Source organism: Coenobita brevimanus, chromosome 105 (assembly GCF_032717465.1).
Source record: "Coenobita brevimanus isolate Jiangsu-jjx chromosome 105, ASM3271746v2, whole genome shotgun sequence".
NCBI lineage: Eukaryota > Metazoa > Arthropoda > Malacostraca > Decapoda > Coenobitidae > Coenobita > Coenobita brevimanus.
This window is the reverse complement of record NC_137058.1, coordinates 24916586-24974085: the sequence shown is the minus strand read 5'-3', so window position 1 is coordinate 24974085 and position 57500 is coordinate 24916586. Positions and strand designations below refer to the sequence as shown.

Here is a 57500-nt window from a genome sequence, read left to right as displayed (position 1 = left end):
TAGTGCTGCCTATTTCTTCCTTAGCCTTTATCATTCTTTTTCTGTGCCTGCCCTCCTCTCTTCTTATTTTTCCCATCTTCCCTGTCACTTCTTATTGCTTTTCTTTCCTTTACAGGTGGCTTTACAGTGAGTGACAAGCCAAATGGTTTCCTGTAAGCCAAGAAACCATTTACAAAGCTGGGTGGTAACCATATAACCAAACCATACGTGCTCCCTACGTGTCAACAAGTGGGTTGGTGGAGGGTTAGTGTCCCTCCCCGTAAAACAAATAACCCAGAGTCAATGGTCACCCCTTACGGGATTATGGCGTCTGGAAATAGATAGATTGACAGACAAGGGAGAATAACACACGAAGAGGAACACAGGCAGAAGAAAATATGATAGGGATAGCAGCCAATGGTCGGTACTGTGGTGTGATTAGGAAGCTTACTAACACCTCTCGAATCTGCTCTATGATTAAACACAAACGATGAAGCCAAAAAATTATACCTCATTACACTCTTCATGTTAAGTTTTCGCTGGTAATTTTTTCAGTTAACGCCAATAGATATATAAATAGATAGATGGATAGATAGATATATAGAAAGAGAGAGAGAGAGAGAGAGAGAGAGAGAGATGAGGCACTTGTTAAAAATAAAAGGCAGTATCTTTTCCCGGCTATTATCAGTGCCACCACGTGAAGGCGACCCTCTCCATCCCCCGTAAAAGAGTTAGGCCCGCATTATATACGTGTTTTTGGTTCGTAACATCTCTTCCTAAGCGAATTATTCTCCATAAGGCCCGTATTACATTAGTGTATTCTCCATAAGGCCCGTATTAAATTAGTGTTTTTGAAGATGTCGTAACACCTCTTCCTAAGCGAATCATTCTCCATATCACACGTCAATATCCTTTTGTATATCACTAATATATACTATGCCGATACTCAAACGATATAAATAGCACAAGAAGAGGAAGATAAGGTGTCATAATCGAAATAAATCGCTAAGACAACGGTGCAACGGAACCTGTGATGCCAGATAATAATAATACGACCTTAAGATGCTCCGCCAGAAGTGACAGTAATTCAAGGCTGTTTAAAGATGTAAATAAATCGCTCAGACAAAGATGCTGCGAAATTTACGACGTTCTGCCATGACGTAAGATATATTTGTCTTTGCATAATCTTAAGAAAACACACTCCATCTTATCTGGTAACTCGAACATAAGAGGCAGAAGTGACAGTAATTCTCGCTACTTAAATACTGTAACGTGACAACACCAATGAGCGACTTATTTTGGGATAGTAGACGGGGAGCGAAAGTTGTGGGTGTTTGTAGGCCTTAGCACTTTTTTCTGTCTATCTATCTATCTATCGCCCGACGCCCTAATCCCGCAAAGGGTGGCCGCAGACAAAACGCCTCCAAGTCGCTCTGTCACGCACCATTTGACTGCTCTTCTCTCAGCTCACCCCCTCCCTCATACACTTTTCTCTCAGCGATTTATTTTTCTACCATAACATTTTCTTGTGTTTTTTTTACTCGTTTTAATATCAACACAGTTTCCATCAATAATTCAATAACGGGATACTGAGGTGTAATGTGTAAAATAAATCGCTAAGGAAGAAGTGTTAGGGATCTTTCAAGTGACTTATGGCCCCAAGAGGACGGTGAGAGGGACTTGGTAAGCTATACGACACACACACACACACACACACACACACACACACACACACACACACACACACACACACACACACACAATTTCCTCTCCCTCTCTGTCTGTCTGTCTCTCTCTCTGGTAGCAAGACAAGTAGTGTGTTCTCAGTACTTCCACTATAGAGTAAATAAATGCTTCACTCAGCTCTTTTTGTTACTCTTTTGTCATCATATCTCCTCACAGCTGCATGAGAGAGAGAGAGAGAGAGAGAGAGAGAGAGAGAGAGAGAGACTAGAATGCAGTTAAAACATAAGGACTGCGTATAGTGCTTTTAGGCGCCTATATCCTTTCTACTCTAACTTGGCCTAAAATTGCCACCTCCTTATCTCGATTGCTGAGCCGTAGCAAAGAGATTAACACTAAGAAAATTATGCTAGTCACGAAGAAGTGCTATGGAGAGGATGTAGAGCCATAGTATTGCCTTTATTCTGCCACTGAGCTACGTGAAATAAACCACAGAAGGATATAACTCTGGACCAAGTTAAGGTAAAAGGACTATAGTATATTTGGCCTCCTATGCCTAAATACGTCTTTCACAAACCACTATCTATCATCAACTGCGTCCCTTTCACTCATATTCCACTCACATTTCACTCTATAACAACCATCAGTAAATTTTCGTACTATTCACCACTAATCACAGCCACAAAGAACACTCCACTCCCTTCAAAACCCTTCCTGGTCCTCCCCTACCACACCACCACCATCAGTACCACAGTCTAACCTTTAACGCCTCTCAAAATACAAACAGTAAGATTTAAATATATCCTACCACAATCAAAATAACAAACTACTCTCCTAACTCAACCACACCCTACCACACCACCACCACAAACATCTACTACCACAACCAAAACAACAAACTATTTCTCGTCTCTCTCCTACCTCGACCACACCCTACCACACCACTACCAGTACCACAGTCTAACCATAAATGCCTCCCCTTTCAAGCACAAACAAGTCACAAACATCTACTGCTACAAACACAACAAACACTATACTCCATTCCTGTCTCCCACACCTTAACTGTCTCTCCTCTATATACACTACTACTAAAACCAACATTTAACCTTTCAACCACAACTATAACCTCAGAACATCTACTATAACCACAGCTCACACCACTGCCCTCCTTCCCACACCATCCCTTCCCTACCCTATATATATCACAGCTAAAACTAACCAACTAATAGGGCAAAAATATTCACTAACACTACTTCTCTCTTTCCCATACCATCCCTTCCCTACCATGTACCGTAACAGTAACCATTCAAGCACATTTGTCAACATCTGTCACCATCATTCCACTACTCCACTCCACTCCATTGTACTCCACTCCACTCCACTCCTTCCTCTACCTTCCATGCTCCTCCACCCTCACCACCACCACCATCATCAGTAGCTACAAACCAGTCTAACTATAAAATTAATGTGTTTCCCCTCCAGCCACAAACAGCAACTCTTAAACATCCACTGCCCCAACCAAAACAGCAAACAGTTCCTCTCATGTTTCCTATATCTTATCCTACCCTTCCCTAACATCCACTGCCCCAACTAAAACAGCAAACAGTTCCTCTCGTGTTTCCTATATCTTATCTTACCCTTCCCTGCCACACCACCACCAAAGCACATAGTATCTGTTATCATCACAACCAGAGATAACACAGAACTCCTTACACTATCAACATCATCTTCCATTAACCTTTCATGTCTTTCCCCTCCCAGCAGAAATAAATAAGTGGCAAATATCTAACACACACACACACACACACACACACACACACACACACACACACACACACACACACACTACATCACTCCTGCCGTCATAACTTCCATCACCACCAAATTTTCAACCACAATCAATAAACGAAACTAAAAACACGATTTTTCACTCCTGCCTCCCACACCATTCCCTCCCTAGCCCCCTCCACCACACAACCACCATCACCACCACCATTTCCACCACACCAGCACCACAAATGGCTACCACAACCACAACTAACAACACTGCCTCATGCCTGTCTTCCATACCATCCCTTCCGGACACTGCACCACCACCACCACCACACTGTCATCAATCTTCTAAGCACAACCAATTGACAAACAACTAGAATGCCATTCAGTAGAGCGCATACCTCCGCGAACGCCCTATCTCGCAATGTTAAAGAAAATGAAAAAAAAAAAAAAAATCCTGGATCCTCACCTTTATCCGGATCCGCACCAAAATTTAATGGAGTGTATTCTGGAACAGGGCCCATTCTTTTACCAAATTTCGTGGAATTCCGTCCCTTAGTTTTTGTGTAATCTTGCTCACAAACCAACCAACCTACAAACAAACAAACTGATAGGGGTGAAAACATAACCTCCTTGGCGGAGGTAACCACAGCTACAACCAGCAACACTTCTTTTCACTCTTTTCTCCCACACAATTTCTTCCTCTCATACCATTCCTTCTCTAGCCCCCCCCCCCATACCACCACCACCACTAACACTCTAAATTCAATTATTTTCCCCTCAGCATATTACCAAAGACATCTGCTACCACACCTAACAACAGACTGTGATTTTACTCCTTTCTCCCATACCACCCTTTCCCTAACCCTCTTCCACCACACCACAACCACCTCCCTACCGCCCTAACCTCTTTATCACCAACCAACCTCCCTACCACCCCTTCACTAACCCTCGCACACCACACCACCACCACCATCCCCAACATCCCCACCAACCCCCTTACCACCATCACAACCACCCTAACCTCTTTACCACCACCACCTCCATCACTACCACTCTAACCTCCCTACCACCCCTTCCCTAACCATACTTCCACTACCACAATTATAACTCCCCTACCACCACCAGCACCACCACTATAACCCCCTACCACCCCTTCCCTAACCCACCCAACCACACTACCACCACCACTCTAACCCCCTACCACCACCACCACCACACAGCAAAGCTAACCAGGTCTGGGCACTCGCTGCATATCCTCTCCGAGTTTGGGTGATCTACACGAGAGCTGTCGACACAGTTTATTGGTTTTGACTTTTCATTTGTTCGTGTGATGGCTGTGTGTTTTGCTAGCGGCCGCACATGAGGAGAAATGTTTACACAGCATCAGCTCACTGGACGTACATATACAAGAACGTTTGCCGGTGTCTTACGCACACGTTTAACACCATTTCGTTCAGAGGAAGTTAACCCTCACCCATCCTCTCCTCTATCTTAGTCTGAAATAAACGTACACGTTCCCCGTTTAAGAATCCTAAAAATCCAACTCGTGAATTAAAAGATGTGGGATAGGTAACCGAAAGAGGGTGACAGGGGGCTAATTTAAACAGGAATCTATGGCCGGGTGTGAACGAAACTCATTGTAACTCCTCAGCATCTTTTCCTGCCCTCCCCCATCGCCACCCGGCCAGCGGAACTTCTCCACCAATCACCAGGCGAGTTTCTGGCCCTCAGGAGACACCGAGCCAATCACGAGAAAGATAAGCATGCGAGTTGCTACTATTGGCCGCGTGGACTCGTGCGCGCGACGAGCAAGAGGAACATAGGCGCCATTTTCTTCTGTCCTCTAAGACGAAGGGATGTAGAGGCTAAAATATCGTGTCCCTGGGTTATTTTGAGAGCGAGGTTATTCTAAGATAGTGTCTGAAGAAGCCATTAATGTGACAAGGCGAGGAGTGAAGTAACTTGTGGGTGGGCGGGATGATTTATTAGGCGATGAAAGCTTCCGACTGCCACACTAACCACAAATTGGTCCCCGCGACACACGCCCATTTCTCAACGTCCAACGTGGTTCCTCTCACTCCCCCCCAGCGGCACTGTTTCCTCCTTGTCCGTGTAAATTTGAGGACCTGGATATAACATTGATGGTTGCGGTTCTGACACAAGGCCACTTCTCAGCGTCCAAGGCGACTCCCATCCTCCCGCGGCAAAGAATAATCCGTCTTGCCTCTGTGAAAATGAGGACTTTATAACATCGACTATTCTCTCTCGACCCACGCTTGACACCAATTCTTGTTTTCTCCACTCTTCACCCAATTGGGGACGTGGATATAACATTGATGGTTGGGGTTCTGACACACAGCATGTATCAGGACTAAGGCGGCTCCCCTCACTCCCCCGGCACCAAGTTTGTTTCCCTCCCTGTGCACCTGCCTTGCTGAGGACCTTGATATAACAGTGATGGTTGCAGTTCTGGCGAAAGACTGGGACTGCAAAAATTGAGTGTGCTAAATGACCCTCGTGCAGTCGACAGGTCTGGTTTAAGCTTTTTTTTCGTCGTTTCCCGGGGCCTTGTCAAATACTCCCCGACTTTGGACAAAATCCTGAACTTACTCGTCGCATCGAAACCCGGAGCATGGCAGCGAGAAGGATGCCAGTGAGACCAGATTTATGAAACGCGGTATATTGCACTGTTCTGAGATTACCGTAAGAAACAGTGAAGCCAGATTTATGAAACACTGAGAGCATTACACTGTTGCAAATTCAGCGTATGTGTGCAGTGCCTACAAACGATAAAAACTGTGAGCATTGCATTATTTCTAAGACTGTTATAAAAAACTGTGCAGTGACTTTTAAAACTTGAGATTACACAGCTCTAAAATTAGCTTAACAGCGCATCCAGTGACTACAGACTTTAAAAATAAACATTCCAGCAAAACTACCATAACAGTGTGTGCGGTGACTAAAGAAGATAAAACTGTGATTATTATACTGGTCTAGAACGAGTATAGTACCGTACCGTATGCAGTGACGATATATGTGTGTACTGGGTGCTTTTTTTTTATAAGATACGTTGTTCCTGTACCACCAAAAAATTATAGTATTAAAGTGAACATCACATTACATAACAGGTACAAGTTTAAAACACATAAAGACTACATGAAAATAAACCCGAAGTGTCCAGTGACTTTTATGAGCAGCTTAATGTAACAGCCCCAAATTCTGGCCACCATTATTGAAACAGGTGACAGGACTTTTTTGACACTTCATCCTCGCTGTTGCTGTTTGCGTCCTGGCCAGTGGCATGCAGGCTAACTATTTCCAATCCTCAGCGGCGCATTAAAACTGACTGAAATAAATGAGGGATTTGCGGACACCTTCCTGCACTGAGTGATTCGGCTGCGTGTTCTAGCAGTTGACCTCTCGGGACTTGGAATAGGGGTGTAAGTGAGGCTGGTAATTGCTCGCGTCCATATTGATCTGGACGTAAACCCAGTGCATGCGAACGTTGCTCTTCCTCTCCAAGCCACCATCTTCCTTTCGGGGTATAGTGAGTGAGTTTAGGGACCTCTGTACAAACGGCTAGCTCCGCCACCCGGGTATATCGCTCCACGTGAAGGATATCGCGAGTGAGGACAGGTCGTGCGGGGAGGGACGCGGGTCGGTCATATCTGTGGCACCACGCGAAGGCGACCATCGTGAGTGAGAGCAGGTCGTTTGGGCAGTGACGCGGGTCGGTCATATCTGTAACACCACGTGAAGGCACCGTGTGGAGGGTATGAACAGCGTTGGGGGTGGTGGGGGCCTCGGCTACCCCACCACGGAGAAGGGGGCACGTAAACCCAAATGCGCTCGCTGTCGTAACCACGGCATGATCAGCTGGCTCAAGGGACACAAGAGACATTGCAAGTTCAAAGACTGTACGTGTGCCAGATGCAACCTTATAGCAGAGCGACAGAGGGTGATGGCTGCGCAGGTTAGTACACATCATCATATTATCCTTATCCATTTTCATGTAGCACACATCTACCTCTCTATTTTATTTATCTAGCTATTTATCTATTTATAGCCAGACGCGCTAATCCAATAAGGGGTGGCCAAAAACAAATCTCCTCCACGTCGCCTTGTCGCCCGCCGTTTCGATGCCCTTCCCTCAGTCACGTCATATATTATTCTCATCCACTTTTAGTAAACACCCATCATATATTATTCTTAACAACTTTCATTCAGTAACTTACTTTCTCACGTTACTCACACTACCACATCATATATTATTCTTAATATCTTTAAAATGACAAATAATTTTTTTCATATTATTCACACTACATCATTTTCTTTTCTCAACGACTTTAATCAAGTAACTTATTTTTTTCATACTAATCACTACATCATATTTTATTCTTAACAACTTTAATCCGGCAACTTATTTTTTCACGTTAATCACACTACAACAAGGTGATTATATTCTGTTTAAAAAGGATATTTGTTATACTCTTTCCACCTTAACTTGGCCTTGATTTTCGTCCCTTTGCGACTTATTCCACGTAGCTCAGCGGCGGAAAAAGACAGTGCTACGGCTCAACATCCCATTCACTGCACTTCCTCGTGACTAGCGCTGTGGTTTTGCGCTCTCTTGTTTCAGCTCAGCGTTCAAGATGGAGAGATGTCAATTCTAGGCCAAGTTAGCGTAAAAGGAGTATAGTAAAGGGACTAGTGAATGCTGAAGGAGTTACTGAAGGCTGAATCTAACGCCTACATTTTGAAGTGTCATATATGAGGTAAGGAGATTCCTTTGGCGATAGCAACAATTTTGTTTAAAAAGTCATCGCATTGAACAGGCTACTTTTTACTGCCTTTTTTTCGTGTTATTTTTTTCCTATCACCTGACTATTAAATTTGGGTTTGGATATATTCCATAACCGGGGCGTTTAATGCACTCTTTTCCTGACAGAACTTAAAATCGTCGGAAAACGGTTCATAACTGAATGTTAAAAAATGTTGTCTCTCTAAACTGGTTAACTTCTTCAGTACAATACTGTTGTTTTTATGTAGCTATTCTGTTTCTTAACAATAATGTTGTTTTTATGTAGCTATTCTGTTTCTTAACAATAATGTTGTTCTGCTCATATGAGGCTTTTTGAACGCTATGATTAGACACACCTGTAACCTCTTCCATAGTGACAGTTCAAAAGTTCAATATAATCATATATATATATATATATATATATATATATATATATATATATATATATATATATATATATATATATATATATATCATAAACCTGTCTCCATTGTGCATAATTTATTTCCAATATATTTTTAAATATTTTTTTCACCCTTCATATTTAATCTCTTTTTAACAGCTGCATATATATATATATATATATATATATATATATATATATATATATATATATATATATATATATATATATATATATATATGAATGTGCCCAGAGCCAAGAACTGTTCAGATATTAACAACCTTCTCAGACACAGCCACTGCCAGGCTGACGTAGAATTCTTCCAGGTGTAAAATTCTAACATATAAACGACATCCACTTCTGGGTATAATTGCTCTGTAAATTATTTTTTTCATACAAAGAACATCCATATTTGGGTACAATTCTATGGCTATCATTCTTTCACATATATGCAAAGTCTTATGCATTATTTGGGCCCCAGAAAATACTGTATATATATATCAGGTGAATCCGTAGGCCAGGTAAAGGAGGTGGTTGTAAGGATTTACCGCCTCGGGTCACTGAACGGATTACTCAGGTCACGAACAAGGTCATCTGTTATTAAAACCAAGGCCCAGTTGGGTAAAGATGCCCCTTAACACCCCTTCCTTAGTGATTTATTTTAAACCACGGCCCGTATTCTCGTCGAGTATGGAAGCTCCCTAACACCTCTTCCTTAGAGAATTATTTCTGGGTATAACTGGTTAATATCATTTTGTACGTTATTTATACAGACAGTGGTAAAGTTGGAAGGATTTATATACCACAGAAGAGGACAGTAAGGTCTAATAAACAAAATAAATCACTTAGGAAAAGGTGTCTGGGTACTTCCCGTTAAAATATTTTTGTACGTTATTTATGCAGAGTATGGCAAAGTTTGAAAGATTTATATAACACAGAAGACAACAGTAATGTGTAATAAACAAAATAAATCACTTAGGAAAAGGTAACAAGGATTTACAGAACAACGAAGAGGACAGTACAGTATAATAAACAAAATAAATCACTTAAAAAACGTGTTAGCGAGCTTCCTTTTAATATCCTTTGCAAACACCGTTACTGCCCCAACAAAGGTAATTTTCTCGTTACTGTCGCGTTACCAATACAGTATAATGTTATCTAGGGTATTTTGAGCTGATAAGGTGTTACGTTACCAATACCATATACCGTTATCTTGGGTATTTTGAACTGATAAGATGTTACGTTACCAATACCGTATAATGTTATCTAGGGTATTTTGAACTGATAAGATGTACGTTACCAATACCGTATAATGTTATCTAGGGTATTTTGAACTGATAAGATGTACGTTACCAATACCGTACCATGTTATTTTGGGTATTTTGAACTGATAAGGTAAGTTTGATGTCTGTCACTGTTTCCCCTAAGAAGCTATCATTTAGGAAGTCTCAGCGTCACTGCAAGACCGCCACATCACCGGAAGTGCTATCAGTGCCAAGGTAGAGTCAGTGAAAAATAATGTAAAAAAAAGTCAGTGTTTTTTATCTATCAATTATGCATATTTAATTCCTTCAGCCCGAGTACCTGATTCTTCACTGTATTCTTGCATGATCCAGGTGATTTCGTTCATATTAAGTCTATATATCTATCTATTGCCAGATGTCTTAATCCCGTAAGGGGTGGTCCCAAACAAATCGCCTCCATGTCGCCCTGTGCCCCGCCATTTCACTGCCCTGCTCCCAGCTCACACCCCGCTCTCTCTCATATACCTCTCTATCCCTCCATCTCATCCTTGGCCTCATCCTCCCTCTCCCCCCTCCTCCACCTCACTCATACACTCTCCTCGTCAGTCTCAGATTAAGTTCACCTGAGTAATGAAGGTGGTAATGAAGGCTGCCTCTCACCTCTCCAGTTCAAAAGGTGTACACGAAGGGGAAATAAATGTCAGGAGAAAGAAAGAACAGAATATACTCGTAAAATGTCACCTATTATGAAGAGGTTAGTCCTTTCATTGTATAGGGACTGATGTTACTCTCTTCCAACTACCGCCAGACGATTTTATTCAGCTGGGGAAGACACAGGGGCTTGACAGTATTATCATCGTCAACCTTCTCATGCTCGCTCCTACTCTAGTACCCAACTAACGCTGGACGATTTTATTCGGCTGGGGAAGACACAGGGGCTTGACAGTATTAATATTATCACCATCAACCCTCTCATGCTCGTTCCTACTCTAGTACCCAGCTAACGCCTGACGATTTTATTCAGCTGGGAAAGAAACAGGGGCTTGACAGTATTAATATTATCACCATCAACCCTCTCATGCTCTCTTCTACTCTAGTACCCAGCTAACGCCTGACGATTTTATTCAGCTGATTAAGTGACAGGAGCTTGACACTATATTATCACCGTGTTAACCCTCTCATGATCGATTCCACTCTAGTATACAGCTACCCCAAGGCCATTATATGCATCAGGAAGTGAGTCATAGGAGCCCGGGAGAGTTTAAAATGTGTAAATTAGGTAAAGGTCAATTGATGGGGTCACTTTTATGATACTCTTTGATCCTTCCTCTCGCCAAGTAAGGAAGCTCCCTAACACCTCTTCCTTAGCGATTTATTTTTTGATACGGCTGGTTGATATAAATTTCTGTGTTATTTATGTTGAGTATGGTGATAATGAAATGATGCAAATGACACAGAAGAGGACAGTAAGGTGTCATAAGCAAAATAAATCGCTTAGGAAAAGATGGCAAGAACTTAACCGATGGGGATACGTGAATTTTCCCATGTAATAAAAATACTTGTTAAATTTTTCTACATATATAATCCCTGGTGAGGTTAAGTGTATAGCCAATATTCTCTTGGGTAAGGAAACTCCCTCGCATGTCTTCCTTAGCGAGTTATCTTTGCATATGGCTGGTTAATATCCTTTTTTGCTTTATTTATGCAGAGTATGGTGACTTGTGGAGAGAATGGAGAGTGAAAGACTGACTAAGAGAGTGTATATAGGTGAAGTGGAGGGAGGGGGAGGGAGGAGGAGACTGAGGATGAGGTGGAGGGATGAGGATGAGATGTATATGAGGGAGGAAGGAGTGAGTTGGGGGGAGGGCAGTCAAATGGTGTGGTGAGTGACAGAGCGACTTGGAGGCGTTTTGTCTGCGGCCACCCTTTTGCGAGATTATGGCGTCAGACTATAGATAGACAGATAGATGGAGACGTCTGAAGAATATAATACAAAACAGGACAGTAGAGTGTAAAAAGGGAAATAAGTCGGTTACGAAAAGGTGTTAGGGAGCTTCCTTAACCGACGAGAATACGGGCCAATACCTGTGGGCATAAATAACGATCCACTTTCTTACTGTAAATAAATAAAATTAAATAAATAAATAAATGCGTGATTTAAGATGACAACTAATACTATTTTTTCGAGAACAAGGGACTTTTAAGAATATATGTAATATTTTTTTTTTATAACAGTATGGATAAATAAACAACAGAACGATATGATTTTCCGTCTCAGTATCTTATATTGTTTTGTATAATGCATCTTTCAAATATGTCTATATATCCACCATCACTATCATAACCACCATTACTTCCACCAACATTACCACCACCACCACCACCACTACCATCAATCGCATCATCATCACCATCACCACCACCATCATCGTTCCTACTACTACATGGAATGTAACTGATTCAAAGCCAGGAAAAGGAAGGTCTCTCTATCTGTCTGTCTATAGCCAGACGCCACAATCCCGTAAAGGGTGGCCGTTTCTCTCTGAGTTAGTTGTTTTACGGGGAAGGGCACTAACCCTCCACCAAGCCACTTGTTGACACGTAGGGAACACGGACGAGTTGTTTATGTGGTTACCACCCAGCTTTGTTAATGGTTTTCTGGCTTACAGGAAACCATTAGGCTTGTCACTCAATGTATAACCACCTGAAAAGGAAAGACGAGTAATGAAAAGTAACACAAGATGAGAGAAATAGGAAGAGTGAAGGGTAAACAGAAAAAGAATGATAAAGGTGAAGGATGAAGGATACAGCACTACATCAAGGGCGTGGATTATGGTCGCCATCACCTACAGAAATGACCGTCAAAAAATAGGGGTTTGCATTACACTTTGCGATTTTTGGTGTAAGCAGGCGAGCCTGAGGCATCGATTTTCATGCAACCACAACTTAGCATTTGAGTTACGGGAGGAGCCCAGTACCGTCGGGTGAAAGCAGACTCTACATCCTGGGTAAACACGGAACAAACTGATCTGAGGGAAACTGTAAACAATTTAGCTGTGAGAGGTGAATTAAGTTTGCATTTAAAATTCGTTCTGTATCTCCTTTCAAAGTCGTTTTAAAAGTCTATACTATGTTCAGAGTAAAAGCAGTATAATTACTAATATTTTGCATTTTTACACCTCAGCACTGAAGACTGGGACGGCAATTTTAGGCTAAGTTAGAGTAAAAATAGGCAGATATATATTTTACGTTTATCGGGACTCAGGATTAGAAAGACAGCAATTTTATGTCGTTGAAGTAATAGTTTCAGTTTTTTCAAGTCGGTATTCAAGAGAGAGAGAGAGAGAGAGAGAGAGAGAGAGAGAGATTAATTTTATGCCAAGTTAGAGTGAAAGGAGTATAGCTATTTTCTGCAACAAGGAAAAATTAACAACAGCAACAGGAGTAACACACCCTGCAAAACGGTAAACAGTCCATCCATCCATCACCCTCTCGTGGGATCTGAAGCGAGAAAGAACCATTTTAAAGGCAGTTCAGATTTTAAGGTGTGTGTGTGTGTGTGTGTGTGTGTGTGTGTGTGTGTGTGTGTGTGTGTGTGTGTGTGTGTGTGTTTCGAATTTTAAGTCAGGTGTTTCAAATTTTAAGTCAGGTGTGTTTCAAATTATAAGTCAGGTGTGTTTCAAATTTTAAGTCAGGTGTGTTTCAAATTTTAAGTCAGGTGTGTTTCAAATTTTAAGTCAGGTGTGTTTCAAATTTTAAGTCAGGTGTGTTTCAAATTTTAAGTCAGGTGTGTTTCAAATTTTAAGTCAGGTGTGTTTCAAATGGCAGTTGTGTGTTTCAAGTTTTAAGTCAGGTGTGTGTTTCAAATTTTAAGTCAGGTGTTTCAAAATATCACCAAGTTTATTTATTTATTTATTTATTTTTATTTTTATACAAATCTATAAATTGGGAGAAATAGGCAAATCGGGATTATAGGTTGCCGTGGGATTAAATGGATGGTTTTTGTGTTATCTGTGGATTTAATGCAAGAATAAAGGCGATTTAAACAGGGATTTGGTGATTTAGCCACTGATTTAAACGGATTTGGTGATATAAACGAATCTGATTTAAACTGATTGCGAATTAGCCAAGGATTTGATGATTTAAACAGGATTTGGAGATTTAAACTGGGGTCAGGGGATTTAAACGAGGATTTGGGGACAAACTGGGATTCGAAAAGTTAAAGAAGGATTTGAGGATTTACGCAGGATTTAGTGATTGAAACAGGATTTGGACGATTTAAACAGGACCGGGGGATTTAAACAGGGATTTGGTGACTTAGAGATTAAATTAGCCTTCCCCCCCTCTCTCTCTCTCTCTCTCTCTCTCTCTCTCTCTCTCTCTCTCTCTCTCTCTCTCTCCCTCCCTAAAGATAAGTCAGTCCCTAAAGCCGAAGTGAACTATGCGGAACAGCACTTTTGGCCACATTTAAGCACCGGACGATTTTATTCAGCTGAGTGGAGCCTGAGAGTGTCAATACCGCCTCGATTAACCCTCTCATCATGGGGACAACTCTGGTGCTTTATTCCAGCTTGGCAAACGATTTTATTCAGCTGAGAGAGGATTATAGGAGCCCCGGTATTCAGTAGTTTTATCATCTCTGTATTGGAGCTGATTTTGGTGAGATTGAAATTTTTGGAACTGTGACCCTTGAAAAATATATGAATAAATTAATAGGTAGATAGAATTACAGATACAGACAGACAGATGGATAGATATAGGTAGACAGATAAATAAATAAATAGGTAGATAGAATTACAGATATTGACAGACAGGTAGATAGATAAATAAATAAAAGGTAGATAGAATTTGATATAGGCAGACAGGTAGATAGATAGACTGATAAATAAATGGGTAGATAGAATTACAGATATAGACAGACAGGTAGATAGATATAGATAGATAGATAGATAGATAAACAAATGAATCTTTTCTTTCCGCATTTCTGGACCCTGCCTCACCTTGCCTTGGGGTGGGAAAGAAGGAGGAGGATGACGATGATGATAATGTTGTTGATGATGATGTTGATGATGATGATGATGATGATGATGATGAGGAGGAGGAGGAAGAAGATAAATAAAACAGAAAAGAACCAAAAATAAGATAGAACCACAGTGCGCCGTTCTGGATGTGTGGTAGTGAGGAGTGAATGAAATCGAAGAGGCAGGTAGCAAAGACCACATGGCACTACACTCAGTTTTTTATTTTAATTATTATTATTATTATTGAGGCGAAGATGCACTTGACAGGCTGGTGATGCTTAGCTGAATGCAACATGTCCTAATAACATTTCCTAACCCTAATTTCCCCCTCAGATATACGTTGTCTGTTAATAATGCTAGCGAGTAAAGAGAGTATGAAGTAATGTTGCAATCAGCCAGACATCACCAACCTCTCAAGTGCATCTTCACCTCGATAAATAAAAAAACCTGAGTATGGTTTATGATTTGAAGGGATAGTAAGAAGGCAGGACACAGTAGAGGATAATCCGACACCAAAAGGGGGGATTTTAGATGAGGTAGAGGATAATCCGACACCAAAAGGGGGGATTTTAGATGAGGTAGAGGATAATCCGACACGAAAGGGGGGATTTTAGATGAGGTGAAGGATAGGGATTGTTTGTGGAAATGGTACAATGCGATCTATAGAAGGATTAATGAAGAACCTGCAGCAAAACACACTAGGGTATATGGCACTTAGGCTGGCGTTGAGATGCTCTTGGCGTTGAGGTGGTCTTGGCGTTGAGGTGGTCTTGGCGTTGACGTGCTCTTGACGTTGAAGTGCTCTTGGCGTTGATGTGCTCTTGGCGTTGAAGTGCTCTTGGCGTTGAAGTGTTCTTGGCGTTGAAGTGCTCTTGGCGTTGACGTGCTCTTGGCGTTGAAGTGCCCTTGGCGTTGAAGTGCTCTTGGCGTTGAAGTGCTCTTGGCGTTGAAGTGCTCTTGGCGTTGAAGTGCTCTTGGCGTTGAAGTGCTCTTGGCTTCGAAGTGCTCTTAGCGTCGAGGTAGTCTTGGCGTTGGAGTGCTCTTGGCGTTGATCGGTACGGGAGAAGAGGTCAACGTTAACGGGAAGTCCACTATTCATGTCCCAAATATCTAACCAAATTGGAGTAGAGGGAAAATAAAGGCAGGAAGAGACAAGGAAATATCAAGGAGAGAGAGGCAGAAGAGGAAAGAGAGAGAGAGAGAGAGAGGAGAAAAATGCCCCTTTTCGTCGCCTCTATCGACAAGTAGGGGCGATGGTAGTGAGGATGGAGTGAAACCAATATGGCAGCGGTGTCCAGGCTCTTCCACAGGCTTATATCTGGGGCAAGAGGCTGGCCAAACAAACCCAGGCCTCATGTACGCCACTTATGCATTGTTAAGGAGATGGAGGGAGGTCGGGGGGAGGGCGGCTTTATGTCCTCTGTATCTTATATCATTAGGGTGGAAAATATTATACACTTTGGGGCCTGACAGTTTACTTATTTATTTATTTATTTATATTATTTACTTATTTATTCATTATTTATTTATTTTATTCATTTTCGTATTTTGTTTTGTTTATCTACAGTATTTTATTTACGTATTTATTTATTATATCTATCTATTTTATTTATTTATGTACTTTTACTTGTTCACTTATTTTATTATTATTTTTTATTTTGTTCATTCACCTATTTTACTCAGTACTTCCTTTATTTTCATTTGTTTATTTATTGAGAGTATTTCGAGTGATGGAGGAATCAGTGAAGGCCGTATCGAACTCCACAAATTTCCAAAAACTGCTCCAAAATTAAATGCTACTGACCTGAGATACCAAGGCCCTAACATCTTTTTCTAAGCGATTTATTTTGTTTATTACACTATGTTGTTCTCTTCTGTATTACATAATTCCTTCCAATATTACCATACTCTACATAAATAACGCTCAAAAAGGATATTAACCAGCACTACCCGAAAATAAATCGCTAAGGAAGAGATGAATCGTAACTTCCTAAACCAGACAAATCTAAAAGCAAATTGCTAAGGAAGAGTTGATAGGGAGCTTCATCAACCTGCCATATCTGCAACTAAATCGCTAAGGAAGAGGTGTTAGGGAGCTTCCTTAAGCAGCCTTATCTAAAAACAAATCGCAAAGGAAGAGTTGATAGGGAGCTTCATTAACCAGCCATATCTAAAAATAATTTGCTAAGGAAGAGGTGTTAGGGAGCATCATTAACCAGCCTTATCTAAAAATAAATCGCAAAGGAAGAGATGATAGGGATCTTCATTAACCAGCCATATCTACAACTAAATCGCTACGGAAGAGGTGTTAGGGAGCTTCCTTAACCCGACGAGACTACCGCATCCCAAGTCCCCCCTACCCCCCACTCCATCAGGGCTGCCGTGTGGTGGTGTGGTATGCCAGTGGAAATCTTACACTAAGGAGCCCTGAGTGCGTGCAGTGTTTATACCCACACACGCCACAACACACACAGGCATCAGTGGTTCCCAGGGCGTGATAAGGACCAACGACTTCATTAATACAACTTCCCACATCCCTGTGCCAAGTTGTATTTTTCTTGTCAATATTAGTATTATTATTACTTGGTTTAAAACTACGACATTTCAGAGGCTATTTGGCCTAGAGCCTTCATACTTGGTCAGCTCAGTCGGACAGCTGCCCTCTTCTTTTGGTCAAATATGATGGTAAAGTCAACCGATATTATCCGGAACACAGAAAAGTGAATCAGCCAAGCTATCTCAAGAACCGCTAGGAAGCTGATATTTTACCACAATGTAGCCTTAAGACGGACGCAGTGCGGAAAGGAGTGTGGTTCCAATCGGTTGATTATTCCCTGAGATCACTTGGGGTCAAATATTGGGACTTTTCCGGATATTCTGGATGTCACATAATTTTCCATGAAGAATTAAAGCTAGAGCCACCAAACTTGGTAGATTTATAGACTGTGTTGACCTAAGGTGACACGCATAAGATCAGTGACCTTGACCTCAAGGTCCCTTTATAGCTCGGCTTCTAGTAAACAATGGCTCTGACAAGTTTTTAAATCAAAATTGACCTTGGACAATTCTACGGTGTTCTAGTTATTATTATTATTATTATTATTATTATTATTATTATTATTATTATCATCATATATCATATTTAATTTTTGACTGCACCTTAGCAATCTGAACATGACTAAATCTTTTCAGTCAGTCTTGGTCTGTGCTTAAGGATGGCACAAGACAACCCTTCACTCCAATGACGCCTTTATCTTTGTTATTATTATTTACTGATGATTATAGCCACCTTAGAAGAATGTTTTGACCTAGAGGGGCTAGATACAAGCTTGTAGTCTCGTAGGGTAAGGAGGCTCCCTAACACCCTCTCCTAAGCGATTTATTTTTGGTTGTGGCTGGTTAGTATATTCAGAGTTGTCTGTGTACTGTAAAGCATAGTGATATTACAATGCTATAAGTAGCACAAAGGAGGACAGTATGGCGTAATGTGGAAAATAAATCGCTTAGGAAAAGGCGTTAGGGAGCTTCCTTAACCACAAAGACCTTTTCAATGTTGAATAAAAAAATCTGAAGGTTATGTGAGTCAGTACAGAGATATCACCTTGTTCACAGCCTACTCCTTTGACTCTAACTTGGCCTACACCTGCAGTCTTTCCATCTTGAATGCTGATTTGTAACAATCGATTAACACTCATATATGGTGCCTGTCACGAAGAAGTGCTCTCGAAAGGATGTACAGCCGAACAATTGTCGTTTTCTGTCACTGACCTACGGGAGTTTTGTTTTTATGCGAGGAAGGAGGAACCAAAGACTAGGAGCCCACAAGATTGTTCCCCCCAAGAAAAAATATAATCAAGATAAGAGACAGGCTGCATGGAAAAGGAAGAAAATATGGGTCAAGTTAAAGTAAAAGAACTATAGTTAGCTCTCTGGGTAAACTTGTCTATTGAATACATTTCTGCTGAGTGATAATGGTGTCAGTGTTGCTTTGTGGTGGAGGAAGGGACACATTAGCGGTGAACAAGAGGCCACAGAGCTGATGACACTAACACATGTGTGGGTTACAAGCAACACTGCCTGCCAGACTTCACACTGGCTTCACACTGTTTATTTGAATGGCTTGTGTGTACCAGAAAAAACAGAAAAGACTCACAGCGCCACACTGAGTTTTAGGTCATCACATGTACCCTACTATGAGGCAGGAAATACTTTACTGAAAATGTATACAGTATACCATTTTATGTATGTATATGTGTGTATGTATATATATGAGAGAGAGAGACAGACAGAGAAATAAAATAGTCAAACAGTGGCTGGTACACAGGTGTGTGTAATTCTCCCTTGTTTCCTCACCATCAATCTTGTGTTTATGCCACACAGGCTTACTTGAAAACCCGGCATGTTTTACTTGTGTTAGAGTTCTTTCACATTAACTTGGCCCAGACATTCGTTCAAACCGCAAACTTTTCGTAGTTCTGTGCTAGAAAAAAAGTGCTAAGACTCTACATCCTCCCCTTAGCACTTCTTCATGACTAACATCGTATCGTAGTGTTAATCTACTGTTACAGCTAAGCATTCAGGATAGAAAGATGGCAATTATGGGCTAAGTTAAACTAAAAAGGGTTATTGTTGTTATTATTATTACTACTACTACTATTATTATTATTATTATTATCATTATTATTATTATTACCACCACCACCACCACCATCACCACCACCACCATCAACATCATTCCACTGTGAGCTAGCATAAGGTTGTGAGATGATCATATGAGGTGGCGTTGATAGAAGCAGCATTGCCAACTGTCCGAATCTCACTTGGCAGTCTGTACTCACCCCCACACAAGTCCCGCTGGCCAGGGTGCTCTGTGTCAGTGTGCCCTGTGTCACTAATGTATCACAAAAACATTAACAGTATCAAAGGAGGGACGCGACACACACACACACACACACACACACACACACACACACACACACACACACACACACACACACACACACACACACACACACAAGGTTCTCTCATACACACCCACACATATATCAGTTCTTCACACACACACACACACACACACACACACACACACACACACAAGCAAGGTTCTCTCATACACACCCACACATATATCAGTTCTTCACACACACACACACACACACACACACACACACACACACACACACACACACACACACACACCATCAAAGGCATACAGTAGGGTTCAAAAAGAGAAGTATTTAACTGTGTCCACACCTGAGACACAATGAATGATATTATGTTTCTCTCTCTCTCTCTCTCTCTCTCTCTCTCTCTCAATGCTTTAGATTAGTTTATTCTTGACTGCCATGCGATTTTTTCCAGTTTAATTAGCCTTCCCGTAATGAAAGGGTTAATGATGGCACACACACACACACACACACACACACACACACACACACACACACACACACACACACACACACACACAGTCAGATTCTCTCATACATACCCACACATACACATATATCGGTTCTTCTCTCCCTCCCTCTCTCTCTCTCTCTCTCTCTCTCTCTCTCTCTCTCTCTCTCTCTCTCTCACACACACACACACACACACACACACACACACACACACAATCAGATTCTCTCATACATACCCACACATACACATATATCGGTTCTTCTCTCCCTCCCTCTCTCTCTCTCTCTCTCTCTCTCTCTCTCACACACACACACACACACACACACACACACACACACACACACACACACACAATCAGGTCTTCTCCCACTGCTCCAGTTGGAAAATGTTGATCCCAAACTGAACGAAATTAAACAAACATAAAACCAAAAATACGTCTTCGGGCTGAATGGATGAAGAGAGATGTACGTAGATGAGAGAGAGAGAGAGAGAGAGAGAGAGAGAGAGAGAGAGAGAGAGAGAGAGAGAGAGAGAGAGAGAGAGAATAGTAACCCTTTCTACAGTGAAGTGAAAATGCTGGGCGAGAGAGATACACAGCTTAGATCTTGAATTCTTTATTTTTCGCTAACCTGTCCTTCTATGTCACCCAATATTTGTAAGAGAGATACACTCAGCCAAAAAAAAAAGAAAAAAAAAAGAAAACGAAATAAAGAAAAGAAAAAGAAAGAAAAAAAGTAAAAGGAAAAGAGTCTCGAACATTTCACCCCACACATCCTTCAGAAACAGACGAAGGATTGTGGAAGATGTGTGTGTGTGTGTGTGTGTGTGTGTGTGTGTGTGTGTGTGTGTGTGTGTGTGTGTAAAGATAAATATATATACAAAGAAACGTTTATACAGATAAGTGTATGAAGAAAAAGTATAAAAAAAAAATGTAAAGATAGTGGATAAAGATAGGTGAATTAAGAGAGTGTAAAGATGAATGAAGATAATTACAGTATAAACATATTCACTGCTTCCAATCAGTCCTCTCTCTAAATAAATACTGCCTCCTGACTCACTGATCCCATCTAAGCAGCCGCCACGGGACAAAGAAATGATGTTGATAATGTTGCACTGAGAGAACCACTGCCACATCAAAGCAAACACGAGGCTCTGTCTGGCTCTATCAGTTTCTATAAGGCTCTGTAAGTCACTGTAAGGCTCTATCAGTTTCTACAAGGCTCTATCATTTTCTATAAGGCTCTATCATTTTCTATAAGGCTCTATCAGGTTCTATAAGGCTCTATCAGGCTGTATAAGGCTCTATAAGGCTCTATCAGTCTCTCTAAGGCTCTATCATCCTCTATAAGGCTCTATCAGTCTCTATAAGGCTCTAACAGTCTCTATAAGGCTCTATCAGTCTCTATAAGGCTCTATCAGGTTCTATAAGGCTCTATCAGTCTCTATAAGGCTCTATCAGTCTCTATAAGGCTCTATCAGTCTCTATAAGGCTCTATCAGTCTCTATAAGGCTCTATCAGTCTCTATAAGGCTCTATCAGTCTCTATAAGGCTCTATCAGGTTCTATAAGGCTCTATCAGTCTCTATAAGGCTATATCAGTCTCTATAAGGCTCTATCAGTCTCTATAAGGCTCTATCACTTTCTATAAGGCTCTATCAGTCTCTATAAGGCTCTATCACTTTCTATAAGGCTCTATCAGTCTCTATAAGGCCCTACAGTTTCTACAAGACTCTATCAGTCTCTATAAGGTTCTATGAGGCTCTATCAGTCTCTGTAAGGCTCTATCAGTCTATAAGGCTCTATCAGTCTCTATAAGGCTCTATCAGTCTCTATCAGTCTTTTTTTTTTTTTTTTTATGTGAGGAAGAAGGAACCAAAGGCCATGAGCCCGCAGTAAGAGTTCCCTCCAAGAGAAAAACAAAATACAAGAGAGAGCCAAATTCAAGATCCATTCATTTCGAGATGCCTGGACACACTGCGTTTGAAAGACTGGAGATCATAGGCAGCAGGAAATACAGACAGAGGGAGACAGTTCCAGAGTTGACCTGTTGCATAAATGAAGGACTGGGAGTAACGGTTAACTCTTGCATTAGAGAGTTGGACAGAAAAGGGACGAGAGTTTGCTGCTAGACGGGTGCTACGTGCCCGTCGTAGAGGTGGAGGAATGCAAGCAGACAGTTCAGAGGAGCAGTGACCATTAAAGTAGCGATAGAAAAGAGATAAAGATGCAACAGTGCGGTGAAGCGACAGAGGTTGAAGGGAGTCAGTAAGAGGAGGAGAGTTAATGAGACGAAAAGCCTTTGACTCCACCCTATTGAGAAGAGCTGTGTGTGGGGAGCCTCCCCACACATGAGAGTTGTACTCCACACAGGGGCGGATAAAACCCCTGTATAGAGTCAACAATTGTGCAGGGGTAAAGAAAGAACGGAGTCGGCTTAGCACACCCAATCTCTTGGAAGCAGATATCAGTTTCTATCAGGCTCTATCGGTCTCTATCACTCTGTAGCCAACTACATTACCTGTGTGTCCCCATGAGTTCCCCTGCTATCCTTGTCTTATTATTGGCAGTTCTGGATTAACAGGAATAAATTTTGGTGTTCAAGGGGGAGGAGGATGAGGGGAAGACCAAGGATGAGATGGAGGGATGGTGTAGATATATGAGAGAAGGGGATGTGAGTTGGAGGGAGTACAGGACAGATGATGATGATGATGATGATGATAAAAATAATACTAATAAAAAAATAATAATAATAATAATAATAAAAAGAAGAAGAACAATAATAATAAAAAAAACAATAATAATAATGATTTAAGGTGATGAATTAAGGTGATGATGATGATGATGATAATGATGAAGATAATGATGATGATAAAAAAACATTCCATCACCAAAGCGCCATTATCTAACACACCCCACGGCAGGGAAATTCCATACCTCTTATAACGATGACTTAAAATCTATTAATAGTGTTTATCGTAAAGTGAGCGCAGGAACAGGCATGGGGCGGTGAGAGAGAGAGAGAGAGAGAGAGAGAGAGAGAGAGAGAGTGAGATACCTTCGTGTTGTGGCACTGATATACCCGGGTGGTGGAGCTGCCTGGTTATATAAACGTCCCTCAACTCCCTCCCTATCCCCCAAGAGAATAAAAAATAATTAAATAAAATAAACAGAGGTGACTAAGACCATAATAACCTGTAATAGACCTCCTTGGAATAAACTAACTCAGTGTGATTTATTTCTCCTGAAGGTGGCGCTGAAGAGACAACAGGCCGCTGAAGACGCCATCGCCATGACCTTCCGTGTCGCCGCTACGGGAGCCGCCTGCCCCTACCTCCCACAGGGTCCCATCTTTGGCCTGCCCGTCACTGAGCCCATTGTTAAAGGTACATACGTATTACTTGTATTATTCCTGTATCATATCGTGTTGTATTGTGTGTTATTTGTATCGATTTAACACGCATTACCTGTATTACTCCTGTACCGTATCGTGTCTTACTGTATTTTGTATTACCTGTATCGATTTAACTCACACTACCTGTATTTTTCCTGTATCGCATTGTATCGTATTGTAGTGAGTGTTATTTGTAGCGATTTAACTCAATATGGTTACCTATCGACTCCCATCTTTAGCAGAAACATTGCTATATTTCTTATAGCTCTCTCTCTCTCTCTCTCTCTACTCCTACTTCTACTACTACACTTCAACATTTTTTCTGTATTTACTCCTATGTGTAATCCCTTCGCTCATAAGAAATCTCTCCTCTTCAGTCTCTCCGTCGCAAAGCCTCTCTATAAAGCTAACAACTAACTCTCTATCCCAACGCTCAATTCCCCATCCTCTCTCCGTAATGCCTCCTCTTTAGCGATTTATTTTCTACGGTACATCTTTCCATCGCTATGTATGGTATGGGTAAATAGGGTGATGAGTATATGAGGTTAGGGAATGTGTAGGGCTCATAAATTATTCTCGTTGGTTAAAGAAGCTCCCTAACACCTCTTCCTTAGCGATTTATTTTTGGATATGGCTGGTTAATATCCTGCTGTAGTTAGGAAGCTTTTTAACACCTCTTCCTTAGCGATTTACTTTTGGATATGGTTGGTTAATATCCTTTCGTACGTTGTTTATGCAGAGTATGGCGATATTAGAAGGATTTACATAATACATAAGAAGACAGTAAGGTGCCATAAACAAAATAAATCACATAGGAAAAGGTGTTGGGGAGCTTCCTCAACTGACGATGAAATAGGCCCAGGTGTGTTGTGGATGAAGGTGGAAGGGAGATGAAAAGATGTGGAATGAGAAGTGTGGAAGGTGGAAGATGAAGTGTGTGTGTGTGTGTGTGTGTGTGTGTGTGTGTGTGTGTGTGTGTGTGTGTGTGTGTGTGTGTGTGTGTGTGTGTGTGTGTGTGTGTGTGTGTGTGTGTGTGTGTGTGTGTGTGTGTGTGTGTGTGTGTGTGACGACAGAATTCTAGATGGTATAGTATTCGTAGGTCCTCTTCCTTAACGATTTATTTTCGTATATGGTACATCCTTTTATCGTCTTGTAAATCAAAGGCAAATATATTAATGCCAGAATTACAGGACTAACGTAAGAGAATATCAGTGTGCTATGTGGATGTGAATAATAAGCCGCTAAGATAAAGGTGCCACGAATTATCCTATGCTAGCTAGAAAACAATCCTGTAATAGAAACAGTCTATTTATCTATCTGGAGCTAGACGCCTTAATCCTGTAAGGGGTGGCCACAAACAAATCGCCACCACGTCGCCCCCTCCCCTGCCATTTCGCTGCCCTCCCCCAACTTACACTTCCCTCTCTCATATCCCTCTCCACTCCATCCTTCCATCTCATCCTCGGTCTCCCCCTCCCTCTTCCTCCCTCCACCTCACTCATATACTCTACTAGTTAGTCTCTCACTCTCCATCCTCTCCACATGGTACAGCAGAGTGTATTATTAAAGTGTAAGTGTAAGTGTTAGCCGGGGTGTTGCCTATGGGTGAGGTTAAGTGTCGCAGGAACAACCCAACACACTCAGCGGTGATTGTTTATGGAGTGGCACAGTGCAGGCTGGGTGACACACACACACACACACACACACACACACACACACACACACACACACACACACACACACACAAACACTTTCTCTCTCTCTCTCTCTCTCTCTCTCTCTCTCTTTCTCTTTCTCTCTCAGGCAACACGACAGTCTAAGTGTGGAAGTTGAGGGCGTGTTAACTAAGGAATGAGACAGGAAGACCCACACAACACCAGTGCTCGTGTTAGCCAAGGCACAGAATCTTGAAGACTGAGGTGGTCGCTGCGTTCCTCCCCCAGTATCCACTCTTAGCTGGGGTCCATTACCTATTGACCTCTATCTATACACATCTATTTATCTATCTATCTATAGCCAGACACCTTGATCCCGTAAGGGGTGGCCACAAACAAGTCGCCTTCATGTCGCCCTGTCCCCTGTCATTTCGATGCCCTCCCCCCACCTTATATCCCCTATCTCAAATACCTTTCCACTCCATCACTCCATCTATCTGTCTATCTATCCATCTATAGCCAGACACCTTAATCCCGCAAGGGGTGGCCACAAACAAATCGCCTCCATGTCGCCCTGTCCCCTGCCGTTTCGATGCCCTCCCCCTAACCTACACCCCTCTTTCTCACATACCACTCCACTCCATCCCTCCATCTCATCCTCTTTCTCCCTCCCTCTCTCTCGTCCTCCACCTCACTCTCATACACTCTCCTCGTTAGTCTCTCACTCTCCATCATGACACATACGAAATTTGTGTGTCCATCTTTACACACACGAAATCTAATTGGTATATTTTGAAAACTATGGATATTATTAGAGAAGTTTGAGTCCTGTATGAGACAGCCCTAGCATGTATTCAGTATGGACGGTGGGTGTTAGCGCCGAAGTGGTGATATGTGGAGGTGTAGGAGGACTACTGAGCCTTGGGATAGGCTACTACCCCTGAGATATAGGCCCTGAAGCCTTTGCCCAGAGTCGGACACACACACACACACACACACACACACACACACACACACACACACACACACACACACACACACACACACAAACTTGCTTTGCACCTCCTCCTCCAACCCTCAAGTGCTGTTCAAGTAGTGCATACCTCTCAACTGAGCCTGCAAATTAACCCACAAAAAATTACCCTTCATGATTTTGAAATATGGATAATTTCTCAAGTGAAGCTTCTATATCATCTGTTAATTTCGTCTTCCATCTACAAAACTATGAGACGTAAATTTCTGGTGTTCTGTGTATCAGTTTGGAGGGCTTTTCAAACTTAGGGTTGGATTGAGCTTTCACTGACCCCCGTAGAGAGAGAGAGAGAGAGAGAGAGAGAGAGAGAGAGGTTTATTTCAGTGGTCCGAAGACGAATTTGTTCATCGTAAGGTAGACTTTTTGTTCCTCTCTCTCTCTCTCTCTCTCTCTCTCTCTCTCTCTCTCTCAGTTTATTGGTAGCTCTATTACTACATGACCTGTTTTCATCCCTCGTCTAGCAACACTTCCTCATCGCCTCTACGTAATCAACCTTTTTCTTCATCTCCGTCACAAAAGTCCTTTCACTTTAACTTGGCCCAGATTTTCGTCCTTTTGCGGGTACTTATTTCACATAGTTTGGTGGCACAAGATAGTGTTACAGCTCTGCACCCCTCCCGCAGCACTTCCTCTTGACTAGTATCATATTCTAATGTTTATCTATTGTAACCCTTCAGCATTCAAGGAGAGATGGCAATTTTAGGCCAAGCTAGGGTAATAAGTGTAGAGGATTTCGATGAGCTGAATAAAATCGTCTGGAGATAGTGAGAAATTAAATAAGAATTCCTCCTGTCGAGAGAGTTAATAATTTTTTGCATTACTTTCTTTTGACTAGTTATGTAAGATCTTGGTGATGATTGTTTATATATCTCTTCCTTTTTCCTTCAGTTTATTTTCTTCCCCCAAGTTCCCTAATTCTCATACTGTCTCTCCATATCTCTCCTCTTTCCTTCTCTCTCTCTCTCTCTCTCTCTCTCTCTCTCTCTCTCTCTCTCTCTCTCTCCTTCCCTACACTGCGCCTTCCCTCTTTCCTCACCCACACCTTAACATTCTCTTTGCCCTCCCTCACATCCCCCTCCTCTTATCATTACATTCTCTTCTCTTTCCTCCCTACGCCTTCTCCTTTCATTTCTCTCCCTCACCCTCTCACACCACAAATTTTCTCTCCCCTCCCTTGTATCCCTCACCTTAAAATCTTTCTCCCCCCTCTTCACTTATTTTTTTTTCTCCCCTTCCTCCTCACATCATTTTATATTCTCCCTCTTCCTCTTCGCTTCTCTGTCTTTTCTCATCTCCCCCTCTCCCCTTTCATACCTTAGATTTTTCTCCCTTCCTTCGCACCCCACACCTTAAATTCTTTCCCCTCCCTCACATCGCCCTCCTCATATCATTACATTCTCCCCCTTTTCCTCTCCACATCTTTCCCCTTCCCTCCCCACCTCACACCGCATATTCTATCCCCCTTCCCCTACACCTTCACTTTAAACTCTCTCCCCCTTCTCTCACTTCATTTATTCGTTCTCCATCCCTCTCCCTTCCCTCCTCTCCCCTCCCCTCTTCCCCTCTCCCCTCCCCTCTTCCCCTCTCTCCCTTACATTCTCTCTGCTCTCCGCCACATCCGCCAGGTGTAGCGTGTCAGGTGGTAAGTTGGTGAGTGTGTGCCTAATGCGTTGGTGGCAGAGTGCATGTGTTAGTGTGTCAGACTATGAAGTAATACCATTTAACTTACACTTTTTATATATGATGATGCAGCCTGATTTATGTTCTTGTGCTATATCTACTATTAATATGTGAAGAAGCACTGGTTTTGTCTCTCTATCTATCTATTGCCAGACGCCTTAATCCCGTAATGGGGTGGCCACAAACAAATCGCCTCCATATCGCCCTGTCCCCCGCCACTTCACTGCCCTGCTCCCAGCTCACACCCCTCTCTCTCATATACCTCGCCACTCCATCCCTCCATCTCATCCTTGGCCTTGTTTCGTACAATATATAAATCAAGCTAACCTAATCTAAGCAAAGGTCTACAGAATTCCTTTATCTAATGCAGGAAGCAAACTGTAACCCACGGCCGCGTTCACAGTCCTCCCTAACCTTTTTGGTTGCGAACGTGTGCCGGACCCGAACCAAATGCACCTCTGTATTTCACCGTGGCCCCGAATGGCTGTCGGGAGCTTACTAACATGGCCACGTCTGCCTGTGTTGATCCGTAGTGTTGGTAGATCTGGGCCCGCATTCTCGTCTGGTTAGGACGCACATTAACACTTCTTAGCGATTTATATTTAGATGACTTATTAGTATCCTTTTGCTGTTATGTATTTAATGTAAGGAGAAATTAGAAGAATGCACACAACACAGAATATGACAGTAAGGAGTAATAAGCAAAATAAATAGCTGAGGAAAAGGTGTTAGGGAGCTTCCTTAACCGACGATAATATTGACCCTGGGTGTAGTAAACCGTTAGAAGGAAAAAACACCTCACCCAGCACCTTCCATACGTTGAGAATATTCAGAATTAGAATATGATGAACTAACGAATGCTCTGGCGGGAGAAATCACTTCACACATCTCCTACTAATATATCCTGGAGCGAAGGCATTCCTATAAAGGCAGCAAAAATAATAAGAAAAGGGAGCGGAATGAAGTGGCAACTAACGGCAACCTCAAGACGCTCAAACTTAAAACATCGGAAAGAAGTTGAAATGGGATGGATGCTGAGTGCTGTAAGAAAGACGAATGTAAAAATAACCATGGCGACGTAACAAATAATTATAATAACGCATAATGAGTGATGCTTTGGTTTATTAATGGGTATAGTGTTAGTACAGGAACACTGGGTACTTTTGTCAATGAGACGTAGCCTACTCCTGAAAAGTCATCAATATTACACGGGGCATTTGATATAAAAATACTGACGATTATTACATTTTGACAACGAATCTTTTCCTTCGTGTCCGTTGGCTTGTATTAGGGTAAATTACTGACTCTTAAAAGTGCATGACTGAGGTATTTTCTCTACGGGGTGTGTAATAATCTCAGCAATATTAACATCGGATATTCGATTTCAAAACACTGATAAATATATGCGACAGACAACAACTCCTTTATTTCTTTGGGGTCCGTCTGTTGGGTAGCCTCCTCGCTCTCCAAGAATGTTCCAATATTAAGAATGAATGTCTTAGAAGGGAGGCTGGAGACGACTGTGAAAAGGAAAATGTGTGTTGGGAACTGTGTATGTTGTTGGGGACGACCGCTAAGAGGAATATGTGTGTTTGGAGTGTGTAGGTTGTTGGGATGACACTGGGGACAGCTGTGAAAAGGAAAATGTGTGTTGGCAGCTGTGTATGTTGCTGAGGATGGCATTGGGAGCGACTGTAGAAAGGAAAATGTGTAGTTGGGAGCTGTGGACGCTGTTGAGATGGTATTAGGGGCGACTTTGAAATGGAAAATGTGTGTTTGGCTTGTGTAGGCTGTTGGGATGGCATGGGGGCGACTATGAAAAGGGAAATGTGTGCTGGGAGCTGTGTACGCTGTTGAGATGGCATTGGAGGCGACTGTAAAAGGAAAATATGTGTCTGGAATATGTAGGCTGTTGGAATTGGACTGGAGACGACTGAAAGCGGCTCTGAAAGTGTATGAAAACTTGCCTTCTGTACGCCGCCCGGTACCGTCCACTGCCACTTAGAAAACAAAGGATGAGCATTAGTCTTGTAAACACATTTCAAGTCACGTGGCACTCATATCAGTGTATTTTAAAATATTAACAAGATTATTATTATTATTATTATTATTACCCGGTACTAGAATATTCAAGTTGCACGCCTATCCGGTCAAGCCTCCAACCCCTAGAGAAAAAAACATTGTATCCAGTGACGTAATTCTTTGTGTAATTCTTTCCACCTCCACACAATTAGATTTAACTTAGATATGATACGTAGTAGTGCTGGGGTTAAGTCAATATCTAACGCCAGTAATATGATGTAAATAATGGAAATAAATTGCAAATAATGTTAATAAAATCGGCTATACAGTACTTCTTTTAACTTGGTCTCAATTTTCGTCCTTTAGCGGCTTGTTCTGTGTAGTCCAGAATAAGACAATACTATGGCTCTACATCCTTTCCATAGCACTTCTTCGCGACTAGCATCGCACTCTCTACATCCACCTTTATAACTCCACATTCTAGATAACTACTGGGCAAATTTTAGGCCAAATAAATGTGAAAAGAGTACAGAAAAGTATAGCAGCCACGGATACACAGAGCAACCAGACCATACCAAAAAAATACACCCCGGTTTTATGTGAGTGACAGGGTAATTTGGCCACTTCCCCCAGCTGACGTCCTGCCTTGTCATCAACACTTTATCATAACGTCTTGGTGTATTCTTGCTGCATCCAGAAGTATATGTCTCTCTCTCTCTCTCTCTCTCTTTCTCTCTCTCTCTCTTACCTCCTCCTCTTCTTTCCCTCCCCCCTTCTCCCTCATTCCGTCCTCGCTTTCCCTTCCCCTCTCTCCTCTCTCCCCCATCTCTTCTCCCCTATCCCCCTTCCTCTTCTTCCATTCCATCCTGACTCTTTCTCCTACATTTTCCCTCTCCTTCCCTTCTCCCTTTCCCTCCTCCCTCCTCCTTTCACTCTTTTCCTTCCCCCCTTGTCCTCCTTTCCTCTCTCTTTCTCTCCCCTTCCCCCTTTCCTCCTCCTGTCTCTTTTTCCTACTTTCACCCTCTCCTTCCCATCTCCCTTCACCTCCTCCCTTCTCTCACCCCTTCCCCTTTCCCTTTCCCTCCCTCCCTCCTCACTCCTTTCATTTTCCATTTTCCCCTCCTCCTCCCCCCTTTCCTCTCTCTTTCTCCCCCTTTTCCTCTCTCCTTCTCCCCCCTTCCTTCTTTCCTTCCTCCCTCCCTCCTTCCTGCGTGTCTCCCTGTGTGGCAGAAGGGATGACTCTGCGTGTGAACTCATGATAGGGCTAAGTGACACCTTCCCGTACCCTGCCGTCTGGCACACGGGAAGGAGGTGCAGAAGACAGCAGAGACGACAATGGAGAAGACAGTGAAGACAGTGGAGAAGACAGTGAAGATGGTGGAGAAGACAGAGGAGAAGACAGTGAAGAGAGTGGAGAAGTTAGCGCAGAAGACAATGCAGAAGAAGGTGAATAAGGCAGTGAAAAAGACAGTAGAGACGAAGACAGTGAAGACAGTGGAAAAGATAGCCACTGAGACGACGAGGAGAGGGAAGGAGAGTAGAGGAGAAGTGAGAGGACGACAGAGAGGGGAGAGGGCAAAAACGGACGAACAGGACAATAGGAGGAATGGAAACAAGATGACTATAGATGCATGACTAAAACTGAAGATAAAAGAACGAAGAAGAGGATAATCAGGAGGAACAGAAAAAAGAGAGAGGGAGAGAAGAGGAGATCTGAGAGGAGGTAAGAGAGGGGAGAGAGGAAAAACGATGAAAAGGGGAACAGGAGGAAGGGGAGGTGGATAGCTGCAAGAAAATAAAACTAATGATGAAAGGGTGAAGAGAAAGAATAAGCAAAGGGAATAGAAAAAGGAGAAAGAAAGGAGATAGAGACGAGGACTAGGAGGACGATGGAGAGGCGGAAGAGATGAAAATGGGACGATAAAATAGGGAGCAAGAAAGTGACGCCATCCCGTACCTGGCTGCTGTTGGCTGGCACAGGAAGGAGGAGGAGGAGAAGGAGGAGGAGGAGGAAGAAGAAGAAGAAGAAGAAGATGGTGATGATGTATGAAAATGACGAAGACGATGACGATGATGAAAGCAGAGTGAAAAGCAAACCACTTCGACAAAATGTTAAGGGAGATGGTTAATACACATTATTTATCTATCTGTCTATCTGTCTATCTACTCATCCATCCATCCATCTATCTACCTGTCTATCCATTTATCTATGTATCTATGCTCACAAGACTTCAATAGCCCTCTTTTAAGCTCATATACTTCTCCACTCCATGCTTCCGTCTCATCCTTCGTCCCCCCCTCCCCTTCTCCCTGCACCTCACTCACATACACTCTCCTTGTCAGTCTCTCATTCTCCAATCATCTTCCATGAGCAAACCATCTCATAGTATTTCTCCTAATGTTTCTATCACATCCACACCAACATCACAACGCTCCTTCACTTCCTCATTTGTCTGTGTCTCTCCACACATACATTATCTTAACATTCATCTCTCAGAAATTCTTCATTCATCCCCAAAGACAATAAAAGTGAAATAAACTGCTGTCTGAGGGCAAAAAGTAGGAGAAAAAGGAGGAAGACAACAGCAGTAATAGAAATGAGAGAAATGCAGGAAAACAGTGTGAAGAATGAGTAGGGAAGCGAAGAAGATAGTAAGCAAAAACAACAGGAGGGTAAGGGAAAAAATTGTAGGCTAGTAGGGAAAAATATGAGTACTGAAGAGGAGCAAAGGAAAATGGCAGTCAAGAAAAAATAGCCCGCGTTAAGAAAAGGGGCGATGGAAATGAGAACTGTAGAGAAACAAACAGGGAGGGAGGAAATGAGAGAGGAAAGAAGGGAAGGCAAGACAGTGGTGGTTTCCCAGCGTTCTCGCGTTCCCCTACAAACACCGCCTCCCGTATCCTTCCCGTATTAATTAGCCACAACCCATTGCTGGCTCACTGACGCGCCTTCCTGTTTATATATATATATATATATATATATATATATATATATATATATATATATATATATATATATATATATATACACGAGCAAGAGAGAGAGAGGCAGGTAGACAGATTAATATAGATAGATACAGATAGATATAGGTATACACCAAAGCCAACGCAAACATCATCTTGTTTATCATCGTGACGTATCATCCTCACAGTGCTCATCATCAGACGTAAGAAACAAGCTAAACTAAACTAATGCTACCATCTATAACAACGTACAAATGTTTGGCAATGCATAATATTAACACATTTTTACGATATTACTTATGGCAGCATTAATTTAGTTTGGTTTGTTTCTCAGGTCTGATGATGATTCATGTGAGGATCGAAACGTCATGAGAATAAACTTGATGGTGCTGCCTTTGGTGTTTGCCTTTAGCAGCGTTATCCACCTTCACTTCCAAAAGGCAGAGTCTGCTGCGCTTACCCACCTTACCTGTTAATTCACAAATTCTATAAACAAATATAATGTAATATATTAATTTTTCCTTTTTCTCTCAGACCTTACTATTCCTATTAAGAACTGATATTTTAAGCGTCGAGTTCTGGTGCTACCTAATAACCAGTGTTACACATAGATGTCTCCAGCGACTCCATCCACCTGATCCACTTCTTGTGTCACTACATCTTTCTGTTTTCGTGTCTTATCCCTTTCTGGCGTGTCGTGGTCGCTACTGTAGCACGGCATGTTTTTCTTTAATGTTCGCCACTTACTCTTCTGCCAGCCTGCTAATGGAGGCTTCTAGGGGGCAACACAACGCTAACCCAACCCAACAGCTATGGGTGGAAATCTTAGACGAGGTAATGGGAGACTAAGCCTTATGTGCCTCGTGTAATGTGAGCCAGGTGGGAGGTGTAGGATAAGGGGGTGGTGGTGTTTGTGTGAGGCAGCTGGATCGTGTTGTCTCTTTGGGTGCAGTATTCATAAAGTATATTAACCCGTTTCCACCATAAACAGTTCTCCTTTATTAAATATCAAGGTTTGTTTTGTTTTTCTCGTACTCTCAGCCTTAATATTCACTCCGGGGTAGTTGTGAGGTGTTTGGTAGCCGTGTGGGTTAAAATAAAACTATAAACTGGTGATCTAAGACGCTGAGAAAGCTTGTGAATATCGCCTCAGGATCCCGCCGCGAGTTTACACCGATCAGCTGGCGGGCTCGCTGGCTTGGTGGTCCCCTATCCCCCCCTCCCCTTGTAATTAGGCCTACTGCATGTCATGATGTTGAAGTTGAAGGATTAATGTGCCTGCAAGACTGGTAACTCAGCAGCTTGGAGAGTTTTTGACGCTTTAGCCCTGAATCGAACCCGGGCCCTCCAGATAGAACTCCGGCACCAATACCACTACACCAGGGCGTGATCTCATAGTCTGGTATTTGGGTAAACATTCTTCTTAACTCCAGAGGCTGTTTATCAAGTGAAAATAAATTGTTCTGGTGTATTTCATGAATTTTCCTCCAATCTGATGTTCATTTTTTTTCAATTTGCCGGTATTTTTAATAGTTGGTTTTTGGAATAGCCGTTTTTTTTCTTTCTCATCTCATGCATGTGCTTTTTAACCCTTGCGGATAATCACAAATTTGATAGGATTAAGTAAAACTGAATGATTTTACGCAGCTATGAGAAATCCCAGCAGTGTGTGTGGATGCTTGACTGGAGACTCTTAAGGGGATTTACTAAGACTAATACCGGACGATTTTCTTGAGCTGATACAAATGCTAGCAGTCAGGAGGTCAACGTGCTTTCAATGCGGTAGGTCTAGATACACCATAACTAGATAGGCCAGGAATGTGTGTGTGTGTGTGTGTGTGTGTGTGTGTGTGTGTGTGTGTGTGTGTGTGTGTGTGTATGTGTGTGTGTGTGTGTGTGTGTGTGTGTGTGTGTGTGTGTGTGTGTGTGTGTGTGTGTGTGTGTGTGTGTGTGTGTGCCCTACAAATGGTGACCAAGGTTGTTTCCTACAGACGGTGAGGATGATGCCCCGAGTGAGGTCAGCGTAGCATCCCCGGCCACCCTTGCCTCCCCAGCCATGTCCCCGACCTCCACATCAGGCACCACCCAGCCAGACGACGAAGCCAGCCCCACCCCGCCCCGCCCACCCCACCCCCTGCCACCACACCTCACACACTGCCCCGCCCCACCCCCCAGCGACACCCCACAGGAGGCCACACACACCCCTGCCACGGTGACAGGGGAGACGCGACCACCGGAGAGCCAGGCCTCCGGGGACAGTACAGGGGAGGTCAGGCCCACAGCAAGAGAGGGGGGTATAGTTCGCGAGGTGGCAATGGGGCAAGATGGGGCCATAGTGCGAGAGGGGGCGGTGGGGCGAGATGCAGCGGTGGGACGAGAGGGGGCTATGGGGCGGGATGGGGCTCTGGGACGCGAGGGGGTGATGGAGTGCGAGGGCAGCCAGGAGCCCCGGAAGGAGGACCCCGCTGGCATGAACGGGGTGGACATCCTGATGCGGATCTTCCCCAGTGAGAGGCGGGGCGTGCTGGAGCTGGTGCTGTCGGGGTGCGGCGGGGACCTGCTGCGGGCCATAGAGCACTTCCTGTCTGTAGGTGAAGCTCTGCGCCGCCCACCACCGCCCCGCCACACCGACCTCCCTCCCCGCCCACTGTCCCCGCCCAAACCCAGCCTCGGCAGCGCTAAGTCTGCCTTCACGCCCCTGGTAGGCAGTGGTTTACCCCCTCCCGCCCACCAGAGTTCCTACCTAGGGGCGGCAATCCCCCGTGGCCCCCTGTATGGTGAGACCCGCTTCACTCCCCCCCTCCTACCACTGTCCTACCCACCACTGCTACCACCCCTCCTACCTGTCCTACCACCGCTGCCCCTACCACGCCCGTACCACCACGATGCGTCCCCAGACCCATCGGACCCACGCGACCCTGACCTACCTCGGCCTCGCGACCCCCTCTCGGAGTACACCCTCAGGCACGAACTCCTGACCCGCCCTGACCTCCGCCTCAACCTTGACCTGCGCCCTGACCTGACCCTCCGTTCCCCAGCACCTGAGGATACTGCATGACCCACCACACCTGCCACGCCCAACACACAGACTGACCCCCACAACACCCCTACATAAACCCCAGCTAAACACCACACCACACCATCAACACCACACCATTACATCAACACCACACCACTACATCAACACCACACCACTACATCAACACCACACCACATCACCACTACACTATTAGGCTACATCAACATCACACACCACATCAACACCACACCAGTACATCAGCACAACACCACTACATCAACACCACACCACTACATCAACACCACACCACTACATCAACACCACACACCGCCACCACACAACTACATCAACACCACACCACTACATCAGCACCGCACCACTACATCAACACCACACCTCTACATCAACACCACACCACTACATCAACACCACACCACTACATCAGCACCACACCACTACATCAGCACCACACCACTACATCAACACCACACCACTACATCAACACCACACCACTACATCAACACCACACCACTACATCAACACCACACTATTACATCAACACCACACCACTACATCAACACCACACCACTACATCAGCACCACACCACTACATCAACACCACACCACTACATCAACACCACACCACTACATCAACACCATTACATCAACACCACACCACCACCACTCCCTAACCCCTGCACATCCACCCTTATGTTAAGAGTGAAGTAGGCACAATACATCCATTCACTCCATCCTTCATATCTTCGACATTCAGGGCTTCATCGCACATACACCGAAGCACACAAAAACACACATAAATACAAACACAAACACACGCTAAAGCACATACAAACAAACACACATAAACACCCACACAAAAAACACACACATAACACACATACAAAAACAACCACAAAAACACATACAAAAACACACACAAAAACACATACAAAAACACCCACACACAAAAAAACACCCACACCCACCCACCCACACACACACACACACACACACACACACACACACACACACACACACACACACACACACACACAAAATACACACAAAAACACAAACACACACAAAATACACACAAAAACACACAAACACACACACACACACACACTAACACACACACACAAACACACACAAAAACATAACACTTCCTCTTCTAACACAAATACGAGTCAGGAATCGCCAGTCTCTTCACTCATGCATTTCTAGTGACGAATTTGTGTGAATCTCAAATGACGAGTCTCAAGAAGTGAATCATGGCAAATCAACAGGAGAGACAATGATGAATCTTATAACGAATATTTTAATTATAGTGATTTAGTGCTCTCCCCAAACATATTTTTTCAGTAAATATGGAAAAATTGTTGATGTAAGCGACAATGATGTTTACCATTACAGGATACGGCAAGAGTTTATAATATACAGTCGAATGCAAAAGTCCCTTCACCTCTGCTTCGATTCCTGGATTCACGGATGCTGGAATGAGATGTGGACCCGTGTTCTAGTCGGTTAAGGAACTCCCTAACACCTTTTCCTAGGCGATTTGTTTTGCCTATTACACCATACTGTCCTCTTCTGTCCTACATAAATCCTTCCAATATCGCCATCCTCTGCATAAATGACATACACGAGGACATTAATCAGTTATATCCGAAATTCCCTAACACCTTTTCCTAAGCGATTTAGTTATCTTATTACACCTTACTGTCCTCTTCTGTGCTATATAAATCCTTTCAGTATCACCATCCTCTGCACAAGTGACGTACAAGAGGATATTAAAGAATTATATCCCAAACTCCCTAACACCTTTTCCTAAGCGATTTAGTTTGCTTATTACATATTACTGTCCTTTTCTGTGTTATATAAATCCTTTCAGTATCGTCATCCTCTGCATAAATAACGCAGAAGAGGATATTCACCAGTTATATCCAAAAATAAATCGCTAAAGAAGGGGTGTTAGGGAGCTTCCATTACCGACGTTGCGTATTATCACCACTACGTCACACTCAAGCCTCGATAAATACAGCCCTGAAGGAAGTACCCTAACACCTCTTCCTTACCGATTTATTTTTTGATATGGCTGGCTAATATCCTTTTGTACGTCTTTTATGCAGCGTATGGAGATACTGGAAGGATTTCTGTAGCACAGAAGAGGAGGGTAATATGTAATAAGCAAAATAAATCGCTTAGGAAAAGGTGTTAGGGAGTCTGGGATGAGACTGGATCCTCTTGTACTTCATTTATGCAGAGGATGGCAATACGGATTCATTTACCACAGAAGAGGACAGTAAGGTGTAAAAAGCAAAATAAATCACTTAGGAAAAGGTGTTAAGGAGTTTGGGATATGACTTGTTAATATCATCCTGTACGTCATTTATGCAGAGGAGGGCAATACGGATTTATTTACCACAGAAAAGGATAGTAAGGTGTAATAAACAAAATAAATCACTTACGAAAAGGTGCTAGGGGGCCTCCTAACCCAAGAAGAAAAACTGGTCTTTGACTGTACGAAGAGAAAAATATCTTCCCAAAATCTGACCAATACACAGCGGAAAAATCGAAACTATTTGAAACACCCACTGCTAGAGGCTGGGGTTTTCACTGTATTTCGCTAGGTGTCAAAATGCTTCGGACAAAACCGTGAGGATGGCTGTTTCTCCGACGCTCCCTAACACCTCTTCCTTAGCGATTTATTTTTGCATACGGCCGGGCTGTACTATTCTGTACCTTATTCATGAAGAGTTCAGAATGGCTTAAATTACAACGAAAATTATAGTAAGAGTGAATAAAATAAATCGCTAAGGAAGAAGTGTTAGGGAGCCTCCTTACCCTACGAGAATCCGGGTCTAAGTTCTAAAAGTTCCGGGTCTGGCCACGTATTTCCATCGCGTAAGGAAGCTCCCTAACACCTCTTCCTTAGCGATTTATTTTGGATGCGGATGGTTGGTATCAATTTATATGTTATTATTCCTGAGTATGGTGGTATTCCAATGACTTAAACCACACAGATGAAAGTAAGGAGTAATCAGCAAAATAAATCGCTTAGGAAGAGGTGTTAGGGAGCTTCCTTAACTGATGACAATACAGGTCTTCATTACAATTTTTCTATAACAACATCTTCCCTGAAATGCTAAATATTGCACTAGTCTCGCCTGAGTTGAAGGAAGAAATTACAAAACAAAAATAATAATAATAATAATAATAATAATAATAATAATATAGGAATCTGAACCTTCGTCCCCCCCCAAAAAAAAAAAAAAAAAAATTGGAGCAGTTTTCTAATTTGGGGGTTGGTATATTGTGTGTGAATTGTGCCACCCGTGACTCTTGTGTGTCACGGGGACGGCTCAGGCTGCTGGTGTGGGCAGTGTATATATTTAGGCTGGCTCAGGAAAGTAGTAATCAATCACACTTTCAAAAAAATAAATAGAATATAAAAACAATAATAATAATAATAATAACTAAGAGCAAGAACAACAAATAATAATAATAATAATAATAATGATAATAATAATAGTGAGAACAAAGCAAGAACAGTATCACCACTACCAACAACAAAATAATAATAATAATAATAATAATAAAACATAAAAAGGCTATAGGAAGCAGATAACGATGCTGGTAATAACGCAAACAGAGCCGTACCCGCAACACACAAAAATTCCCCCCAAAAACGTGAAAAATCCCATATGTACAGACAGACCAAAGAGTATCGTCCCCCTTGCCGCACGTATCATTTCGAAATATGGGCGAAACATTTTGATATACCGGGCACTTTGAATGGGATTATGGTTGACTCTCTCTCTCTCTCTCTCTCTCTCTCTCTCTCTCTCTCTCTCTCTCTCTCTCTCTCTCTCTCTCTCTCTCTCTTTCATAAGCTAAATAGTAAATACCATGCAAGAGTGATCCGCGTTTATCATGAAAAATAAATCGCTGAGGAAAAGGCGCTACGAAATGTCCAAAAGCAAAATAATAATAATAATAATAATAATAATAATAATAATAATGTGGGATGGTTTATGTATTGCGCCTTTCTCATGTGTTGCAGGGACGGCTCTCAGTTTTACCAGTCTTTCTCCTACATTACTGTTTTTCTACATCATATGAGTGGATGGTTAATTAGTGAGTTCGTGAGGCAGGGTAGATATTGGTAACACTGACAGCCGTACCCGCAACACACAAGACAGGTAAGTGACAAGGGCTCAAATTTTTGTCACGTACGGAAGCTCCCAAACACCTTCTCTTAAGCGATTTATTCTGCTTATTATACATTACCATCCAGTTGTGTTGCTTAAGTCATGCTAATATCAACACACTCTGCATAAATAAAGTACAAAATTATATCACCCGGTAGAAAACAAAAATAAATCGCTAAGGAATAAGTGTTAAGGAGAAGGGTGAGGAAGCTTACAAACACCTCTTCCTTAGCGATTTATTTCTGATTCTGCTCCGTACCTATATTCTTGTGTGTTATTCATGCAGTCTATGTCGATATTAAAGACATAAGAGGCAAACCCAAGAATACTGACAAATAGTTTGAAAAATAAATCGCTACGGAAGAAGTGTTAGGTAGCCCCCCCCCCTCACTCTCCCTAACTGGCGGTGAGAAGAGGGTACTGAAGCCAGTGATATAGGTAATGTACGAGAGAGAGAGAGAGAGAGAGAGAGAGAGAGAGAGAGAGAGAGACAGACAGACAGACAGACAGACAGAGATGGACCTTATTCTCATGACATAACACTCCTTATCCCCCTAAGGAAGACCTCGTAACACTTACTCCTTGGCGATTTATGCGTCTGATATACATGTGATTTCCTTCGTTTTTGCACAGATGAGATTATTATTATTATTATTATTATTATCCATCCATCATCCAATCCTACAGTACGTTGTCCCATGAGGAGCGTAGGAGCCCGGGGCTAGGCAGTTGGTACCGACATTCAAGATGAGAGTGACCAGCCTCACTCATCCCTGAGTGGCATTACGTGAGCAATCAACCCCAGCCACCCCTTGGATATAAACCTTCACCGGATCAATCCGATTGGAGCGCAATAATTACCCACTATACCACCAGGCGCCAAAATTGGGTTATATGGTTACCACCCAGCGTAGTAGATGGTTCCCTGGTGTACAGGAAACCATTTGGCTTGTCACTCAGTGTAGAGTCACCCACAGGCAGAAGGAAGAGGAAAGAATGAAGGAAAGAAAGACAAGAGGGAGTGTAAAGTCACCCGTAGGCAGAAGGACAAGTAAAGAATGAAGGAAAGACAGAAGAGGGAGTGTTAAGTCACCCGTAGGCAGAAGGACAAGGAAAGAATGAAGGAAAGAAAGACAGAAGAGGATGGAAGGAAAGAAGGATGGAGGAGAGGAAAGGGCAGACACCCGACAGCAGCACTACATAGAGTGAGTGAATGGTGAGCGCCCCAACCTACCATTATTATTATTTTTATTATTATTATTATTATTATTATTATTATTATTATTATTTTGCTATCTTATTGACATGGGTGACCCCGTAATACTTCCTCTTTGGCGATTTATGCGTCTGATATGTGACTCCCTTTTTTTTTTCTTACTATTTCCAGACGCTTCTATTCAACTTAGATTTTTTAGGAACTGGAACTGGAGGGGTCAGATCCAGCCTCCATTACCGCCTCTCCTAAGCTGAATAAAATCGTCTGGAGGCAGGAATAGTATATAAAATTTTCCTTCGGGTTAAGGTGCAATTAGCAAAATAAATCGCAGAGAGAAAGGTGTTACGAGATGTTGAGTTTTTATTTTTTTATTTTTTTCATTATGGAAATAGTCTGCACCAACAGATAAATGAGGATATTAAGTGCAATGGGCAAAATAAATCGCAGAGAGAGAGGTGTTACGACATCTGCTAAGAGTTGTTGTTGTTTTTTTTTCAAATTTTTCAATATCGATATAGTGTACACCGACAGGTAGAGCAAATTAAGATGTAGTAGTAAAAAAAAAATGCAACGAGAAAGGTGATGTGACATGCTATGGGTTATTGTATTTTTTTTCATTTTCGAAATAGTTTGCACCGGCAGACAAAAAGAGGAAATTCTGATGTAATAAAAAAAAAAAAAATCGCAACGAAAGCGGTGTTACGACATCTGCTAACGGTTACATTTTTTTCGTTTTTTCATTATCGAAATACTTTGCACCGGCAGATAAAAAGAGGAAATTAAGATGTAATATTAAGAAAAAAAAATCGCAACAAGAAAGGTGATACGACATTTGTTAAGGGTTGTATATACCGGTATATATATATATATATATATATATATATATATATATATATATATATATATATATATATATATATATATATATATATATATATATATATATATATATATATATATATATATATATATATATATTATTATCGAAATAGTGTGGACGGACAGACAGATGATAATGAGGTCTGCATTATACATACATACATACATACATACATATATATATATATATATATATATATATATATATATATATATATATATATATATATATATATATATATATGGAATATTTTTTGTATTATCAAAATAGTTTGCACCAGTAGATAAAAAAGGATATTAAAATGTAGTGACCATAATAAGTCGCAGAGGGAAATGTGTTAAGACAATTGGTGGGTCAAGGAGTATAAGGATCTATATCGTTAAGTTGTCTATATTTTTGTTAAGTGTAAGTGAAAGCCTATATGTATATTTACTTTTATGACCTAATATACTTATGTTTGTTATACTTAGATTAGTAGTAGCAGAGGCAATAAAGTAAGGATATATGGCTGTGTGTTTTGGTCCTGTAGTAAGGCAGAACATAGAGAGAGAGTTAACCATATGCAATTTTAAACGTCAAAAAATATGCTTGATAATATAAGAGAGACAGACAGACAGACAGACAGACAGAGTTAACCATATCCAGTCTTATTTAAACATCAAAGACTATGCTTACTAATGAGTCACGTACCGCAGCAAAACAGGTAAAGAACGTGATCAGCACAGTGTTTGCGAAAGATTAAAGAACAATACAGTGCCCACCATCAGTAGACACAACAACATTAAATAAGTCTCCCCCATTGTTACAGATAAGAGGGAGCCAGAGTACCACCCCTTCCCCCCGTGGACCTTATACCTCTCCCCAGCATGGAAAAAAAATTGTCTTGGAAAGCAAATTAACATCGGAAATTATGTCTGGGTATCTGAAGTACAAAAAAAAAAAATGATGTACAGTCGAAAACATAACTCCTGTAGCCTTTCTCGTGAGTCCGTAGCAACTGATAATGACTGCCTTATTTCCCCATCGATCAGTATCCTCTGTGTCATTTTCTTTAGATTCAAGTGACTCATTTTTAAGGCTATGGAGAGAAAGGCCGGGAGGTGGCAGGAAGTATTTTGGCGAGATAGCACACACGATCAAAAATACAGCTTTAATTCCCTATCTCCCTCATATATCTCTCCATCCTATCCCTATACCTCATCCTCGGTCTACCCCCCCCCCTCCGCCCTCCTCCTCCTTGACACATCATATCAAAGAGAAGCGTCTTTAGGCAGAGGAACCTACCAGGCCTCTCTCAGCATACAAAGAGAGAGAGAGAGAGAGAGAGAGAGAGAGAGAGAGAGAGAGAGAGACAGACAGACAGACAGACAGACAGACAGACAGAGACAGAGACAGACAGACACATCAGACGAATTCTTTCCTATACTGTTTCTCATCGTTAACTCAGCCTCTAACACCCTTTCACCCAGGGGATTTTTTCATTGCAATATTCCTACTGCCAGACGATTTTTTTTTCTTACGAGAGCCTCTTATTAATGAAGGGGTTAATGAGGACTGTATCTAAACCCCTATATATGAAAAACCTCTCCAAAAAAAAAAAAAATAAATAAAAATAAAAAAACTCGTCTGGCCATAGAGAGAGTGAAATACAAGCCTCACCTGGCGAATCTTTCCTTCCGTTCAACCATAGACTCTGGACACTTCTTTTTGCCAGTCAGTATACCTAACACTGTACTCTTTTATTCTCCAGGCTAGTTAATGTAGACTACTACTACTACTACTACCACAACAACTACTGCTACTACTACTACTACTACTGCTGCAGCCATTACTCCTGTTGCTACTATTGCTGCAGCTACAACTACTACTATTACTGATGAGACTACTACTACTACTGCTACTGCTACTACTACTGACAATGGTACTTATACTGCTACTACTACTACTACTACTATTACAACTACTGTTGCTACTACTACTACTACTACTACTACTACTACTACTACTAATAATAATAATAATGATGATGATGATGATGATGATGATGACGATTATTGAAACTTCCACTGAAATATTAAGGAGAAGCGAAGGAAGCAGACTGTGAGGGAGCAGAAAGTAGAGGACAACATTTCATTACGTTTGGTTAGATTGGGTTAGGTTTGGTTAGGTATGGTTAGGATCCGTTTAATATAACCCAGTCGTTAGATTAGGCTGGGATAGGCTAGGCTTTGCTAGGTTTGGTTTGCTTGGGGTAGATTTGGGTAGGTATGGTTGGGTTAGATTAAATTTTTGCTTACCTTTGGTTTAATTTAGATTGTTAGATGGGGGTGTGAGCTAAAGTAGGGCAGCGAAATGGTGGGGGATAGGGCGACATGGAGGCGATTTGTTTGTGGCCACTCCTTACGGAATTAAGACGTCTGGTTATAGACAGACAGATAGACAGACTCAATACATCGGAAACAGGCAATACCCAAATGAAGGTGAGAATCGACTTAATCACAGCCATCGTAAAGACATGACACTGCGAAAAAAAATCAGTGACAGTAGGAAAACACAGAATAGGCCTGATATCGTAGCGAGGAGCTTATCACGGCGAGGCTGCTGTGTTATCGTGGTGAGGGGTGATAGCATTGTGTTGTGGCAGACCTACTGGGTTGGCTACCACAGTGTTACCGCCCCCATACCGCCCTCTCCCTCTCTCTCTCTCTCGTGTTTTATTTCCTGTGACTCTACTATTTCACCACCTGAATGGCTTCCCTTTGTTTCCCCCCCCCCTCCCTTTCTTTCTTGCTCTCCCCTTCCTCTTCCCTTCATTTTCCTTCTCCCTTCCTTTCTCTCCCTCCTCCCTTTACTTTCTCTAGTCCTATATTTTTTGTTGTGATTTATGTGTAACACTTGACTGACTCTCTTCCCCTTCCTCTCTTCCTCTATTCTCTTCCCATTTCCTTCCTTTCCCTCTTTCCTTCTCCTACTCTCTCTCTCTCTCTCTCTCTCTCTCTCTCTCTCGCAGAAAATTATAGTTTCCTCCAACCCCTTCCCTACACGTCATCTCCCCAAACCGGAAAGCTCAGGAAATGTTAATAGGAATGTTGAGTCGGTTTGCTTTCACCTGATGGAACTGGGTCACTCTCACACCTTGCATACTAAGCCGTGGTTGCGTGATACTGAATGAGTCTTAGTTATGAGGTGGGAATGTGTCTCCTTGGTTACTAGTCAAATTAACCGTCGAATATAACTACACTTGGTCATCAACTGAGCTAAAAAGGGATAAGGATCTTCGTCAGGTTAGCGCAGTAGTAGAAATAGTATTAGTAGTAGTAGTAATAGTAGCAGTAGTAATAGTAGTAGTAGTAATAGTAGTAGTAGTAATAGTAGTAGTAGTAGTAGTAGTAGTAGTAGTAGTAGAAGTAGTAGTAGTAGTTGTTGTTGTTGTTGTTGTTGTTGTTGTTGTTGTTGTTGTTGGTGGTGGTGGTGGTGGTGGTGGTGGTGGTGCCCAACGTTCATCCGAAATGTGAACCCAGTGGACTGCAGGCTGAATTTGTCCTCCTCTTACAGTCCATCATGCTCCTTTTGGGGGATAGGGAGGGAACTGAGGGACGTCTGTATAACCGGGCAGATGAGCCAGCCAGTTATATCAGTGCCACCACGCGAAGGCCACCCTCTTAACACCCACTATAATACGTAATAGTGGCTGTGGTTGTAACCTCCGTGACTCGCCGTGAGGAAAGACGTCTGGCGGTAGTGCACGGAAATCTTGGTATAAACGTAAGGAATGTTAACCTTCCGTGTGACCCGCCGTGATACATGACCCGGAGAGCATGCAGGGGTCTGACGGGGGCAAGTACAGGTGTGTTGACTGAATAAAATCGTCTGGAAAAAGTCTACGAAAATAATTAATGCAGGGATTTTGTTTGCGACCTCTCTCTCCCTCTCTCTCTCTCTCTCTCTCTCTCTCTCTCAAAATATAAATCCAACACATCACTCAGTTACGGCAAAAGTGCAAGAGATAATGAGTGACCCCCGAAGAGTTTCCCCCAAAAGAGGGTGTTAATGGGTAGTTTGGACAATAAATCGCTATGGAAGAGGTGTTAGGGAGCGATGAGACGATGGATCCACCACCCCAACTACACTCATTCCACTAAGTCTACAAATTTTAAAACCAAGGGAAATATTCTTGTGCGGTTAGGAAGCTTACTAACACCTCTTCCTTACCGATTTATCCCTGACTCTGTTCCCTTACTATATTCCTGTGCGTTATTCATGCCATCCACATCGACACAAAAAAGACATGAGGCCAAAGAGAGGGTATTAATGGATAGTCCGGAAAATAAATCGCACAGGAAGAGGTGCTAGGGAGCGTCCTTACCCAACGAGAATGCCGGCACAAATCAATTTCAGTGGTTTATTCATGCAATCTATGTCGACACTAAAAAGACATGAGGCAGAAAAGAGGGTATTAATGGACAGTTTCGAAAATAAATCGCTAAGAAAGTGATGCTAGGGAGCGTCCTTACCCGACAATACCGCTACAAAGCCATTTCCATTCCCCGTTGACCAGGCGAAAAAGAGAATATTAATGTGTAGTTCGAGAATTAAATCGCTAAGGAAGAGGTGCTGGGGAGCGTCCTTACCCGATAATACCGTCACTAATCAGTTTCATGCCAAATATATCGACACTAAAAAAGACGAGATATAAAAGAGGATATTAATGGATAGTTTTGAAAATAAATCGCTAAGGAAAAGGTACTGGGGAGTTTCCTTGCCCGACAGTACCGTCACAAATCCATTTCCTCTCCCCGCTGAAGAGGCGAAAAAGAGGATATTAATGTGTAGTTCGAGAAATAAATCGCTAAGGAAAAGGTACTGGGGAGCGTCCTTACCCGACAGTAGCGTCACAAATCCATTTCCTCTCCCCGCTGAAGGGACGGGACGGTGGGTGAGTTTTGGTTTTCAGGTGGCGTCACACACCAATGCATTCTTGAAATTGTGAGCCAACACGCCGTCACTCGCCCTCGTCAGTCCCCTGCATGCACCCCAGCTTGGATATCACGAAAGGTCAGGTGGACAAGGATGGGGCAGGAACCACTAACATTTTCGTGAACCAATCCTGACATTTTCGTAATCCACGGTCAAACGATTCTTTATTTTATTTACTTATCACGAAAGGTCAGGTGGACAAGGGTGGGGGCAGAACCACTAACATTTTCGTGAATATATCCTGACATTTTCGTAATCCACTGCTGAATGATTTTTGTTTTTTTTTAGTTCCTTTATATATCTGAAAGCAACATCACAAGAGCACGTGAAGACAAATTTCTGTAATTCGCAGGAAAATCAAATGAAGAGGACCAACAAGATTTCGTCTGCCTTGAAGTACACAACATGATTTATATATTTATTTGTTTATTTATTTATTTATTTACGTATTTATTAGCTATGGAGTCAAGGGTGAGGTTAGGACAGGACTCACTGACATTACCCTACATCTGTATCTGATATTGTTGTACACTGTCTTTTATCACTCTAATGTATACTGATGATTAAGGAGAAGGTTAGGTCAGATTGAGTTAGGTTACGTTAGGCTGGGTTAGATTAAGAAGGTCAGGTTAGGTTAGGTTAGGTTAGGTTAGGCTGGGTTAGATTAAGGTCAGGTTAGGTTAAGCTGGGTTAGATTAAGAAGAAGGTCAGGTTAGGTAAAGTTAGGTTAGGTTAGGCTGGGTTAGATGAAGGTCAGGTTAGGTTAGGTTTATTATTTTTCCAGTGTGACCTAAATACCAATACTATTAATAAAGGGGTTGATTTAGGCTGGTTTAGAGTACTGTACATGACAGGCCTACGCCCCTTACCCCAACCAGCATCTGTGGCCATTGTGTGATAAGGTGTGTGTGTGTGTGTGTGTGTGTGTGTGTAGAGAGAGAGATGTATGTATGTATGTATTATGTATGTATGTGTGTGTGTGTGTGTGTGTGTGTAGAGAGAGAGTATGTATGTGTGTGTGTGTGTGTGTGTGTGTGTGTGTGTGTGTGTGTGTGTGTGTGTGTGTGTGTGTGTGTGTGTGTGTGTGTGTGTGTGTGTAGAGAGAGAGTTTGTTTGTTTGTGTGTGTGTGTGTGTGTGTGTGTGTGTGTGTGTAGAGAGAGAGTATGTATGTATGTGTGTGTGTGTGTGTGTGTGTGTGTGTGTGTGTGTGTGTGTGTGTGTGTGTGTGTGTGTGTGTGTGTGTGTGTGTGTGTGTGTGTGTGTGTGTGTGTGTGTGTGTGTGTGTGTGTGTGATGCTGGTGTCAGGCGGGAACACTGATGCTTGTAACCACACATCACACTGAGTCATCACACACAAATATTACATCATCATCACTACACTGGATGATGTGTGTGTGTGTGTGTGTGTGTGTGTGTGTGTGTGTGTGAGAGAGAGAGAGAGAGAGAGAGAGAGAGAGAGAGAGAAATGCATCAGAACCTCATGGATAGAATCAATTGCAATACTATGGTAATGATGAGGCGGTGAGAATGATGATGATGATGATTACAATAATAATAATAATAATAATAATAATAATAACAATGATAATAATCATACATAGTAGTAGCAGTAAATAATAATAATAATAATAATAATAAACAGTATTAGTTGTAGCTGTAGTAGTAGTAGTTGTAGTAGTAGTTGTCGTAGTAATAGTAGTAGCAGTAGCAGTAGTAGTAGTAGTAGTAGTTGTTGTTGTAATAGTAGTAGCAGTAGCAGTAGTAGTAGTAGTAGTAGTTGTTGTTGTAATAGTAGTAGCAGTAGCAGTAGTAGTAGTAGTAGTAGTAGTAGCAGCAGCAGCAGCAGTACTCGTAGTAGTAGTAGTAGTAGTAGTAGTAGTAGTAATAATAATAATAATAGTAATGCACGTGGAACAAAAATTGCATTCATTCATTCATCAACCAATCCTACGTTGCCCCATGAGAAGCGTAGAAGCCCGGGGCTAGGCAAGTTGGTCCTAACATTTAAGATGAGAGTGACCCGCCTCACTCATCCCTGAGTGGCATTACGTGAGCAATAAACCCCAGCCACCCCTTGGATATAAACCTTCACCGCCTCAATCCGATTGGAGCTCCGTAATAACCCACTAAACCACCAGGCGCCAAAATTTGGTTATAAGGTTACCACCCGGCGTAGCAAATGGTTTCCTGGTGTACAGGTAACCATTTGGCTTGTCACTCAGTGTACAGTCACCCACAGGCAGAAGGAAGAGGAAAGAATGAAGGAAAGAAAGACAGACGAGGGAGTGTAAAGTCACCCGTAGGCAGAAGGACGAGAAAGAATGAAGGAAAGAAAGACAGAAGAGGATGGAAGGAAAGCAGGATGGAGGAGGAGAGGAAAGGGCTGACACCCGAGAGCAGCACTACATCGAGTGAGTGGATGGTGAGCGTCCCCCCACCCACCGCAAACAATACCTTTATATCAGTCCCTCTCCAATAACGTATATTTCTCCTTTATTCTTTCGACCCACAAACAATTCCATTCACTTCAGGAAAAATAATCTGGTATACGCCTTTCCTCGTAACCTGACAAAGCTCCATATCTCCTTTAAGCCCAGTTGACGGCCAGGTGTAGTCATATTGGAGGGTTGATTTGACTGATGACCAAGGAGACTCATTCGTGCCTCATAACTACGGCTTATCATCATGACATCACTGCTTAGTATCCTAGTTATAGACGTGACAGTGACATCAGACGAAAACAAACAGACTACAGTGAAGGGGTTAATGGAGACTGTATTTAACCCCGCCAGTTCCAAAAGCCCTTCCCAACCTTAAAAAAGAAAAAAAAAAGAAACTAACAAGAAGAGAACAGAAAATACGCCATTAAATTGAAGTGATTACTGATTATACAAGTCAAGATTACATTAATACGTGATTAGACTGACAAAGAACTCCTGATGTCTTGGGAGAATTATAACAACATATGGACATTATACTGAGAACATTTTCGGCCCGACTTGGACCCTCTTCAAGTATGGGCCTTAATACTTCTTACTGTTCTATCTGACCCTCCAGCTCAGATAGTTAGCTGGAATGGAGTGCTAGAGTTGTGCCATTCATGAGAGGGTCAAGTGTGGGAGTGTGGAAGGTGTGATCTCCAGCCTCACTTTTATTTTCTCAGCTAGTGGTGTGTGCAGCACCTGTCACACCATGCCTCACTCTCCCTCTTATACAAACCTACCCCTGCCCCCCCCATGCCAACCCACCCCCTCCATACCCACAAATCTCCCCCCACCCCACATGCCAACCCATCCCCTCCATGCCCAGAAATCTCCCCCTCCCCCCACATGCCAACCCACCCCCCATTCATACCCACAAATCTCCCCCCACACATGGCAACCCACCCCCTCCATACCCACAAAATCTCCCCCTCCCCCCACACTTCCCCACCCTCCCTCCATACCCACTAATCTCCCCCCCCACATGCCAACCCCCCCTCCCACTTCCATACCCACAAACTTCCCTTCTCTCCTTTCCCAGTCCATCGCCTCTCCCATCTGGTCTCCTACTTCCTCGATTTTTAAGGTGTTCCAGAAAGACTGTTTTGACGTCACTTTAACGTCAAATGCGCCAAAATTCTTGCTAGTGTATACGTCTTGCAGAATTCCCTACCTCCACCTCGTTCAACCAACTTCCCTTCCCTTCTTCCCATTTAACTTCGCTACCCAACTCTCCTATTTTCCCTTACCTCTGAGTCAAACCCCTATCCACCAACACCCACCCTTTGCTTCCCTCCCCCCTCTTTTTCCCCCTCACCCCACCTTACTCTCCCTCCCCTTTCCTCACCCCACCCTTCCCCCCTTCCCCTCCAATCTCCCTCTCCTATTTTCTCATACGTGTGGGGCCTGGGACGCGGGCATTCCTGCAAACCTGTACTCTTCACCGCCGCCATGTCGAGTGTTGTTACTGAGCATTTTTCTATTGAAAGGTGCAATAATAAAGGAAAAAGGAAGCTCGACGAACGCTGTGAAAATAGCCAAGGTCTCTCGCTTTTTCTGCCTCTGTCACTCTTTCCTTTCCCGCCTTGTTTGACCGTATTCGTTTCCCTTATTCACCCACTCACTCACTCTCTGTCTCTATCGCCAGTGGCCACTCGCAAGACCAATTGTTCTCTCTCATTTCCATTCCTTTCCCAGTGAAATGTGTAAAATATTGCAACACCATTTTCATGCCTTTCCAAATGACATGTGTAAAATATTGCAACACTATTATATCGGTAATAATACATCGATGAGACAAGCCTGTCCTTAGGGTTGCAACACAACTATTTTAATAATTTCTATTCGGTGACTTTCTTTTGAGTTTCTACCAGTTTTTCTGAAACGCACTTTTTTTCGTTCCTTCTCATATGCAGAAAATTTTCAGACGAATTTCTTGAATTTATAAAGGACTATTAGTTAATGATGGTTATTCTGTAACTCCTATTGCTCTGGAGGTGTAATTTAATAGCCTGGAGACAGCAAGAATAAAACACAAAATATATTACTGCATGAAAGAGGTTAACGTTTCAGTACAAGGCAGATCAGGCTACGTGACGCTGACCTCACCTGACACAGCAAGACGGCTTCAGGTGTGCTGGTTAATCAAACATTCCCTCCACCGTTCTGGAATATAACCAGTGAGTCTCAGGCTGACATCTGGCACTGAGTTTCAACAAATCAGTTTAACCCCTACAGTCTGTGGAAGTATTTTCTCCCCTCTCTCTCTCTCTCTCTCTCTCTCTCTCTCTCTCACACACACACACACACACACACACACACATTTTACAGCGAGTTTCAACAAATCACCTTAAGCCATACAGTCACTTCCCCCCCCCTCTCTCTATCTTCTTCTTGTATGCTCTTGCTGCCTACAGACTATTTTATTTATTTATTTCTTGAGGTTCGACAATAAGGCCTTCACCCCTTCCTCAACCCCCCATGTGTGGTTCTTGTGGTGCCAATACCCTAGCTTACTTGAGCCTTTAATTATATCCATGCAAAATTCCTGGTCTCTCTTGAAAATTGTATATATATATATATATATATATATATATATATATATATATATATATATATATATATATATATATATATATATATATATATATATATATATATATATATATATATGTATGTATGTATGTATGTATGTATGTATTTTTTTTCTTTTCTGTCTAGTTGATGGTAACTTTGGAAATGCATTTTTTGGATGGACTTTGAAGGTTGTATCTAATCCCCCCACCTCAGAATGTCAGTCCATCCATCCATCCATCCACCCATCCACCCATCCATACATACATCCATCTATCCATCCATCCATCTGTCCATCAACCTATCCATTCATCCATCCATTTATCCATCCATCTATCATTCATCTATTCATTCATTCATTCATTCATTCATCCATCCATCCAACCTTTTTCCCCCATCAGGAGCGTAAAAGTCTGACGGTAGGCTATTCAGTCCTGACATTTAAGGTAAGGGTGACCAGCCTCACCCGTCCCTGAGTGGCATTATGTGAGCAACAAACCCAATCCATACCTCAGATGCAAAAAACCTTACATGCGCCATCCGGTTGGTGCACTTCAATCCACTAGACCACCAGGTGTCATTTGTTATATGGTTACCACCCAGCGTAGCAAATGGTTTCATGGGCTACTTAATCCACTAGACCACCAGGTGTCATTTGTTATATGGTTACCACCCAGCATAGTAAACGGCTTCATGTACAACAGCAAACCATTCGACCTGTCAATGTAGAGTCATCTGAAGGGAGCACTACACTGAGTGAGTGGATGATACCCTACCCCACCAATCAATCTAAAGCAGAATAACTCGCCTAAAAGAAGAGTGACTGAAATACAAGACGTCACGTGGTGGAGTATTGTGGTGTTTGAACGTGGCGAAATATTTACCAACTCTTTCCTCAAGAAGACGAACTTTGCCAAGACCTCCAGGAATATAACGTTTGATTTATTCGGCCGTCCTGTGCAGAGCCATTACAAAAAACGAGTAGGAAGTAAACAAGAGGCATGGAAAAAAAAATGTATACGTAGGAGGTAAAAGAAAAAAAACGAGGGGGGGGAGCTAGTAGAAAAACAAGATTGCAAAGTGCTGGAGGTAGACGATGGCTGTGAAAATTTCCGAAGAATTAAAAGAATATATAAAGTAAACTAGAGAATTAAAAAAAAAAGGAAAGACGTGAAGCATAAAAATAAAAAAAAAAGGCTGGACAAAAAAACAAGATGATAAAAGAAAAAACAAAAACAAGAGGAGAGAGAGAGAGAGAGAGAGAGAGAGAATAGGATGTAAATTAGGGAAAGAGAAGGACTCCACACGGGCGGTCAACAAGGATGGAGGGGGTTAGGGGGTGCGGGGTAGGGGGGCAGGGGGGACGGTCCAAAGATTACCCTGCACACAATACCACGGTCCAGGGTTTGGTCCACATACACGCATTACCACACTGAGCTCTCTCTCTCTCTCTCTCTCTCTCTCTCTCTCTCTCTCTCTCTCTCTCTCTCTCTCTCTCTCTCTCTCTCTACCTACCTACCTACCTACCTTTCCATCTATCTGTCTGTCTATTTATGTCAGTCTACCTTCGTATCTATCTATCTAGCTATCTATCCATCCTTCCTTCTCTCCATCTATCTACCCATCCATCCATCTATCAATCTATCTGTCTATTATATACCTATCCTTCCTTCCCTCCATCTATATACCCATCCATCCATCCATACCTATCCTTCCTTCCCTCCATCCATATACCCATCCAACCATCCATCCATCCATCCATCTATCCATCCATCTATCTGTCTACCTATCTATCTAACATCTAATTTCAGTCTTTATACCTCTCTCCTAACATCATCACCTTCATACATATTTCTCATCAACTTCTCTAGACTCTTCATCAACATCAATCCACATCAATACACCAAGAGAGTGTGGCCTACATACACACATTACTACACTTCCTCAGGCATACTCTCTCTCTCTCTCTCTCTCTCCTTTTTTTCTCTCTGCCGTCTGTCTGTCTATTTGTCTGTCTGTCTATTTGTCTGTCTGTCTGTCTGTCTGTCTCTCTCTCTCTCTCTCTCTCTCTGCAATGTTTTTCCTACTCGTTAGCCTCTTCCTCTCAGTACATTTTTTTTCATATATTTGTCCACCTTGTTCAAATAAATAGCATCTTTCCTTCATTTCTCTTTACTATTTTTAAACAATTTTATTTTCGACTGAGGAAAGGCTATTTGCACTAGATGAGTTAGATCTAGTTTTTAATAACAGTTTCAATATTACGAGCCTCATGACACGATGTGGAAAATCTCTCTCTCTCTCTCTCTCTCTCTCTCTCTCTCTCTGTGTTTAGTATATATGTATGTGTGAATGCACGTATTTCTTATATGGCGCACACACACACACACACCCACACACCCACACACACATGAGAGAGAGAGAGAGAGAGAGAGAGAGAGAGAGAGAGAGAGAGAGAGAGAGAGAGCTGGCTTGAACTGATGGACATGAGGAGACTCGAAATGGAGAAAGAGAGAGGTAATTGAGAGAAGAGGAGGAGGAGGAGGAGGAGGAGGAGGAGGATAGGGTTTACGGTAGGAAAGAAAATTTCTACTAAAACTGGATGGGGAGAGAGAGAGAGAGAGAGAGAGAGAGGAACAGAGACTCGGTAATTGTAGAAGTTACTCCAATTTAGTGCTGAGAGAGAGACAAGGAGAGAGAAACAGACAGCGAGAGAGAGATAGAAAGAATTGAACAGCCAATGACAGCGGAAGGCAGAGGGAGAAAAAGAAACAAAGACGGAGACATACAGATAAACAGACAGCGACAGAGAAAGACAGAGAGAGCGACAGAGAAAAAGAGAGAAGAAGACAGAGAAAGAGAGAGTGGTGCCCCATCTCTTCTACATGCAAGCAAACACACACAGGAAATCAAGGTCTGGAGGCTGTGAAGTGAAAACAGAGAGAGAGAGAGAGAGAGAGAGAGAGAGGTGGGGGAGTGACAGGGGTCGAGGTAGAAAGTAGAAAGGAGTAGAAGAGAGGAGACATTCGAGACTAAAAGCTTCTCTATATTTTTCTTGAGACAGAAGATACAGATTGGGGAAGAGAGAGAGAGAGAGAGAGAGAGAGAGAGAGAGAGAGAGAGAGAGAGGTGGGGGAGTGACAGGGGGAGAGATAGAGAGTAGAGAGGAGTAGAAGAAAGGAGGAGACATTCGAGACTAAAAGATTCTCTATATTTTTCTTGAGACAGAAGACAGATTGGGGAAGAGAGAGAGAGAGAGAGAGAGAGAGAGAGAGAGAGAGAGAGAGAGACGAACATACAGTAACGAAGAGAAGTGACTTTCCTATCCCATACTTGTGCTGAGAGAAAGAGACAGCGACAGAGAGAAAGACAGAGATAAAGAGAGACAGATAGAGGGAGTGAGAGAAAGACTGAGAGAGAGAGAGTGGTATCCCGTCTCCTACAGTCGAACAAACAGCCGCTGCAAATCAAAGTCTGCAAGCTGTCTCACTGTGTACTTGGCGAAACAAATGAACTGAAAACTGTCCACAAATGCTGTTGGTTTTCCCGCCCGTAGGACAGCGAGACAAAGAAGGCTAATTGCTCTAAAAACACACCAAAATTCATTACATCTTAGCCTGGTGTTGTTAGACGGCGCGGGGACTGCGGTGAGTGGTGATAGAGTGATGAGGGTGAGTGAGGCAGTGGTGAGGGAGCGGTGAGAGTGAGTGGTGAGATTACGTGGGTGTATGGTGATAGAGTGATAAGGGTGAGTGAGGGAGTGGTGGGAGGGAGGGAGTGGTGGTGAGATGACGTGAGTGTGTGATGAGCGAATGGTGATGAATAAATGATGAGGGTAATTCAGGGAAGGTGAGTGGTGTGGTGGAAAGTGTGATGATGCTGAGTGAATGTTGAGGAACGTGAGGGAGAGTGGTGTAGGTGAGCGAGTGGTGAGAGCGAGAGTGAGTGATGAGAGTGACTGGTGAGGTGGAGAATGGAGTGATGTGAGAGTGATGATGGATGATGACAAGGGATGGTGAAATACTGGTGGGGTGATTTGAGTGAGAGAGAGTAATGAGTGAGTGGTGAGTGAATGATGAGGCTAGTGACTGTTGAACTGATGAGGTGGTGGTGAGTAGTGTCCTTTGAGTGGCAAGATGAGTATGAGTAGTGAGATGTGTGTGTGTGTGTGTGTGTGTGTGTGTGTGTGTGTGTGTGTGTGTGTGTGTGTGTGTGTGTGTGTGTGTGTGTGTGTGTGTGTGATGGGGTGAAGTGAATTAAAGTGACGTAGTAATTGTAGCGACGGGTGATGATGAATGATGAAAAAAAAAAGTGAGTGATGAGTAAGTCGCTGAGAAGTTGAGTGTCGAAGAAAATAATACCGCTCTACATCCTTTCCGCAGCACTTCTTCGTGACTAGCATCTTGCCCTAGTGTTGATATCTCGCTACAGCCCACTGGTCAAAATGAAGAGGTGGCGATTTTAGGCCAAGTTAGAGTGAAAAGGGTATAGTAGTAGTAGTAGTAGTAGTAGTAGTAGTGGTAGTAGTAGTAGTAGTAGTAGTAGCAGTAGTAGTAGTGGTGGTAGTAGTAGTAGTAGTAGTAGTAGTAGTAGCAGTAGTAGTAGTAGTAGTAGTAGTAGTAGTTGCAGTAGGCTCATCTGAATGTGAACGCGGCTGAAGTTGCCCTTACCATGATGTCCACCATCCTCTCTTCGGGGGATAGGGAAGTAGTTGAGAGATATTTGTATAACCAGGTAGTGAAGCCGCCTGGTGCTATCAATTCCACCACATGAAGGCGTCCCTCTCCAGCAGCCGCCGCCACATCTCTGCCCATTCATTCGTAAGCTCCCTCACACCTTTTCCTAAGTGATTTATTTTGCTTAATACACCTCACTGTTCTCTTCTGTGTTGTATAAATCCGTGGCTCAATCGGTAGAGAGGTGGCCTGCAGTCCTAACGGACCCAGGTTCAAATCCCGGCTGGGGCAGGGAACAGTTTAAGGATTTGAATGTCAATAAATCAAGCTTTACTGATCTACCAGAAGACCCGCCGACGTGTCGTAAAAATACCCCCGCTAATACCAATACACCAGTCCCGTAAGAGACAGCCC

The 57500-nt window shown here is 42.6% G+C and overlaps 1 pseudogene; it reads left to right on the top strand.

Moving 5' to 3' along the window:
* Window positions 1-7213: 7213 nt before the first annotated feature.
* LOC145416271 (doublesex- and mab-3-related transcription factor A2-like) lies at window positions 7214-36110 on the top strand (annotated as a pseudogene).
* The last annotated feature ends 21390 nt before the right edge of the window (window positions 36111-57500 follow it).